The sequence below is a fragment of the Ambystoma mexicanum genome, chromosome 3q (genome assembly GCF_040938575.1).
Source record: "Ambystoma mexicanum isolate Mex_15411 chromosome 3q, UKY_AmexF1_1, whole genome shotgun sequence".
Lineage (NCBI taxonomy): Eukaryota > Metazoa > Chordata > Amphibia > Caudata > Ambystomatidae > Ambystoma > Ambystoma mexicanum.
In genome coordinates, this window is record NC_090926.1 from 428,251,058 (window position 1) to 428,323,146 (window position 72,089).

The following is a 72,089-nucleotide window of genomic DNA, read 5'->3' on the forward strand; positions in this document are numbered from 1 at the left end:
ATACAGTGCTGTAACATCGTGAAACATTTTCACTTATAAAAATCATTGAAATTCAGGGAAAAAAACATTGTGAAAGGGAAGTTATCATTAAGTTTCACCAGTGAAATGCCATTTGTGGTGTCATCTTTGATGTCCTTGGCGTTAGTTTTAGCAGCCCATGGCGGTGGTTTGAGGTATGGGGGCATAGCTTACAATAACTGTTGAATTTCTTTGGTTTTTTGATTTCAAAGAATGGTTCTATTGTATGAATATTTTGATTCATTGAATGATAAAATATTGAATTTGAGATTGACTGTTACTGCTAGCCCGAGTTAACTCATTTTTCTAGATGTTACATTCCTGGTTGACAATGATCAATTGGTGTCTAACTTATCCAGGAAATCAACTGCCTCCAATTCTTTGTTGCATGCTCTGAGTCACCATCCGAATCTATTCAAAGTTAGTGTTCCCGTTGGGAATTTTTGAGGACTAAGAGGAATTGTTTCAAAGAGGAATATATTAAATCATCTGCAAAATTGATTGGTGAGTGCTTTCAGATGAAGGGTTATTCAAGAAGTACTATTGAGCATATCAGAAAGCTAGAATTAGGAAGAGATCTGACCTATTGAGATTGAAATCTAGGAGTGAAGAAATGTCTGCAATCAGATTTGTTATTAGATTTAATTCACAATCTCTAATCATGAGGAAGATTCTGTTAACAATTGCTTCTTCAAAAAACGTGGTTTCAGCCTACTCCACATTCATTTACCCATAGACAAAAAGGTCTGTTTTTGCCAGACAGCACAGCCCAAACAGCTGGACGGATTTGGACCAGGTCCAAAACAATGCGAGTACAAATGTTGACTTGCCATCCTTTTGAGTTTTGGGGTTATTCTGTTCAGTACTTTTTCAAAATACCAGGTAAGTACAAATGGAAAGCTTCTTTTATTGTTGCTGTATACAGGTAGAAGGATTAGTCAGGAGAACCAGCAGGCACATCTTTCCAGTTAAGGCTCACATGCTGCAATCCCCAACTGACAACCCTGGAAACCTCAGGTCCTAGCATGTTCCGAATTCCATTAATTCCATACATTCCATAGGCTATTGTACATACACAGTCACAAGTCTCAAAAAATCTCCGTCTAAAGAAAAAAACTGAAATACTACTCACACTCTGAAAGGCTTTCTCCAACTAAACACCAAACTAACATGACCTGCCACGTCATATCCTATGGCCTCCAACACCTGGGAACCTGTCCACTCTGGGACAAAACCAACTTCTAAAATGCGCAAACCCTCTAAATAAAAACTTTACTCCTTCCACCTGGGTCTGCCACTCCCAAGCCTAGGACTGCCACGCATAGATGAGCAGGCACTTGGCGAGGGACTGGGGAGGGGCAAACATTAATTTTTATTTTACCATTGTCCAATATTCGCAGCTATAAAACTACACATACTCGTGGCTATCTGTAGTCCATACTAAAATTGGCGTCCAGGACTCTCATGCATGCAGTAACCATGACTGACACTGATTAGCTACAAAGAGAGGAAGGGGCCGGCCACCTTAGGCCATGTTCTCTAATAAATGAGTGGAAGTTCACTCAGAGCAACATGGCCCGAGAGGGCTGTCCCCTTTATCACTTTGAAGATAAACAGGGTTGTTCCCGGCTATTGCAAGGATGGGAAACAGTCCACAGTCCCAGTTGCCGTGTGTTTTCTTAGTTTTAAATATCTCATAGCACACTAAGAAAACTCATTGTTAATTTATTTTTTAACCATGCTACTGTCAGTCCTTGAAAGTATTGCGCTATAAAGGTCAAGCTTCCACAAGGCCCACATGAAAAGAGCTGCTATCTTTGGGTACGGAGCGGTTAATACATGGAGAATTGCAAATCCAGCTTGCAAGTGTGAGACAAACTAGAATAGCTTTTTGTTTTATATAATATATATATATATATATATATATATATATATATATATATATATATATATATATATATTCAATGAAAAAACATTGTTAAAGGGCCATTACGATGACAAGTAAAACCGAAAAACCTCTGAAATTCGCCAGTTACGGTGAACTAAGCAACCATAACTCATGCCACCACCGTACACTGCAGGACATTACATTAAAGATGACATAACAAATGTCATTGATGACATCACTGATGACATCACGTATCTGGGCCACTTGTTTTTGTTCACTGACATATCTAGACTAGATGGATTTGTTCACTGACAGTCAGAATATTAAAATTCAAAAGGTGCTATATATCTAGACCTTAACCTTGTTATATGTTCTTAAAGTACTTTCCTTAGGGTGTGGTCTAAGCTCATGGTGCACATACATGGGGCAATAAGCAGGCCTCCTCAAATACACAATTCATTTGCATACATGAAGATAAACTTTAATGTTATTAACACTTTCTGAGGATGCTCTTTCTTTCTTCCTTACTTTAGTGTCCCTGTATGCGCCTCTGATGTATATGCATTGTTGGGCTTCATATGTTTTGTTTCTACTAGCAAAAGTGCGTAGTAAGTCTTGAATTGTTAGCTAGTTATTACATGTTTAACATTACTCACAACTCTGATAAAGTAGCATTCATTATTTTACTATCCAAAATTACAAGATTATAAATATTGTACTTCTATGGTGCATGCTGAAGCCATTGCCTATGTTTATGTATGATTAGGTTCCTGTATTAACAACACTCCAATACAATCTATTTCTATTTTTTATTAAATGATTTAGTTCATTACACACTTTTCATTGATTCAACACTCATCTTTTCCGTCAGAAGTCAATCATGGAAAAAAATAATAATACTAAAGAAAAAGTCAATATCAACATCAGATCCTCCAGTGATCTGAGTGGAGAACGCTGTTATGACTGTCATGAAACGCACTGAGGCAAAAGTCTAACAGTCTGCCAAAGTCATAATTTCCTTCCAAACTTGCATGACTCTGAATATCAGTCTTTTTTGATCTCCTATAATCAGAGTATCCGAGCGATCTTCTAGAGATAGGGAAGAGGCTTCTACTGGCAACTTGGCAGCATATTTTCTTCTTATAGTAGTTAGCTCATCGCAAACCATTATGAGATGGTTTAATGATTCTTCTTGTGTTATGTCTTTACAAAAATGACATGCACTGGGTTGGTCCATCAGTTGTTTTGATTGAGCTAGGACCTCTCTCATTGGTAGGAGGTTGAGCCTCATTCAGATGAACAGGTCTCGGGTCTGAGGACATGGAAAAAGGCGTAGATATGCAGGTAATTTGTTCAAGGCCCTACTTTCTTGGAACACGTGATAGCCAATTTGTAGTGGCTTTTCTGCTCTTGGGTCTCTATCCAATCATAACGCTGTATTGTTAGCTTCACCGCCTGCGGTCGCTGCATTAGACTTTCGATTGAGCATTCCAGAGTTATCATCCATTGTTCATATGCTGATTTCCATTTGTTCAACATCATATTCTGGCTTGCTGGGCATCTCTTTCTCAGTATGTCGATCAGTGGTATTTTATCCTCGATTATGGTTCTCCTGAATAAATCCAGTGGTTTCCATAGTATGATAGAATGGATGGATTGTAATGCAAGCTCAAATCTTATGTATTGTAATCGATAAGCTTTTGGAAGCGAGAGTGTTTTCCTACAGAATATGGCTTCCAACAGGTCCCAGTTATGCCATGTCAAGTTGAGGATTGCTTCACCTCCATATGTTAAGTTAAGGTTGGAACTACTTCCTTCTGATAAAATGCAATGAGTGGACGCAGTGAAAACCTTCCTTCTTTCTTGTGCAAGATCACGCCTTGTCTGGCTAGGGATCCAGCTTTTGTCCCCAGATGTTTCTCCCATCCATATTCACAAATACTAGGATTAAGCCACACTCCTAGGTATTTAATTGTTTTGACATGTTCCAGTTGATTTGAGTATTATGGCAAAAGGATTTTTCTTTCCCTCTCGCTGGGCTGAGAGGGACATGGTTTGGGACTTTCCTATGTTTATATTGAGATCATTGGCTTTGACGTATGTAGCTAATGCATTTACTCTTCGATGAAGGCCCACGTGTGTTCTGTCAAGTAGGATGTGATTGTCTGCATATACCATCCAAGGGATTGTCATCCCATTCAGAATTGGGGGGAATGTTCATATTCCTTCTTGGTTATCTATGATGTCTGAGATCTATCGATTGAAACGAGTGGCTGCTTCAGCCCATTCCACATAGCTATTTCGTTTGTGGTTGCTCCCTTTGTTGAAACCCTCACATGTATCGAAGTGTTGGAATACAGAGCTTGAATTCCCGCAAGTAAATTCGGCGGACAGTTCCAAGCAATTTCTTCCACAGTATTCAGTGATTTACACTGTCAAATGCAACTTTTAGGTCAACAAATACAGTGTATATTTTGGATTTTGATCTTATTGCCTCCAATTTCAGTGAATTCAGTATCATCAGGTTGATGTTCGTGGCAAATCCCTTGATGAATCCAGTCTGTCGTGGATCTCTTCTATTAGAGTGGATTGACCATGCAACTAATCGTCATAGGAGCAAGCTGGAAAAGACTTTTCCTAGCGGATCCAAAAGTGCTATCGGACGCTAATTAGAGGGAATCATCCTCTCACCTTTTTTAAAGATGGGTAGTAGAACCACAGTTTTTCATGTACTAGGGATCTGTTCGAGAATTAGCTGGAATAGCAGATGACAGAGATCGGTCCATGCTTCTGGGTTTGATTTCAGGATTGTGTTTGTTAGCCCATTAGAGCCTGGGGCTCGAGACGAGTTTAGGTGCCTGATTTGATTCACTATCTCATCTCATTCCCATTCGATGTCCCATTTGGTTATCGTTGGATTTTCTGTTGGTTCCTGCCAGTCATGTTTCTATAAAAAAGTAGTAAAGTAATTCACCCAGGCTAGTTCTGATACATCTGAAATTACGAGGTCAGCATGCTGTGAATGGCTGTTCAGGAGAACCCAAAGATCTCAGGCGTTTCGCTGAGTTAAGGCACTGAGGTTACTTTCTGCATCTTGTTGGCAAGGAAGGGCACGTGAACTGCCCAGCCATTTCCTATAACTTTGTTTGAGTTTTTTTGCTATCCTCAAGCGCTCCTCCAGAGTCAAGTATGTGAGGACTTTTTGTTTTATTTTCAGTTGTTGTTTTCTATCGGCAAGTTCTTCTCTATAAGCGGGATCATTTTTAATTCGCCTATTTGGTGGTTTAGAATCTGGTTTTGTGTAGGGGGATAGAAGCCATTCATAGCCGAGCTTCTCAGTCCTGACTCTTGATGTATTTGAGAATGTGTATGTAAGGACTTGGGCTTGTTCTGGAGTAATGTGAAGCCTGTTTTTAGCGTTGTTCAGTTGCAGCATCAGTAATCTGTATCCCATTGTTCTCTCTTGTCGTTCTTTCCAGGTGAGAGTGAGCATATGAAGATCACTAGTTGTTGTAGGGATAATCTTCATTGTGTCGAGTGCCCTAGCTGTTGGTTGGGAGGTGAAGATATAATCAAGATAAGCCTGCGAGTGGCCCTTCTGCCAGGTTGGCATCGGGGGAATATCTTCCCTCATCTGTCCATTTATTAGGAACATGTCTCTTGTCTCTAGTTCTTTCAGCGATTTTTGGGCTTGTAGCGGGAGCTTACGTAATGGTATTAGTGCTCCTGTTTTTGTGACAAGGTGGAGGTTTAGATCTCTGCAGACTATAACATTTATGGATATTTAGAGACCCTGTAGTTCATCAATTGATGAAAATAGAACATCCATAAACACATGATCATTGATACCTGCAGGATTCCAGTAAAGATTACAAATCCCTACCATATTTTGAGACGCATGGTTACTGTTTAGGTCTTCAATTACTGTCACCTGGATGAATGGGTTGGGATTTGTTGACTCAATAACGGACAGGTTAGCTGCAGCTTTGACTAGGATCAAGAGCCCATTGGAAGGGCATCTAATCATTCTTGTAATCGCCGGTTCCAAATGTGATGTGTAGCTATCACAGAGCCAGGTTTCTTGCAAAAAGTTTTGAGAACCTGGTTACGTTGTTTGAAAAGATGTGTGAATCCACATGTATTCCATGAGCAGATCTTCCACGGATGGTGGATTCGATGGTGGATTCGGTGTGCCTTGTTATCTATGACTTCCATCCTCGTGGACTTTGCCTCTCTATGGTTTTTACTTCTCTGAGGATTCTTACATCATTGGAATAAAATGTTATTTCTATGTATTGAAAATTCCTTTCTTTGCCTACATATTTATTTATTTCGTCATGTTGTATGTCATTTTTCGAGTTTATCTTATATTGGCTGTAAGTTTTGCGAGCTCTAGTCGTTGTTTCTTCCTTGTACTGGTTCCGGTGAGAATTTGACACTGGACAGGTTAAGTGAAATCCAAGAAGGAGGTATGCATGAGTCTGGTCCAGTATAGTCATATGGATCTTACTTGAGAACTGGTGCAATCCAATCCAATCAGTTCTAGTTTCTTCTAGAAACGCAACAATTCTTGAGATTTGATGTTTTGCAGCTTTGGTATTACATGCAGCAATCTCAGCACATTAGTACGGTTGAGAATTAGACCAGCCGTGTGGCCCATCGTTCTTTCAATCATGATGCTGTTATCTGGAGCCTTTCTTCACAGGTCCTTAAAAAGAGGTCATTTTCTTGCTTCATTACTGGTTGCCACTCTAAGCTTCGTCTCATGGGGATGTTCTTGAGCCTTCAGTAGAGATGCTCGTTTCTGGGCAAGTGTTAGAAAGGGCGATCCAAGGAAAGCTGCCAATATGTCGCATGATTGTTGGTTATCTCTGTTGCAAGGCAGGTTGGTAGCTGAGCATTCAAGCTTGTTGTCTGAGATTTCTTTGCAGAAGAGCTCTGTGTCCATTATGGGTGCTTTCTTTTCATCAAGTTCTTGGTCAGTTTCATATACTGAGAAATTCAGCAGGATACCCCTTTGTTCAAATTCTTCTTTCGACAGGGCGGATCCCCACGTTCACTATTTTCTGCAATAGCAGGACGGTCCTTTTTCAGTGATCCTTTGCCTGATTTTTTTAGGGGACTGCCCTTGCTTGGAGAAGGTATTTTTAGATTTCTAAGAAACGCTCTCGAGCCCTTTGATCTTGCCTAGGCAATTCTTGGTTGATTTTTTTTTTTGTTGTTGAGGATCTTTCTTTTCCAGGACAACCATTGTGCTCCCCTGTGTGGGAACACTTTGAAATATGGAGTATTATTTTGAGTCCAAATTTTAGGGGACTCTTATTTAATAGTTTTTTCCATTTAATCCTATTTCTGACACAGCTATATTGGGCATCAGCTGCGTATCTTCCTTGGTTGGCTACGGGAGCGGAGATGGGCTGATTCCTCCTACATTTGTTGTATGTTTGTGTTTGATTTCAGAGCTGTGGTGTTTAGAGGAGATAATTGATGTATGCTCCACCACTATATGTGAGGGCTGCTTATGGACCTTTTCCTTTTTTCGCTGGGACAGTGGGCGAAATGTTTCTGCCATGTTAGTTTTCAAGTTTGCACTCTTCGCCTCCTATATATTGGTAAGATTCCTATGTTCCAATTGAAGCTCATTGCTCGAAATGTAAGGAGACCTGAGAGATCTGTGTGTATTGCTTTTCTCTAGGTGCAGAATTTTGATCAATTCCAGAAATTTAGTCATCATGCTGAATTTATATGCGTGGTCGCTCCTTGCTACATCAAAGAGCTGCACCTGCCATTGTGCAGAAATCTCAGCTTCTGTTTCCATTCTTGTTTGGATTTTATTGGCAAATTCTTCCATGTGGATCTGCTTCGTATGAATCAGGGCGAGAAGCGTGGCTTGGTCCTTCATCGCTTCATTATATGATTCATATAGTTTAAGGAATGGTGCTAAAGACATTGGGCCTCATTCCGAGTCATGCCGGTAAGTAACTGTATTTTCCGGCATGGCGTAAAGTACAACACCGTGCTAGTTGAAGTCCGAAAATTACGGCCCATTCCGAGCTCACGGACACCCGCTTTCCGCCATGCTGGAAAAGGACCGCGCGGCCTGCCGCAAAATCCCCCGAAAAACCCCTACCGGCATGCAACCGACACGTAAAGTGCTACACCGCCCTGTAAGCATTAGCGACAGTGCATAACAGTGACCGTAAATTACGGTGACCGTAATTTACAGAAACCGTAAATTACGGTCTCTGCCGAAAAACGGATCCGGAAATTACGACATCGCACAGGAACGGGAAGGAGAGCGGCGGCCATCTTTAAAAACACAATCCATTGCCATGCGCAGCTGCCAGCAGCCCTGTGAGGAAAGTAAAGTCGTGAACCAGACCAGGCACCGCAGGACATGGCGAAAGCGCCAAAAAGGGCGGCGGATCGCGTCCGCAAGGTGAAATTCTCCACCGATGAACTGCAGGTCATGGTAGACCACCTTGCAGAGCATGCTGATGTAGTTTTCAGCGGCAACATGCGCAGGGAATCAACCCTCCGCAAGAAGACCATCTGGGCGGAACTGGCACAGACGGTGAGCGCTGTTGGAAGCACCCCCCCGCACCCCAAGGGACTGATGCAAGCGGTGGGACGACCTGCGAGTGCGAGGCCTCCTCTCCACCAACCGCAGCCAGGCCCTGCAGACGGGAGGTGGGCCAAGTACACAGGTACAACTAGAGCCGTGGGAGGAGACCTGCGCGCAGCTTATTGGCATGGAATCCATAGAGGGCGTGGGGACCATGGAGTGCGGCGGAACGACTTCTGCAGAAGGAGGTGAGTGTTGACAGTGCACACTGGCAATGTCCATTGCATCATGTAAACTGACACAGGGGCCATCGAAGGCACCCTCTAGTGTTGCCCTCCCCCCATCTAACGCATCCCCCCATCCAACAAATGCTGAGGCAAGTGCCGCCTAATGCTGGCCCAAGTGCGAGTACATAACGCATATCAACCATACTGGACTGACTTGCACAGCCCATCATGCACCCCGTCCAGCGTGGTAGGCATAGTACCTGCCGAAATGTACACGAACAGGGCACAACGAATCACTCCCAAACATGTGTATATGTCTTCACCATGCACATGTACCACTGCCATAGCTACCCCCCAAACTGAACAACCCGTGAATGACTGAAATGTCCATGCAACCATGTATGCAATTAGGACATAGCACATACACTAATGTTGTCCCTCTCTCCTATCCCCACAGGCACAGACCATGACAGCACAGAGCCCCAAGGAAGCCGGCCAAGCACCTCCGCGGGTACTGGCAGGGCCAGGCCGAAGCCAGCAGCCAAGAAAACCACCACTCAGCCTACGGAAAGGCCACTTGAAGCTGGCAGACCAGCAAGCCACACAACATCCGTGGCAGCAGCCGAGCAGACCCCTACTTCAGCACAATCGAGCATTTCAGGGGAGGCTGCCGCTACCGCACCAGATGAGTGGGAGCCCAGCCCGCCACCCATCCAGGGGCCCATGTCGGAGGACGACCAGGAGAGCATGCAAATGCTGGAACCATGCCCCGTGACACTGGCGTCATGCAGCGACTCCGGGGATGCACCATCACCAGTGCACAGCCTCGAACTTGACCCGCTGGGGTGTGACGTCGTTCCCCCCAGTCCACCCATACAACCCCCTGCACAGCATGCTGGTGCAAGTAGATCATCCGATGGCCCCCCTTCACCTGACCAGTTCAGAGTCCAGCAATTGAGCGATCTCATAGGGAACTACATTGAGGATAATCGCCAGACCAGGGCTGGACTGCATGAGGAACTCGTTCAAATGCGCCAGTCCCTCAACGACTGCACCACCAGATTGTGCGACTCCCTGACGGACAATACAACCCGTCTATGCCATGTCCTGAACCGCATTGCTAATGCCCTTGAGGCAGGGAGTCAAAATACGGAGCCGCAGCAGGAGGGCACGTCTGAGACAAGTGAGGCCACGCAAGGCAGCCCGGAGAGACGCCTCCGGCGTTCCTTGCGCAAACAGGATTTGCTTCCCCCAGACAAGGGCTCCAAGGGACATTAGCCATTCCTGCCACATGTGGTCCCAAGATCCTACATGGGACGACTGCTCGGGAGTCGGGGGAGGGGGTAGGGGGGGTGGCGTTGTGTTCTGGAGTTGGCGGGAGGGGGTGATGTTGTGTTCTGGGGTTGGGGGGAGGGGGGTGGCGTTGTGTTCTGGAGTTGGGGGACGGGGGGAGGGGGCATGGGCATTTGCTGAAGTAAGCACTTTTTTTTCATTTCTTGTTATCTCAATGCACAATTGGTGTTGCAAAGTTGAACCATTGTGGACATTCTTCATTGCACTTTTTGTCCATCTGCACATATGGCATGGGCCCATTCGACACCAGATATCAGTGGAGTGGTCAGCCACCAGTCCTGGTTTGCGGGCACATATGTGCATCACGCAAACCTGGTGACTGCTGCATCTACACGCATGCACGGGTATGGCCATGGTCTGGTTGCCCCATGGGTCTGTTCAGGGGGTTCATGACAGGGGTCATGTGGCTTGCTGTTAGGGTACATCCACCAACAGCTGCATGTGTCGCAAAATGAGGTGGGTGTGTGGACTGTCATGGTGGTGAACAGCACTTGGCTGTCATGGCAGGCTTTCGATGATGGCCATATGTACATGTACATAGATATATTCGGCACAATCAAGGACACAAATATGTGTCCGATGCAATGTAATGCTGTGGGGTGTCGTGTCTACATATTGGTCCGTGAACGGTGGTGTGGACATCTTGGGGTACATGTTCCTTTGTCGCATGCTGCTGTTCTGATGTCGGATCATTCTGGTGCTGTGTACTGTGTACATTCTCATTTGGCTGTGGATCATGTCCATCATCCAGCTCTGATCCATTCTATGGTGATTCTCAACACTCCTATGGGGGTGCCACGCCGGTGACGTGATATCGTACCCCTGCTGTCCTCCGTGAATTCCACTTCCAGGTGTGGGTCTCCAATGTGGTGCCAGGCTGGGGGATGCCGCAATGTGAATGTGCAGTGTGCCCTCGGATATGCACTTGCGGTTGTGGTGTCCGCCAATGAGTGGTGCTGGTGTAGTGTGCCTATCCCTTGTCAGTTGGTGTGGATGTAGTGTGATGTGGGTGCCTTATTCTGGCAAAGTGAAAATATGTTCATATGTGCCGTTGCCCTGGTTCTTTGGCAGGTTTGTTGTCAGGGTGAACAACGTACAATGGTTCCATCTTTTCTACGCAGTTGGTTCATGCAGGCACCCACCCTGTGGCACCAGTGCACTTGCATGACACAGTCAGACGACTCAACAGCCAGCCAGACAGGTCATCCTGCATGTTGGGCCATGTGGCGCGGTAGCGTGCTGACCTCTTTCCTTTTCAATCGACCCTCCCAGGTCCAACTTGGGGCCCTCCTCTCTGACATCTTTTCCTCCACCTGGGGTGTTCCCCTGGGATCTAATCTCCCTCCCTGGCTGTTCAACCAGTATTTGGCACTCCTTGGCCACCGCATCGCCACCCTCTGCCCAAACTTTCAGCGCTATGCGGATGATACCCGGCAAATTTTCGGCCTACCCTCGGCGTCCTCCTCTCCTTCCCTCATCTCTGACTGTCTGTCTGATATCCAGGAATGGTGTGCAGCCAATGAACACTGCCTTAATGCTAGTTAGACTGAGATTCTCCTCATCGGCACACCCACTCCCTCCTTCCCTTAAGTTCAAAACACTATGCATTGTCCACAAGGCCTTCTGGGGCCTGGGGCATGAATACCTTCTACTCTCTCTTCCTGAATGTCTTCCTTCCCAAGACCTTTGCTCATCCGTCTCCGACTCACTCAGGGTCAGCCGCTTCTCAGAGCAACAAGCTGGGGGTAGATCTCTCTACGCGGCAGGGGCCTCCCTCTGGAACAGCCTTCCTGCATCCCTGATATTTGAGGAGAACCATCTCTGTTCCGGAAGCACCTCATGACCTTCCTCTTTGCTTCTGCTTTCTCTCTCCCTCTCCCCTGCTGCATTCTTCGCTGAAACTGCACAGGATCTGGATCTGGGCCACTCTCGCCGACCTCGGTCCTGGGCCCAGCCACTATCCACTTGCACTGACTCCCTGGCAACCCCTGCACTGCAGGTCTGTCTCTCTATCCCTGCAGCCCCCCCTTCCCAGCACTTGTCTGCACTTACCTTGCACTTGCCACCAGCTGGCCCTATTAATTTATTTTTGGATATTCGACTTACTTTGTACTGCACTTCCTCCGTCCCCTTGCACTTGCACTTTTTCCATTCTCACTACCCCTGCACTTGCGCGGTCTGTGTGACACCTGGCCTGGTGGGATCGTTGTCTTTCTTCCCCTTGTTCCCCCCTCCCTGCCTTGTCGCGCCTTGAGACACTTGTGTATGGGCGCGTTCCAAATGCCATTTCATATCATATCATGTCATTTCAGCAGGCCCTTTGAGTCATGTGTAGTTGTTTGGTGTCGGGCCCACCCATGTGTGCGGTTCTTGGTAGTCTTGCATTCCATCTGCACGTAGGGGGAGTGGTATTGTTTGCAGTTGATGTCCGCAACGTGCATGCCAAACTGGTCCACATACGACCAGTGGGTGCTGTCAGGGGCAACATTGTCATTTGCCATGCCTCCATTTGCTTTTGGTCCAGCTTTACTGTTGTGTGTCTCATGGGTGATCCATGTTGGGGATCGGTGGACCCTTGTGTGTTTGGGGATGTGTTTGGGGGGGTGTAAGGGCACTTGGATATGTGGCCGCATAATGGACGGTTGTGACATGCCACTGTGTGCTGGTGGGTGCCTTTGGCGTGGGTGTGGGGCATAGGCAACACCATCACTTGTGCCGGGTTGGCACTGTACATTTGTATGGTGCTCGCTTGTCTTGTGTCTGTGCCGCAATATGGTGGTGATGGTGTCACAGTCTAGGTGGTCGGGGGTGTCTGTCTGGTAGGCCTTCTCCTAGAGCGTCAAGTCATGCTACGTGTGCATGGGGGCTGCAGGGGTGGTAACGGAGGATGCACTGGTGCTGCATGCAGGGCCTGTCTCCCCCCTCCTTCTACCCCTGTGTCTCCTCAGTGGGGGTGCCTGGTGTTGTTGCAGGGGTTTGTGTGGTTGTGGACTTGATTGTTCAATTGGTGTCATCTTGGTGTGGGAGGGTGGTGGTGTGTGGGTGTGTTCCTTTTCTACTATGCCAGACTCCTGGCCTCCGTCTGTGTTGCATGTGTGCACCTGTGGCTCTGGGTCCCACTGCTCAGGGTTCTTTACTCCTTCTCTGAGATGCCTGTATGTACTCCATGCCGGTAAGGTACTTTACGGCCTTGAGGAGGACGTAATTTACGTGTGGTCCTTACTTGGAATCAGCTCCGGTTTACGCCATGGCGTTAATTTCGCCATGGTGGTGCGCGCGCGCGACCCAAGACTGTAAATTACGGCATTGTAGTTTACGGTGCCGTAATTTACGGTCTGAGGGGTCGGAATGGCATGGAGCGGAAAACCATGCCGGTAAATCAATACCGGCATGGTTTGTACCTTACCTCCAGACTCGGAATGACCCCCATTGTGGTAGCCGCCATTAAACTAATTTGTAAGTCCATCATCATTGTAGAAATTGACGGATGTGCTTCCTGCTCCATGATTCGACATTGGCATAGGGATGATGATTTCTTGCTCTTCACTTCCTCACTGTTCATTCCTTGGGGGTTGATAGGCTCCACTTTTGTCTGAGGCATGTGTTCATAGGAATAATCAGGATCAGTTTGTACAGTATCATTGATTTTGTCTGATGTACTCAACAGTCGTATCCCCTATGTGCCTTGTAAATTCGTCACTGATCTTGGCAGAGTTGTTGCCACACTGTCAGCTAGCTTGTAGGAGATGGGGACAACCATTGGAACGGTAGGCTTTTTTTGTAATTCATCGGTGTCACATGTCATTGGAGTAGAAGTCAAGTCTATTTTTTTTCTCTTTCATGAGGACAGGTAAGGTGAACCCAAACACTGATTTCTGCTTTTCATGGTTGGACATCAGAAATTCAATCTCTGTAATGTCCAATGAAAGTCTTGCAGCACATCTAGTTGCAAAGAACGGGGCACACTGGGCGTGATCCGCTGAACTGATGGTGAAAGGAGTCATTTGTTGGGCCAGGAGGTAGACAGGTAGCAGTAAATTCAATGGCAGATCCCTCAAATGCATAGGCGTTGCCTTCGATAAAATTTCTGTTTCGTGGTGTGTAATAGTTTCCAGTTGGTTATCCTCCATTTCTGACCCTAAAACCTTTGTTCCGTTTGCATCTTCACCTTCAAGATTGTGCTCGTATCCCAAGTTCTAGAAAGGGAAGGGAACGTGTTGGTACTCTGATGAGGGGAAAAAGGAGCACAAGTGACTGCATCTTCTATCTCAACCAGTCATGACAATGCATCATTGCTCATGTCTAGAACGCTATGGGATTGGGGTTTGCATATCCCCAGCTCAGTTTGATTAAGGAGATATGGAGATATTTCTTGTACTGGGGTGAGAGGGTCGCCATTTGTTTTCTGTTCAATCTTACATGCAGACTCATGCAACTCCAACCTGCTCAGCATTTCTTGCATATCAGACGCGTCCAGTCCAAGCGTCAGCACCAGTGCCAGCACACTCACCTCTGTTTGTGTTTCAGGGTGACAATGAGGAGCCGTCTCCAAACGTTCCTGGCTGCTAGAGTCAGCTGCCGGTTGAGGTGTCCTTCTTTGAGATCGGACGTTGGCAGACATTTCTTAACTTGGTTCCGCATGCTAGGTCCTGAAGTCCCCACCATCGCAGCACCCTGCGCACCCCACACGCACATCTGTGAAACTCCAGTAAACTCCAAGGCTGAACTCTCACACTGGCACTTCGTCCCAGGAGTTGAGTTTATTCCTGCAGCAGGGGGTGGGGCGTTAAAGTGACAGCAATAGTAACAGCAGTTCAAATGAATAGGCTGCAATGGAGCACAGGAGCAAGCGCCACACTATCACTCTCCGGTAAACTCCAACTCCGAACTCTCGCCAATGTTGTTTAGGTGAGTACACTCTTTGATAGATTAAGTAGTTCATGATAGGTCTCCCAATCACCCCTGACAACTTTTGACCAACATTATAAACACAACCAATTTTAGGGACTTTTCATCAAAATTAATTTCACATATGATGTCATTTTTGATGTCCTGGGTGTTTGTCTTAGCAGTGCACAGTGGTGGCATGAGTTATGGTTGCTTAGCTTATCATAACTGGTGAATTTCTGAGGTTTTTCAGTTTTTCTTGTAACAATAACGTCCCTTAAACAGAGTTTTTTCATTGAATTTCATAGGTTTTTATTAGTGCAACTTTACCATAACATCCCTTTAACAAACGTCTGACATCATTGCGGACCTTCTGGATAGTGCCATGTGATCATGCATGCGCACTGCATTATGACATGGCCGCAAACGTGTTTGCACTTTGCGATCTGGTCCGTGCTTCAAGGACAGTTCGAAACTGCATTTTCTACTGATATAGGAACTTTCACTCTCAAAATGTACCCTTGCACAGCTCCTAGATCTATACTTACTCATTATCCATTAACAAGCTTGTACAAATCACATACATGGAAGAATATTAGCAAAACTGCTATTTATCTTAAAAATGAAATGGCATCAGCTATTCCCATCCCTCCTCCCCAAGAGCCTTCATCACCACCAGCTGGAGGATCTACACAACAAAAAAAGGCCAGTACTTCCAAAGACAATAAAGAGGACCAAGAACATAAGGTAGAGGAAGTGCCTACCTCTAGCACCCAGAGAGAATCATGGGAGTGGCAGTTCTTTCACACTGTTGGGAATGTTCCAAAGGCTAAAGCTACCAAAGTGAAATGCACTAAGTGAAACTACTCAATTGCAGACTACCTGGACAGTACTCCTACGGGACCAACTCATTGCATCGCTACACCAATTCCAACCACCGCAACACTCAGAAAGGTTGTTCTTTTCTTGACAAATAGTAGGCTGTCTTCCTCCACATCATCTTCCGCAATCAATATGTAACCACACAGCCTACTTCTGTGGGACACAACATCCCACCAGCTACCATGCAAGCAATAAAAGAGGCTGTTGATCCATATCTATCGGAGACAACATTCCTCTATATGTACTGCAACAAAGCACTCTGCAGGGGGAAGCAATTTCGAAGTGCTTTTGAAGCTGTTATCAAAGAGCATGAGAAACACTGCCCCCTACCATAGAAGTAACACACACGCAACATCTTCCCCTGTCCACCTGCCCCTCCATATTAGTGCCCGGTGCCTCTTCCTTCATTTCCCTACTCACCTTATGTTCTAACCTCTCCTGCAAAAAAAAAAAATACATAAAAAAAAACAACAAAAGAAAGGTTGCTTTGGGAACCACCTTTCACAGTTAAAAAATAGAACTAAACAAAAAATCTTATACACTCCATCTACTTTACATTTCTGAGTAAAGTGCATAGACTCAATACGATTTTCCAACATTCCCATTAGCATTTTGTGTTCTGCTAATGGGAATAATGTGGCGTTCATCCCCCGTTTCAGGGACTGTAATGGGGGATAACGGCCCGGTAGCCCAAGTTATCGGCCCAAGGGAAGCAAGGGTGGATAATGAGGGCTCTGGACCGTTATCCCCCATTCCAGCCCCTGCAATGGGGGATGAAGGCCATTAGCACCCCTGGTTCCCAAAGCGGTAAACTGGGGTGCCAAAAAAAAAATAAGATTTTTCTTCCTACAATGGAATGCCTGCAGCATCCCGCTGTAGGAAGGAAAATCCTTTTCCAATGTGGCCATCATGGAAAGGGAAGGCAAGGCTCCATACAGAGCCTGCAGAAGGCGAAGAGAGAACCCTATGACTATATTACCATGAGCACATTTTTTTCCCTTTCAAACCCATTTTCGAATAACTTTACCACATAGACGGTCCCAGGTCGACATAGCCACTTTAACCCCATTTGTCATCCCTGTTGGTCATGGCCAGTAGCCAGATTGTCCGGGTCATGACCTTATGCCATGACCAAGACAATTTGGCCGCTGCCCATAGCCACAGTCTATACCTCAGTCACCAAAAGTAGATCACTATTGTATGTACATACATTTTGACACTTTTGAAAATATAAAACATGGGTGGATTTCCAGCAAACTCCTGTTGGCAGCATTGGCAAGGACCTTAAAGCATGGTTTAGCAAATGTGCCTGTGTTTTATTTTTTGACAAGTGTCAAAATGTATGTACATACAATAGTCATACAACCTAGCCCCCACTTGACAAAATCCATTCCGACTTTGCACAAACATTTCAAGGCTGGGTCTCAATCTTTCTGAAAAGATTTGTCCACATTTGTCAAACGGCAACAAAGTTATAAGCCATCTAATAATGTTGAGGCCCCTCTCTAATTTAGCCCCCTCTTGACAAAATTCCACCAAACTTTACAAAAACATTTATATCTAGATCTAAAATCTTTTTGCAAACTCTTGTTTAGATTTATCAAATGGCACCACATTTATAAGCCTTAACGATATTTTGGGACCCCCCTCTAATTTTGTTCCCTCTTGAGAAAACTGCTCCAACCTTTCCAAAACCATTCAGAATGAGGTCTAGAATATAATTCCCACATTTCATGCAGTTTCATTGAGTGGCACCAAACTTATAAGCCTTCGAAAAATTGCTTTTCACCAACCCTGTAATGCAGAAATAGGCATAGATGTCCCTGGACATCTGTACCCGGACATCCAGACAGTTTGTGGACTTAAGAAATACACCAATTTTTTGGCTTCATACGGCCATATCCCATCCCATCCTCATCACCCCTCAGCTGTTTGATAAGTTTGACAAGTGCAATGTTGTATTTGCAATGTTTGCTGACAAAGGTGTCTGTCCGCAAATCCAACATGGCAGGCGTTTCCAAAAATCAGATGCACATCACACTTTTCATCATCCAAACAGTGGGGGTGCCTGATGTCCGCGGACATCACGTCACCCTCTAGGCCAATCGGATACCTGTCCGCGGACCGAACAGGAAAATGAGTCCGCGGACCTAACCCAGATATCTACTTTTGGGCCTTTTTTAAAAAAACGACTGGACGGATTTACAGCAAATTTGCAAAAGCACGCTTTCAGGACCAAGCCGCTGCTCCTTCCGCAAACTAGGTGAAAATCCGTCCAGCGGTTCGGGCTGTAGACGTGAGTTAAACGGTTTTTTCCATTGCATCTATGGAAAAAACTGAAATTCTGGGACCACCCTACAACTTTGCCCCCCCCCTTGATGAATCCTCACCAAACTTGCCAGAAAATGACGATGCCATATACATTTGTGCACAGTTTGGTGAGGATATCTCCAGGGGGAGCAAAGTTATAAGCCGCCCAAAATGTGCTCTTCCTATGGTTTGAGCGACTTAACCATAACTACAGGGCTGCTACCACAGGCCCTGTAATATATAGCTCCACTGATCAAAAGCACCAAAAATCGAATATCGGTGTGTTAAACCTTGCCAATGATCAACAATTAATATTTAAATTGATACCAAACCCAACTGAACCTATTCCAAGTTTCAACCAAAGAATGCATTTCATTGATGTGTCGATGAGTAAAAATGTTCTTAAATGTAATCCATCAAAAACAGATATCCTTTTGGTAGGGACCACACCGGGCATGTGACCAAAATAGTTATAGTCAGACCAACTTTCCTAAGGTAAAAAGTAAAACATTTAGGTTTATTTAAAGATGCAGAATGAATTGCTGTCCTGCAAAAATGTACTTTTTTAACTCGAACATATTCATATTTTGACTTTTCGGGAGTCAAACACAAACTATTTATCTCTAGAATGTTAGCACATTTAGACTATATAAACAGTATGCATTCCGGCAAAGCAAAGTATTTGCTGGATCTGCTGACAACAAATGGAAAATGTGGTTGACAGATTATTGCTGAAAACCGGTAAATTGATCATATCTCCACAGCTATCCAGTCTCTGCACTGGTTACCTATGAGGGCATGTACCACATGTAAGTATCCATGCATGGTTCCTGGAGCACTGAACATTGGAGTCCCAGACTTCACAGGGCAGAAAATAAACCTGCACTCACCAAGATACTCCCTGATACTGATCAGTGGGTTGTAACGTGCAGGTTCTACATAGGTTTTAGAAAATGAGTGTGGGAGGCTGAAGCTTCACATTGTCATATGTGAAACTGTGGGATTATATCCCTCTGGAGTTATAAACAATCGATATCATTTTGTATTTAGGAGGAGACCAGAGACCTTTCTTTCCCCTCATAATGTCATAATCCACAACATATATTTCACTTGAGCAAAAGGGACAGGCCATTATGATTTATAGTGTTATTTCATTAAGTGTTAGTGATTCAAAGTTGGTTTTGGTCAAACACCTACACGATCTAGGGGAGTAAGCTATATCGAATAATACACAAGTCAGTAACACTGTATCAAGGATGGATAATATCACACAGTGAATTCTTCCCACGTTTCCCAACATCTTGGAAGGTATGTTCCAATAAATGTAAATATTCTCAAAACCTACTCTTAGACAGTCTTTTTCCCTCCTGAGAAACATCCTATTCTATGAAGTTCAAAATGGGCGGGCCAACGTAAAAGTCAATACCTATCATAAACTGTTTCAAACTTGATCCACAGAAAGTTTCACTAACCTATTGTTCAGTCTTAATCTAGAAAATAATCCACACAATTTGCCTGGCAATCTCAACAGGGAATACTTACACTTTCAGACCTCTCCAAGCTCTCCAAGGCCTTTGACTTTCAGCTTTTTCAGGTGCCTCTTCCACGATTTCACCATGTCCTCTCCATATCTAAGTATTTCATAGGCTGTGGTACTCATTCCTTGCTCTACCGAGGTTTGGATGTGTGACTCACTTCACTTCATCCTTGGATGCAGTCTATTGCTCTCTTGCTCCATCTGGGTCAGTTTTTTACAAGTCTGTCCCTTCTGTTCCCTTTCCCTCTTTCTCTGCCCCCCTCTCTCCCTCTCTTGCAGCATGGATTCAGTATTTCTCATTCCATTAATCTGGGTCGTTGTCAGACAGCCAATGTTATAACACTAAAAACAGTCTCAGAGGGATCCAGTTCTCAGATCCTTCATTTCCACACATTCCTTCCGGGTGCACCTTGATGTGGGCTCCACCTCATCTACACCAATTGCCCCACTCGTGGGGTCTTTGCCTAATATCCAGGTGAGCTTCTGTTGAATTCTTATCAGCAAGGTGGCTACCTTGCTCCAAGTAGCAGCCCTCTTTTCTCCACGGGAGCAGGGAGTTACATGCCTGCATCGTCCGGGCTAGTACCCCTTTCTAGCTTTCTTTGTCTCTTTATCCAAGCTAGTGTGATGATTTGTAAGCAGGCTTAAACTTGGTCTGTCTTTCTGATGAACCTTCTCAGATCCTCTGCTTGGTTTCTTTCACACTGGTTCACCAATAAGGGCATTACATAATTATTGTTGCATTTTTGTACTGCTTCATTGTCAAAGTGTCCCTATTCTTCTGACTGCCTGTACTGTGGGATCAAATATGTGTCATACCATCGGTTCCACCTTGCAAATACTAATGGGTGTGTTTGCGGTTCACCGATGCCTGTGTTCTCTGTGCAAACTGTGCTTTTTTTTGCACCTGATTGCTTGGTTCACTATCAGGTGACTTCCCGGGTGGTAATAAGGTATATATCTGTCTCTGTATGTATGCTGTTAGGGATTTGTTCTTCTCTGTGGTCTACTGCATTCCAAGTGAAGAGCTCCTGGGACTTGTAGTCCAATTATATTATTTCATATTCAGATGACCTCAAAGAGCAGAGCATAATACCCCATCTCGGAGGGGTGGCACGCCTAGGGAATCCCTCTCCATCGACCCATTGAGAGGCAGATCTGGCAGCAGTCAGATCCCTCTTGTCCTCTGTGGAATAGCCCTCTCTTAAACGAGGTTGGGGAGTGCCTCTAACTCACTAAAACCTCACATGTCTTGGATCATTTGAGAGAGAGAAAACTAAAACAATGTGTGTCAGATGGCAAGCATACCCAATGCCCAAGATCGATGTGCCCCTCACGACCCTATGCACAACACGGGTAATAGGTTGGCAGAGGGCCTCGGGAAATCTCCAGTGTTTTTTGTAGGGTAGTCTGCCACTGGGCACCTTCATCTTCACTGTAGTATGTCCTGTAGGTGGGATGGAAGGAATGTGTCACTTAGCATCCAGACCCACTTGTAAGACTGCTGCCTAAATGCTAGAGATGCCCATTATTCCTGATTAACACAAGGGCAAGCTCCTCTACCATGGACACTAAAATTACTATCGCACTGCTAGTGTGACATAAGGAAAGGACTCTGGGAGAATGACTGTATCATGACCCAGAAAATAAATAAAAGTAAGATATTACTTTTCGTAGCTTCCAGCTTGCTTGAGAATAAACTTGATCAAAATCCTACTCATAATCCTATGGATTTATATGTGTTTTAATAGTGCTCCATCATCGAGGCTTTTAGCTGATGCTGCCTTCAAAATCCGTGTTTAGCAATTGTGTTCAGTAAGGAGAAGTTGCACAGCCTGCCCCGCTTCTGTGCTTCGGTTCCAAGCATAGGCGACATTGGCCCAGATATCAGAAACACACAGCAGGGTAGGTTGTCAGAGCACATATATTCAGAAGAAACAACCTGATGGGGCCAAGGAGGGGGGACCCCTTTAAGGGGAGTGTGAAACCCCAACGAATCGTTATGGTAGTGTACTTAACTCACCAGCATAAGAATTTAAATATCAAGCGAAAGATGTCACATAAGACATATGATAACTCTAGGGATGGCCAACAATGTCCTGCCATGGTTATGTGTCCCTAAGAGACATCTACAGGTGGAGAACCAATCAGAAGTGGGGAGATGGCTTGCAGAATCCGGATTCAAACAAAATTCAAGGAACATTTGCACGCCAATCTCTGTTGCCCCCTTTTCCAAAATGTTCAATAAAGTTTCAAGCTCGAGCCCCGAGCACTGTGCCAAAAGGTTTGCAATGTCGTGAAGGGTTGATCGAACCAGGGACCAACCTTGCCATTATTCACTTTCGAATCCTCTGTGCCCTTCACAATCTCAGTGATGTACTTAAGTACACACCAGCATCATCGAACCCCAGGCTGATCTCTGCCACTGCCACAATAGGCTATTCCTCTAGTGGTTCCCTCCAGCAGCCGTCCATGTGCGTCCCTCTCGAGATCTCATCTGTGGGTCCTTTTCAACACATGACATGGCCATGCAATGCCTGGCCCGATTCAGCCTCAGCTGCGAGTGACTCCTCCTCCAGTTTTTATGGAAGAAATTCACACATTAGAAAAAGAATGACGGAACATATAGCCTGGAAGTCTCATGGATGTTTACTGACACATAATTATTGAGACCAGTTACTCAGATCCTTCCCACATACCCTTCTAATCATAATACTATCGTTGGATTTCATCATACCATGAAAGTGTACATTTGCTGAGTGTGATGGGCTTAGCAATAATCTTTGGTTTGTCCTTGCCTACACCCTCTCCTTGAATTGAAGGTCAATTACTAATCTGGACTGTCCAATCTTGAATATTGTGGATAGTGCAGTGATTTCAGCTGCTGGTCCCCACCCCTTGCTTATTATTCCAAAACTTGGTAAATTATTTTTCATAGCTGTTCTTTATCTGACCATTGGCGGGCAATGAAATCTAGCCTACTAGCTGCATGCCTCATCGAGTGTAATTGTGAATTGCATGCTCACCCCAAGGTTGCACCAAGGCAGATAGACCATCCAAATGGTATTCATTTTATGTACCTTAGAAGAATGAAGATCCCAGTGGCCCCAACGCGGTTCAAACCCGTGACCATGGGGTGAAACATAGATCCATTTAGTGGATGCATTAGTCCACTGAGATACAGACCCATATCATGGCGTTAGCACTGATCCTTTACATGGTGTCAGTCTATCTGTGTGATATCAATGGCTATAATTCAAAGCATTCTGTGTGCTTGATCCTTGTAGCATTCATGGATAGTCCATCCATGCCTGCATTATTCTGCAAATGCGTTCCATCTATCCTCCTGACTGTGTGTTTGTAATGCCCTACCTGCATGCCCATATTGACATCACTCCTTTTCAGACTTCCCCTCAAGTTATTCTGCATGTTCATCCTCCCAGTTATACATCAGTCCAAAGTGTTATCTCTCAGAATCTTCAAATGTCTGTCTACTGAGAGCTATTAGACTTGCCTTGACTACACTCACACCTTCCCTTCCACAAACCTTTTCTAGGCCATGTGTCTCGATAAACTCTGTCTCTGATCATGTCCTGTGCCTGGGATACTCTGCCTATGATAGTATCCATGACTCTAAGCAGGGGTCAAGTCCTAAAAATTAAAGTGGGAGGGGGGACTCATCAACAAACACAATGGGATGTGACGTCGCCAGAAATGAGCATATCAAGGTGAAATATGCACATTTCATTAAATTGGGTTTGCATAACTGTTGTACAGTGCTTGTATGTATAGGTTGGGGGCATGTGATGTCACGTGGATTGTTGTGATTTGAATGGGAGAATGTTTGGTTGAAGGTTCCACGCTCAGGCAGTTAGAGCTCCCCAGCCTGGGTGATGAGTGCCAGTGTTTTTTTCTATGTCATATATACTTAAGTGTAACTGTAACTAAGAAGATGTCATTAAAGCTAAAGTAACCTATAAACAGGCCTGGAGGTCACTTTCTTACATTGGCGACAAGCTGGTTTAAAGAAAAGGAAAACACTGCCCCCAATCAAGTAAAACCTATCACCCAGGGCACCGAGGGGGAGGATATAATCCCCATAAACTGGAGGGAGAGCTTTGTCATGGGCTGGAGGAGAAGCTGTGCCCATAAGGAGTAGAAGAAGTAAGAAGGGGAAGATAAACCATAGTGCCAAGACCAGTCCCAAAGAGAAAAGGGACGGAAGTTTAGCTCTCAAATAACTATCTATATGAACTATGCACAAGGGTGCATATATGTCCCATAATCAACCGTAGTGGTAGTACTGTAGGTCTTCAAATTGGTCGTGGTGTGCTGGGAGATACTGCGGTCAGTTTATTGCAGGCAAGCGCCTTTATCAAGGCCAAGGGAGACAGTATTAGCACACCGTCTATGGTGCCGCTGCACTCACCGTAGAGATGCGGGAGCCTGGTAGCTGAGGACGACCATTGAGGGTTTTTGTTAATGAAGGAGCTCCGTCATGTCCAGGCTTGCCAGTCTAACTGGTGATGTCATCCCGGTGTTTGGGGGTATGGTGAAGGAGTAGAACGCTATGTAATTAATGTTCCACACGCATGGAACTGAAATGTAAGTGCTTCATTGATGATAGTGTTAATGAAGAAGAAAGGACTCTATGGCACAGTTTGCGTGGCGTAGACGCGCAGTCATAGGAAAGGGAAGTAAAGACACATGCACAGTGTGAAAGGTGGCGCTGTACTGATGTTTTGGACCTGTCAGAAGAGGGTGAATGGCCTCCGAGAGCAGTTCGGCATTCAAAGAGTGACAAGGTAATTGAGAGCTGCTGACGGCGGTCGGCCATGGAAGCATTATAGATAGTACATGATACGATATCCGGAAACGTACGTGGGACAGTGTTTCAGTGTGGAAATGAAGAGTCATTGAGACGGAGGCAGAGGCTTTGCATGGGATATTGGCAAACATAGAACTTTGCTCAAAGGATGTGGATCTACATTGTGGATGACCTAGCTGCTACAGTTAGTTAAAGTCAGAAATTAGTTTTCACAAGATGCGTCCTGGGGATGGCCTGTTGTCATACGGAGCATTGAAAAAGAAACGTGACAGTGCTGTACATGTATCCTTTACCAAATTCATATTGTTATTGGGTAATGTTGGGTGTTATGTGCAGGTCAATTGTTGGAAGCAAGAAAGCGTGTGCCAGAGTAAAGTTGGTAGACGTTGATTAGATAACATTTTGAGGATTTGCAGGCACCAATGGACTTTTATGGACGTTTAGGAATGTGGTTGTTATATTAAGTTTGACACGTGAAGTACATGATGTTGTGCCTGATGTAGTATGTGCATGGGCCAGGTTATGCGTGAAGATGAAGACATAACCACATTTGAGGTAATTGCAGGTTAGAGCCATGGATAGGCTATGGACTATTGGGATGTTAACTGAATACACATGAATCTGCATAGCTGCAAATTAGGTTTTATGTTTGGAGTTTATACAGTGTTAGGCTGCTCGGATGAGGCATGGACTTTTAGGATTTTAAAGGTTTGCACCTAATGTTTGCATTAATGGAATGTAGATTTTAAAGATTTTAGATTTTGCAGTTTTAGTATGTTGTAATGCAAACATGGTTTTAGATGTCTGACTTATGAAAGATGGCCAGTGTTAGTATTGAATATGAGTGTGGTTGAGTGAGCCACAAGGTTTTCTGGGTGGTAGCGCCTCCAGTGTCATTATTCAGTGTGAGTGTGGTTCAGTGAGCCACAAGGTTTCCTGGGTGGTAGTGTCTCCAGTGTCAGTATTCAGTGTGAATGTGGTTGTGTGTGCCACAAGGTTTTCTGGGTGGTAGCGCCTCCAGTGTTAGCAGTGAGTATGCTAGAGATGTGAGTGTGGTTGAGTGGACCACAAGGTTTCTCTGGGTGGTAGCGCCTCCAGTGTTAGCAGTGAGTATGCTAGAGATGTGAGTGTGGTTGAGTGAACCACAAGGTTTGTCTGGGTGGTAGCGCCTCCAGTGTTAGCATTGGGTATGCTAAAGGTGTGAGTGTGGTTGAGAGAGCCACAATGCTTTCTGGGTGGTAGCACCTCCAGTGTTAGCATTGGGTATGCTAAAGGTGTGAGTGTGGGTGAGAGAGCCACAATGTTTTCTGGGTGGTAGCACCTCCAGTGTTAGCATTTAATGTGCCGAATTGTTTTCTTGAGAGTTGCATCTCTCCATAAAAGGATGTTTTATCAGTGTTCCCTTGTGTGTCCAGTGTGACCCAGTGTGTGTGTGGGATGGGAGATGTGTTGTGATGTGCTTTGTGATGTGCCAGTAAGTGTGTAGTGTATTTGTAAGGGAAGCAGATGTGTTGTATAGTGCTTGTCTGTGTATGCTGGGAGCATGTGAAGTCACGTCGAATGATGTGATGTGAATGGTAGAATGTTGGGATGAAGGTTCCACACTCAGGCACTTAGAGCTCCCCTGCCTGGGTGTTGGGTGCCAGTGTTGTTTTCTATGTCCCATATACTTAAGTGTAACTGTTACTAAGAAGATGTCATTAAAGCTAAAGTAGCCTGTAAAGAAGCCTGGAAGTCACCTTATTACAATATCCACCCAAAATTCACAGGACTAATGGCATTTGCCTTTCATAATATCAGCACCCACTCAAAACCAAGAGAGGATATTAAATTCTAATAGTGTTTTTGAAAACGTTAAAAGTTATGCATGTTTTAAACTCCAAGAACCAATGCAAATGTTTTCCCTGGGACTTTTAGTTCCAAAATGCGACATTTCACCTTTAGTTGTTTATTTTTCATTATTTTTATATACGGCAGTGTTTCGGTGTCCGGTCTACAAACTTGATGACTACTGTGTGATCCCCGAGGTTGGCTTTAATTCATAAATTCAAAGAGGACAAATGTTTCTTATTTTAGCTGGGGGGACTGAATATAACCTCTGAATAAAGTGGGTGGACTCCATCACCCCACGTGCACCCTCGACTTGAGCCCTGACTCTAGCATACTTTGTTCCTGACAATATACCTGTGCCTAGAGATATCATGCCTCTGATAGTGTACCTTTGTCTATTATACTCTTGCTCTAATAGTATGCCTGTGTTTAGGGATGCTCTGTCTCTGATAGTATCCCGGTGCCTAGGATATTCGTTCTCTTGTAGTATCCCTGTTTCTAGGAATACTCTGGGCCTCATTACACGGATGGCGGAGAACCATGGCGCTATTAGCGGCATGGTTCATGCCGGTAAAATACCGGCACCGCCTTGACGGAAAGGGGAATTACCGCCCCATTCCAAGGTTGGCGGGGCGGTAATTCCCCCTTCCACCATTGCCCTTCCCCATTCCCATTTTTGGCCCATAGGGCTCAATGGGAATGGGGAAGGCGCTAATTACGGTACCGCAAATTGCGGTACTGTAATTAGCTCCCTGGGTCCCTTTGCGGGTTGGTTTTTAACGCCTGCAAAAAGCAGGCGTTAAATCCCCCAACCCGCAAAGGGACCTCGTAGTAAGGCGGTAAGGATTTACCGGTACCGGTATTTTACCGGTACCGGTAAATCCTTACCGCCATCCATGTAATGAGGCCCTCTGTCTCAGATAGTACCCCTATGCCTAGGATATTAATTCTATCCTTGTGTCTAGGAATACTCTGTCTCAGATAGTATCCCTGTGTCTAGGATATTAGTTCTCTTGTATTATCCCTGTGTCAAGGAATACTCTGTCTCGTATAGTATCCCTTTGCCTCCGATACTCTGGCTCTAACAGCATGCCTGTGTTTAGGGATGCTCCGTCTCTGATAGTAACCCTATGCCTAGGATGTTCGACCTCTTGTAGTATCCCTGTGGCTAGGAATACTCTGTCCCGGATAGTATCCCTGTGCCTAGGACATTCATTCTATCCCTGTGTCTAGGATTATTCTGTCTCGGATAGTATCCCTGTCCTACGATACTCTGGCTCTAATAGCATGCCTGTGTTTAGGGATCCTCTGGTCTCTGACAGTATCTCTGTGCCTAGGATACTTGTTCTCTGATAGTATCCCTGTGTATCTCTGGTAAATGTGAATATGTTAAAATTGTATAATTTCCCATGATAAACAAAATCAAAAAATAAGAAAAATGTTGAGCAATTTAAAAGAAATCACCCACATTTTTAAAAAAATGTAAAAGTTTGTATTTTTAAATAAAAAATACACAACAGGAAGTATATGTTTCTGTAGCACATTCTCACAAAGAAAGATTGTGTTACAAGTAATCATCTAATTAACTCTTTAAAATGCAAAGAAAGGTGAACAGTTCACCTGAGGGAAGGCACATTTCTTTGCATGCAGGTTGTAAAGTTCAACACATTGGGCCTCATTCCGAGATTGGAGGCAACCATGGCGCTAATTGCGCCATGGCTGCCTCCAATAACGGTACCGAGTACGCCCTCATTCAATGGGGACTTACCGGTCTAGAGGGACCTCTGCGGGGCCGGTAAGTCCCCATTGAAAATACCATACCCCATTCCCATTTGAGCCCCCATAGGGCTCAATGGGAATGGAGAAGGTGCAAATAAAGGTACCGCAATTTGCGGTACCGTTATTTGCTCCCTAGACCCTTTGCGGGTCCCGCTAAGGCCGCCTGGTTTTACCAGGCGGCCTTAGCGGGACCCGCAAAGGGACCTCGGAATAGGGCGCAAAGGGATTACCGGCAACGGTGTTCTTAATGGTGCCCGGTATCCCTTAGCGCCCACCTCGTAATGAGGCCCACTTTCTTTTGGTAGTTGCAGAGAGCAGGGTAATATATTCAGATCAAGTATTTCATGTTAAATAGTATGTAAAACAGATTAGTGATCCCAGCTCCTACGCACAGTACTGAATGGAGCACAACCATGGAATGTACGGACATCACCTGTCATCCTTAAAGGTTTAATTAAAAAAATATATAATTGAGTATACTATTGATGGTATCCATTTCATGAGTCCCTAGAGACATTTTATGTGGTGAGCTATAAAAAAGGAGCCAGTCTCATTATTTGTGATGGTTATCAAGAATATCAATAACTGGCAACATCTACGGCTTAATCCAGAAGCTGTATCACACAATGTCAAACAACTCCCACTAATTCACACAGACTGCTGTGGCTTTAACATGTAAATAAGACCGCAATCCGTAATGAGAGACATTTTCATTGTCAGTTCATCACTGGTCAGGCCCAATCATTTCTTCTAAATCAAAGAGCCAGTGTTTCTGTAATGAACGGGAAAGGAAAAGTCTTGAGAGGACACCCCCACTGTGTGAAGTTCTCTTATGGAAATCTTGTCATTTAGAGTTTTCATCAATATTGCTGCCGAGGGACTCGTAGAGTAGGTCTTCATCCAGCGTGGGCTCTCGGAGCTAAAATAAATCTAACCAAAGAGGTCTGAAGATAGGACCACCCACCTCTGCCAGATGTGTTTGCCGCATTTAATCATAGGATCAACGTGTCCCATTTCTTTGATTATGCACGGCATATCAAAATGATGGTACACTAGATATTAAGGTCCCAGATCTAATTATAATAAAACAGTTTGGTCTTTTCCTCTATGTCAGGGGAGTACAGATTCAGGTTGGACAGCATTAGTTCTGTCAAATTATATATTTTATGTGAAGGGAAATTACTTTTCTTTAGTGTAAAGCAGGGTTCTGTGCACCCTTCTGGAGTTTGAGTATGCTGATGTTTGTGTATCTAGCTGTACAGAACACCTGTTCACCTAAGGAAAGATATCTTGGTGCTAGAAAGTAGTTGAACAGAATTAGTAATGTAAATAGAATATTAGACATGCCAAGAAGCAAAACATAAGTGAAAAGTAGAATTTCAAGTAAGAATGTAAGAAGGCAAGGTGAGAGGAACACCTGTAAGCACCCAGCCGGAGTGGGGGTCAACACAGAAGGTGGCCATCAGTGCCTTGAAGAGTGTCGGTATTCCAGAGCACATTTGTACCTCCACCAGAAGACATCCCTGGGTGGTATCCCACTGGAGAGGAATAGTCACTGCTCTCCACTTCCTAACAATGGGCTTTCAAAGTCAAGCAAATTATGCCTCAGAGGAATACGATATCCCTGGAAATGTCCATCCTTTTTCTGTCCTGGCATTCTGTCTTTAAAGGCATTGCAGGTGCAGATAAAATACGCAGTTGGGAAGGGGTGCCAACAAGCCCTAAAGGTCCCCCTCAAGCTGATGCCCATGGCCCTCTGGGTTGCTCCTGGACTTTACTCCTGTACTCTAGAGTCCTACAAAGTTAAAAGCTGTAGCCCCCAGCACTATCATTTTTAATGTTGCAGATGGGCTGTTTGACCCAAGCCCATCAGGCTGGCAGCAGCGTCAGCATTCTATAGTCTCCAAAGTAGCATGCGGCTACAAAGCCCGAGTGCTTAATGTGATGTGCTTCAGAGTATGCCAACATTGTCGATCCGTGGGCAGCTCTCCACTGCTGAACTGTGCAGCCCATTCCACAACTGGATCTGCCCAACAGTCATCTCAGTATGTCCCCTTTCTACTACCTGCTTTGGGGCTCTTTGCAGCACCCATAATACCCATGGAACACCCATGCACTCCGAGATTCAGCTTTGCGTGACCCCTCCCAGCAGTATCGTGCTCTCTCTGAGCACAGTGAGCAAGGGCTCCAGTCTGGATGACCCTAGGAAACTTAGGGTGACTAAACCTAAGTCCCTTATACAATGAAGAAATAGTCAGTAGGCGCCCCTCTACGAGAACGAACACGGCTAAATGACTTGTTCTTTGGGAAGGTACCCACTCGAGAGTCCGCAGCCACAGTTTAGCTCAATGTTCCTTTCACAGAAGGGAAATAACCATTTGCATACCAGTCTTTGTCCCCCCCGCCTTTGTCCAGAGACTTTGGTTTAGTCATTTGAAGTTTACTAGGGTCATCCAGACGTGGACCCCTTGCTCACTGTGCTCGGAGAGGCACAGCTATATTTTGATGACTTATGTTATCACATTGCATCAGGCTAAGGGTATAGTTTCTAAGAGGAAATGTCTACTGAGAAATCTAATTTGCAGAGCATTTCTGTTAACACCTTGAACACACCTCAAGTTATTGTCATTTGCAAATCTTTGTATCACAGTTCGTGTATTAATACATGACAATTGTACACATGATATGTAATTCAACATGAGTCAAAATGCAGGGAGATAATTTTCTTTTGTGGATTTTCATTCCAATAATAAGTATACATGTTAAGTATTGTTTTGACTCTTCCTAAAGTACATCATTGTATAAAACTAGCCATAGGCTTGGGTGTGTGGGGCATATAGCTAATGTGTGCACAATCTTAAATATCATGCTGCCGTCATCTACAGACCATATTGTAAATGCGTTCAAGCACTGTGATAGGCATCCTTCATTAAGCGCGTTCGAAATTATCACAGACTACGACCAAACTAGAGAAGTGGCGTTACACATGACAAATCTTGAGCCCGTATGGCCCTGCTTATGAATAATCAGAATTTGCAAAATAAACAGAATCAACCGTTAAGATACGAGTAATGCCAGTCCAAAGCCTCCTAGGCTTACCTGATTCCTGCGAGCAGAAAAAGTCACACGCGTCAGCAAAGTACGGAGCCGTCTGCGTACACCATCTTGATAACTTTGTTGAACACGGTGACCATGGCAATGTGAGTCACGTCGTCATGGTGATCCGCGTTAAGTGGTGCGCTACAGTACCAATCGACGCAAAAAGAGCATCAGTGGCTATCGTCCATCTTGTAGATGGAGTCCGCCATTATTGAGTTCACAACCAAAGCCAGAGTGGCTATAATTACCCTGGATTGATTATTTCAAACTTTGTGATTTCAACAAACCAATTTGTACAAATCTAATATTGGAACTATCTCAGCAAGATAAACAATGTTCTTTCTAATGTGTAAGAAATAACTCTAATCAACATGCTCACACCCAATCACATCATACAGTAGTGCTCAGAATTGTCGAACCTAGATCTGGAAATCGTTAAGAAAATCACCATGTACTGATACATTGTAATAAGAGTACTGAAAAATGCACCTGTTATAGGAAACTTCAGGCAAAGTGACTATACCCATTAGCCTGTTATATGCTACAGGTAATCAGGAGCTGAGTCGCTAAGTAACAATGGGCTAACACTACAGGAATTACACCATTTCACTGTCGTTGTTGAGACCTGTGATTGTTGAATTGAAATAGCAAATTGCTCATGCCTCAGCTTGTCTTAGGATTCTCAACCTGTCCCAACCTCTTTTATTAAGAGTAACCTGTTGTAGGCCGATAAATCTAATCTCCGATTTATTATGTAATTGGTGCATCTTCTGCCAATGTTCAGCTAGTGAGATAGATGGGTCCTGGCTACCAATTTTTGCCAGATGCTCGCGTATTCAGATTCTCAACTCTCTTTTTCTGCTCCCTGTATATATTTTCATACATACACAAATTATACCATAAACCACAAATTTTGTCTTGCAATTGATCCCATGTTTGATGGTCCAATTTTTACCATTGATGTCTACAAAAACCGTGGTTTGATCATGTGCATATTTACATTGCGGGAATATGCCACACTTCCTGAAACCAAGTTCTTTCTTATGTAACCATGTGACTTGATTGTCCCTTACGATATCTGGCAGAAGAGATGGGCTGAGAATGGATTTGAGAGTGCTTGCTCTTTTGTACGTCATACGTGGGCGGTCACCCACGAAATTGCAAATGTGGTCATCCAGTTTCAATAGATACCAATGTCTTTTCAATATTTTCTGAATCTTATGATGATCAGAGCAATACTGAGTGATGAAACTTATTGCCCTGCTTGAGTCTGAATTGTCCTTTGGTCGGTGCTCCAAAGTATCTTGTTGCTTCATAGGTTTTGTTTTCTTATATGCAGCTCTTACGGATTTGTCAGAGTAACCTCTTTTCCTGAAGCGTTGTTGCAGTAGAGTGCATTCCTCTCCAAATTTTGTTTCTTTTTGACAATTACGTCTGGCTCTAATATATTCACCTAACGGTATATTGTGTATAGTCGGATGAAAATGACAGGTGTTTGCATGTAGTGTCGAGTTCACTTCGGTTGGTTTCCTGTACGTCCATGTCTGTAATTTTTGGCCGTCTGAGTGCATTGTTAGATCCAAAAAATTGATTTCATATTGATTACTGTCCCTTGTGAATTGAATATCAAAACAGTTCGAGTTTAAAAATGTCACAAAGTCCTGAAAGTCATCGATGCTCCCATCAATAATGCAAAGAACATCATCAATGTACCGTGTCCACATCTTGATTTTATCTCTGTAGAACTGTTCCGGATAAACAGCTTTGTCTTCAAGCATGCCCATGAAAATGTTGGCTAGGGCTGGGGCATACTTCGTGCCCATGGCCACTCCCTTGGTTTGTTGGCATACCTGGTTGTCGAAAGTGAACACATTAGGATCAAATGTAAGCTGCAACATTTCCTTAATCATCTGAATATGATTGTAGTAGGAAGCTGATTCATTCCTGAAAGTGTAGTCAATTGCAATCATAGCCCATTTGTGCTGAATAGAAGTATATAGTGCCTTCACATCTAGAGTTGCTAGAAGGAAGGTGTTGTGCCATGTAAAACTCTGAGTCCTGAAGGTACGAATGTAGTAAGCTGGCTCTTGGTTTGAGAATGGTTTGAGAATGGAATCAAGATATTCCGATATATTCTCAGTGGTCCAGCCAATCCCACTCATGATTGGGCGTCCCTCTGGTATGTTGTCATAGTGTTTATGTATTTTTGGCAAAAAGTACATGGTCGGGGTCACTGGTTCTTTGATTGATAAGAAGGCACGTTCCTCATCGGTAATAAGTCCTTTCCTGTGCCATGTCAAGATGTAAGCTTCAACTTGTTCCAGTGCTGTTTGTTTGTAATTATCTGTTCTTATAACATAGCAACCGGGGGTTGTGAGATGTTGAAATGCAATTGCTAGATAGTCGTCTCTGTTCATTATGATGATGTTACCCCCCTTATCAGCTTCTTTGATCACTTTTTGTGTATCTGATTTGAGTGACTCAAGTGCTCTTCTCTCTCCAGTTGTCAAATTACTGGTTCTTCTCACATTTTTGGTTTTTCCTTGATTTAGATTGTAAAACTCTTGTGAAACTGCTTTGTAGAATGTATCAATAACATTACCAGGTGCCAATTGTGGCACAAATTTCGATTGGACTTTAAGTTCTTTGACTGTCAACGTGTCAGATTGAATTTTTAAGTCATCCAACAAATGCAGTACTTGATACTGGTCATCCTCTACCAGTGATCGTACTAGAAAGGTATCTTCAATGTCTTTAATTGACATGTCACTGATTGGTGTATGTTGTTCCTTAGGTTTAAAATCACCAGGAGCTTTAGTCGCAAAGAATTTTTTTAATTTCAATTTTCTAATAAATTTAAACAAATCGATGTGAATATCTACTTGACTGAAGCTGCATGCAGGTGCAAAAGAGAAACCCTTATTAAGAAGTAGTCTTTCATCTTGAGATATATTTCTGTTGGAAAGATTTAGAACCAAATCTTCCGTTACTTGGTACCGCTCGTTTCCTTGGAGCTGGCCCTTGGCTGTTGTTTGTTTTTCTGCTGGATTTCTGAGTTGTCACTGTTTTCTGCCCCCCCTTCCTCTCCTTCTTGCACAGGGGTCGGAATATTCGTGGTCACTGGTAATTGAAAACGGACTGTTTTCTGTGAAAAGTTGCGATTGCCTTTCTTGTACTGCTTAATCTGGTTCACATACCCGCCTTGTTCCTGTGACCTGGCACTCTCACTAGCTTGATTGTCTGGTTCAGAGTCCGCTTCTGAACTGGCTGATGAAATGTGGGGGTTGAGTTCCTTGAAGATGGTTTTGAACTTAGATTATACTTGGTCTGAAATGTGTACACTCGATCTTCCTTCGAACAACCTGCTCTGCTCACAAGACTCTCTCCTTTCTAGCTTCAGCAGTCGTTTGCACCATGGGTTGGATTCTTCTTCAGAATATTCTTCACAAGCATTTGGAAACCCCTCCACAGCTTCATTCCCACCTTTCAACCAGTCATCACCCCAGGTAATTACCTAGAAGCATATGTGCCAATCTCTCAGCTTCAGGTAAGAATAGTGTACTTGGTTCTTATGACACTTGATTGTTAAGAACTTCACAGTGTATTTCGATGTCTCTTTAACTCTTGGCAAGACAGGTTTCCCTGTGAAAAGAGGATGCCTAGTGCTTGGGTAATGTGTGTTCTTCTCTTCAAGGCTTTAAACTATTTTCTTATTTGAAATAGAACAAATGTAATTTGTGGATACAGTATAGAGTTCAGTCTCTCAAGTGTAAACACAATTAGGTACACACATCCTCTCAAGTAAGTAGATTTGAAGGTTTAAAGTTGAGTAATTAATTATATTCCCATGTAACAGTAAAGGATGAGATTCTGACTTCCTTTGGGAATTATAATTAGGTGCACGCAATCTCTGTTTCAAGTAGTTTTCACTTTACAACCGCCCCGTTCTGCAGCAACAGTCTTTGGGTACATCAGCAATGGGATTCCAGTGCTTTAGCTTTGAATGCAAGTATGAATATTTATCGGTATGCGGGACTGCTACAATTCCATTGTTAGAAAGACTTTTGATGTAACAAAAAGCTTTTCCTCATATTAGATCTTATGCAAGTCAATTAGAAGTTGGCTACATTTACCGCCAAGGCTCGCGCAGTGTATTTGAACGCTGTGCTTCACTCACCGGCTTCATTGACACTGGTGTTGCAGGTTGTACTACTTTCCTAACTTCTTATGCTACTTCTACTACTTCTGGTTCACTGAGGACCCACAGCATTATCCAGCACGGGTGTCTTCAGTCCAGACACTTGATGTGGGAGTTTTCTTTTCACACAAGACACTCAGCTTGCCTTCTGCTTCTGGCCTTAGTCTCCTGCACTTCCACAGCTCTGCAATCACAGCAACAAGACTCACATGGGGAAAACTCAGCCTCCTGCACGTCTTGCATTGCACAGCCTCTGCATTTAAGAGTTTGGGAGAACAGGACTCAGAGGTTGAAGGTGAAATCTTCTGTCTCCATGCTCTGGTGTCCCTTCTGCTGTTCCACATTCTTGTGATTTGCCAGGCCTGTGCTTATCCTGTGCTACTGCTGCTACAGCCATCCTTTCTGCTCTTGTTCCAGCTCCCTCTACTCCACCTTTCCTGCTGGGGCCTTTTATGCCTCACAGGTTCAATAAAAAGCTTCAGGTGTAGGCTTTTAGCCTTACATGCATGCCTTCTGGAATGGATACTAGGCTTAATTGCCTGACTACTATATCTATATACCTCTTCAGCCCTCTTCCCCATCTCACTAGCTCTATGATTCTGGACTTGTAGTTTCTTTCACAAAAGTTAGGTTTTTCAACTTCTACATTATTTGTAAGAGTAGATTTAATTATCTTAAGGCTTTTAACAGCAGGGCTATGATAATTAGCTATTACAGAGGAAGATGTTTTAGTGAAGACATTTCCATAATCCTTTACATTGTATCCTTGGGATTGAGAAAGGTGTTTAGTCTGGGATACCAAAAATGATCTTTCTTTCGTTATAGTTTGTTCTGATTTTCTAACCTTGGGGTTGACAACCTTAGATTTCATATGAGGTTGAGAGACATTAAAATGACATTATGCTTTAACCTCCTTAGATCAGTGATAAGAATCTTCCTATTGGAGGAAATATACTGTGTCTCATCCCACAGAATCTCCTCACCACCCTTGGCCCTGTCTCCTCCCAGGTGAATATTCCACAGTACACCACCCCTGGGGTTGGGATCAGGAAGTGTCTGTCTTCCCCTACACACCTGCAATGCGACTTAAGCATGGGTACAGTGAGGGATCCACAGAATTCTTCACAGCAGACAGTGAGATTTTGAAACAATATTTTAGACAAATGAAATTAATTTATGAGGAATGATCTACTCTCCATTTTTTAGATAGCCCAAATGTAGGAACAATAAAAAAGCAATATCTAAGTATGAAAAGCAGATTGGTGGTGTAAAAAGTATCTGGGAGTAATAAATTGGCCGTTTACTGTTTACAAAATTTAGATTGAATATTTTACTACATGCATGTTTGATGCCAAAATTGGGTGAAATAAATAATACTGAGAACTGTTCCATGTGTAGAAATTGCAAGGAAAATATTGATCATTTTCTATACATATGTCCTGTATATGAGAACTTAAGAAGAACATGTTTAATGCTGCTTATAGTAACAAATAGACTTTTTATTAGACATGCTGATAGTCTTTTAAAGTATCTATTAACCCAGACATTGTTTGTATGTTTGTTTAAAAAGCGCTTGGCAAAGACAAGAGGCCATGATGAATTTAGTGTTGTAATATGAGAGATATGCAATTTTAACCTTTTCTTTGGTGAATTTTGTAATGTAAGATGTATGATATTTACCATCTGTATTTTTGTGATGTCAACACAATTTTATGACTGTTTTGTTATGCATTGATGGATTATTGTTATCCGAATAAAGCTTGTTTTGAATAGTTAATTCCAGGTACTGATAATTTCAGTGCAGGGTTTATTTGAAAGTAAGGGTGAGGGTTGTTTCTGTTTGAAAGAGTAAAGGGTGTCTCTCATGCCCTGAATATTCGTTAAATATTTCAACATTTTAGAATGCTCAACTGATCCCAAGTAGTTGTTTGGACTTCTGGGCAACTGGTATGGAAGTTTTTCTTATGTTTTTGTTTTCTTTAGAAACAGTGGACTACTAAAGTCTCCACCCAATAATATGGGGAGGGATACATAACCGGCCCAATTAGAAAAACATATCATGTACCATTTTCACCAGCCACTGGTCCATAGTATCTGCTTTGTGTTATTTAGTTGAATTCTACTTACTTTTGCTGCATGACAATTCATTTTTACAGTTGGATATGATATTGAAAGGATGCCTTCAAACTCTGTGGGGGTTTATTCATTGCAGTGTTCTTTTCTTTCCTTGTTGGGTTCTTGAAGCAACAATCTCTTCCGACCTCTTTAAGCTCAAGTACTGGAAGATGTTTTGCTTTCAGTCTTGGTCTAAGACTGTTTTATTTCATTTCTTTAGCTAGTGCTTTTGTTGCCATTTATATGATATCTACCCTTAACATGGCATGGTCTTGTATGAACAGTTCTCATGTTGAGCCATTCTACAAGCCCTACCATAGTGAGACAATAGAGAATAATTGAGTTCAGGCAGCATATTGGTAGAGTTTCTCTTGTCCTTACACTTTATGTACCCTTTAATGTTGAGTTTGTGAAGGTGTTTTACATGTTTTATTTTACTTTATACATTGTTGTTTCCTGAACAAAAGAGTGTGCTCCCCTGTGCATCTCGATAATTTCGCACCCTCTGCATCTTCATAATTTCCGACCCTTCATTTTCGCTGGATTCTTACTTTATGAAATCAGGACCTCTCGGAAATCAATGCCGTGAATCCTCTCTGGCTCTAACCCTAGGCCTGGAATTGCCAGGACAATGTTTAGCTAAGCCATCAAAGATAAAAGAAATGCTTCATTAGATGCAGGTGCAGCTGAATTAGCCAAGGTGGTGATCACAGACCTAGATCCTTTCACCAGTGTGTAGTTATCAGCCTACAGTTCTACAGCAACTTCTCGAGCCCAATTTCTTGAGAACATTGACCATGTGTGTCAGAGAGCAAGGGTATTGTAGTATTTCAGTCAGTTCAGGGTATTTATGCAGAAAATGCCTTATCCCAATAATTCACACTTCCTCAATTCCCCATCTGTCCCTTACTTATTTCCCTAGATCTCCGTCACTGCACTTTTCCCTCCTCTCTGTGATTTCTCTGACTGGAACTTGCTATTACAGAAGGAAGGGCCATCTGTTTATTTTGGCTTTTTTGTAGTACCTTGTTAGGTAGGAGGGTAGGTTTTCCTATGCCACCCACATCTCCGTGACAGCTCTTACACCTTAAAAGATACAGAGCTTCTTTGAGAGAAGCAGGAAACAGAATACCGATCAGATCCCACTGTTTCTGAACCAGTCAGAATACAGAAAACAACATTTTTGCAGGCAAGACCATGAAAGATACTGTGGTTGTGCGTACATGTGGCCAAAGGGTTGGCCACAAATACCATGCCAGAGCTGTAAGTAGATTTCAAAAAAAGGTTTATTGTGAGGAAAAAACTCTTGCCTGAAGTTTCAACCGAAGAAGATGCAGAGATCATATGATTGCATATTCCCCCTTAATAATCATTATTTCATATTTAGCATTTCCTTTGGAAATTGTGTTACTGGCATCTTATCACTGGAAAGTATTATGTAATCTTCTAATGTAGTTGACACTGTATGTAGGGAACAGGGGCTGCCTGAAAACATAGCATTATTATCTCATGTAAACTTTGTATGCATGTAATAGGGTATGCATGGGAAGTGTTGAGTATTAAGAGGCAGGTTGTATGCACTTGTGCGTAGATATGTGGGTGTCTTTGAGGGTAAGAGGTTCGGAAATAGGTGTTGGTTACGGGAAAACATGAAGAAATCCCAAATGTTCACACACATTGCATGACATCCAAAGAATCACAATGTTACAACCATTCACTAATGGTGCAAACATTGCATTACATAACATGGTATTCTATGAACATCATCCCATAACAAGCAGAGCATCAAATAGCCCATCAGGAAGGATGAGTGCCAAGGTCTGTGTGCATGTTTGCATGTAAAGTGCAAATATTCGAGACAGTTAGGGAGGCAGAAGTTTACAATGTTACTAGCTGGCACACATTGATTGATTGATATTTTATTTCTATCGCGCTCGTACACAAGTGTTTCAGAGCGCGACAAGGCAAGGGAAGGGAACAGGGGAGAACAAAACAGTGATCTTACTAGGCCCAGTGACACTGAGAACGCGCAGTGAATAGGAGAAGGGGGAGGGGAAAAGTGCATGGAAGGGGGAGAGGTGGAAAGTGCGAAGCAGAGGAGAAACAGATAAATAACAATAAATAAATAATAAAGGCAACAAACAGTGGTAATGCAGCCAGCAATTTGCAAGTGCTAGGTTTAAGGCAACAGACAGGGTAGGTCTGCTAAGAGCAGGAAGAAAAAGGGGGGGCTGTATGGGTACAGATACAGACCCCAGTGCAATGGGTAGCCCAAAGGCAGTGCGGGAGGGTGGCAGGATGAGCAGGTACCTAGGCCCAAAGGACAGAGGGTGGCCAGGTGCATGGTGCCAAGAGAGAACAGATCAGCAGGGGAGAGGGGGAGCGAAGGCAGAAGAAAAGAGTAAGGTCTTGAGGTGCTTCCGGAACCGGAGATGGTTCTCCTCAAGTTTTAGAGTGGCAGGGAGGCTGTTCCAGAGGGAGGCCCCAGCGAAAGACAGAGATCTACCCCCAGCTCGTTTCTTAGAAAAACGACTGACCTGAGGGAGTTGGTGGTAGAATAGATGTGTGGGACATTTCACTGTGGCGTGATAAATTAATTTCTGGTAGAAAAGGTGTATCATAAAGTAGCAGTTTGCATCAAGGGCAAGGGAGCAGAAATGATTACCTCCAGAAGTATAATGACTATACTTCATGCAATTGACTCTGGTGGACATTTTCAGTGGATTGGCATTATAGTCTGGCACCAAGTGTTAGTGGTATAAGTGTTAGAGGAAGGTTTGCAGTCAATTAGCAGCTCTTCCCAAAAGGAACAAAAGGATTCTCCTTTGGACTTGGGGATCTCCTGTGGCAGAGAGGCTACCACTAGCTTTACCTGCTCATCAGTGTTGATGAATGAGCACACTTTCCCATCAAGAATTCTCATTATTATGACTCACAGCTGCAGGCAATACTTGTGGCTTCCTTCCTCCATCATTGCCAGGTCCACACCCACTACACTCTTTAACCTTCCATCAGCTGACATACGCATGCAGGACTTTGACACATATGGGAGAGATCCTGCATGGAGTGGCGGGTGAGGGAGTCAATGGGCCTCATTACGACCCTGGCGGAAGGGGTTAACGGGCTTCGCAAAAGGAGGCGGACCCTTTAAACCCGTTCCGCCACATTATGAGGTCCCCTCGCAGGACTCGGTAAGGACTCCTGGTAAAACCAGGTAAAACTTGTAATTGGCCTGTTGTTTGCTCCCTCTCCCATTCCCATTCAGCCCTATGAGGGCTGAAATGGGAATGGGGAAGGTCCGGGCCCGGGTTCCTGGAGGGAGGAATTACCGGGCCCTCCAAACTCAGAATGGCCCGGTAATTCCCCATTCTGGGGACCCGGACGCGATTTCGGCGGCAGCCATGCCACCAATAGCGGCATGGCTACCGCCGAGGTCGAAATGAGGCCCAATGTCTAATTTGTTGAGAGGTGACTGGATGGCTAAATGTTGGTGTACACTGTGTTGCTGAAGTGTAGGCTGCAGTTTGTGTTCGGGGTGTTGGGGCATAAGGGAGCGGTGATGAAGGGAGAAGAATGTTAAGGGATAATGGTGTAAGGCAAGATTTGTCAAAGAGAAAAGAAGATGGGTTGAGACAGAGGGGTTGGAGAAATTAAGAGAGTAGAGCTAACGGTAGAGAGAGGGTGATGAGATTAAAGAAGGGTGAATATGTGAGAGAACATAACACAATAAGGATTTTGGAGGGCTAGGAAAAATATGTGATGGGCTGTGGTGGCATGTTGTTGTCAAAGAGAGGGTTAGTGTAGTTTGAAAAGATAATTTCTGTTTTGGTATAGATTATGGGCTAATTGCCAAGGGACAGTATAGTTGGTTGCCCACCGTGTGAGCTGAAAGAAATCATATATCCCCAAGCTTAATGGCACCAAGTTTACTAGTGGGGTTTTTTACAGATGTGGCATGGCCTTTGACTCTGCAGACTGGAAACCAATGCCCCAATTGAAAAAGCAAAGCAAGGAGGGGCCTCTCACTTGCTATGTTGAATGGGCTGGGCCTAAAATCAGATGTTTTGCGTCTCAACAGTCAGTCATTTGGAGAGGATTCTGTTTATTTGAATAATGTATAGATCACAGAATGGCGTGTCTTATTGCTTCAGGTTCAAGGTATTGATGAAGAACAAGCAACAAATAATACAGGTTGCCAGTGCTTGCAATGCTGAAAACATGGTCATCAGGGCAAGGGGCTTAGCATATTGGCTATCAAGGTAGCTAATATGCTCAACAAGCACACACTGGGATTCCCTATATCATGCCCAGCTGTAGTCCCACTGTTTGGCAACACCTTATAGGAAGATTCCTTGAGTTGATCTTTGGAGTCTCCATCTCACATTCACTTGGATGTCCACGTGTCACAGAGATTTGGGGTTAATATGCAATTCCAAGACTTGAGAAGTTAGTCTCCCGCGTGATTCCAGAGATGCATTGTCAAACGTCTAACTGTAATTGGACAGGGATCTTTCCCATTGCTTCCCCTTTGCTTCAGATAAAAGCACCTTAACGCCAGGAGAAGCAATTCATGACATTCTTCAGCCAGTTCTGTCCAATGGAGAAGGGACAGAGTTTCCGGACGCTCCTCGCAAATGGTCTCTGGGGGCAACCAGCTGGATAGACCCATGAAGCTGACAGTCATGGGTTTTCCCAAAATGTTTTGGGAACTGGACATTGACAAAGTCATCTGGTGTACAAGTCCGGAGAATTTCTATCAAATGTATATGGCAAAATAAGGCAGAGTGATATTTCTAACTGATTAATTCCTTTGATCCGATCTAAGGGTCTGATGTTTTTCTGGCAGATTTGGTTTTCGCTTTCCTGCTAGCAAAAACGTGATTTTGCATACGTGATTTTAGTGCGTGCACTAAAATTGCATGCAAAGTTGTCACGTGTGAAAAAATCAAGAGAGAACATTGCATGTGAATTTTGTACTCAAGCAAGTTGATCATGCCACACAAGTCACACGCGAGATCGGCCTTTGCTCTGCCGTTGCTGGAGAGCAACCACTGTGTCCCCCATTCCCTTGCCACGTCCCTTCATGCCCTGTAGTAGTTTTCATCTCTCTGCCACATGCCTTCTTGGACTGGGCTACTATTAGTCCTTGCTCTTTCCTATGCAATTGAAAGGGCCTGGGCTGTTGCCATCTCTCCCCTGTAGAACACTCCATGCTGAAAGCCTGCTCAAGGAAGGACCCTGAGATGGTGCTCCCTACCATCATGCTCTAATGCCTCACTTCAAACTCCTTTGGGCATTGCATATACCCATGCCTGGCCCCGGTGTCACCTTGCTATCACTTGCCACATGCCCCAAGACATGTTCCTTTCCCAGCACCTACCATCATTTTCTGATGAAGAGCTGACTGTCCTAGTGGATGAAATACTTAAAGAGGAGTTATGCATATTAAGGAGTCAAATGAAAACACATATCAACATATTTCAGCTCCTGCAGAAAAAGAGAAGCACATTTAGCAACACACCCTCAATGTACACATAATCGGTGATGCAGTTCGATTATTATTATTATCATTATGAGGGTATTTATTGAGAGCGAACCTAACTTCTGGAAGCAAAAGAGCACTTTACCATCATAGGGGTAAGACCTAGTGATCACCCACTGAGCAGCCTGGTTCCCTTGGTCCACACATGAATGCATGCTACTCTGCAACAGCACCTTGCCAGCCTGCATTACCACCCAGAGTGGACAACGCGTGTGGCTATTACGCATGTGAGGGACCATTCATGGAAGACCAGGAGATATGAAAGGGGGTTAGGGGTTGTAAAGAGGGAAGTCAGAGGACATACATGTGGGGTGGTCAGAGGGCAGCACAGGGATATGAGAGGGGCTGTTGTGATAGCGTGCTGTATGTTATTTAACCTATGCATCAGGGGACTTGTTCCCGTGTCTTCACTTGAGAACATTCATAGATAAGGTGATGAAGCATATGTAGGTACACATGCAGGACCTCACCATGCGCCATGAGTGTGAAGGACGGATCTTCAGGCAACAATCGTTGGTAGAATGTGTGTTCCGTTCCTAGTAGGAAGGGTGTACAGGGGATTTCATGAGGGGCTACAATGGTAATCGTCACATTGAGGCTGTGTTCTTGTCCCTGGCATGGGGTCTCAGCAATGGGACACATGTGCTGTTCAGGGATCTGATGATACTTGTTAATTAGGCAATTTAAAAAAGTATCCTATGGTGCCACTGATGGCTTCTGGGATAGTAGGAATGTGAACAGAAGCATGACAAAGGGAGGGCACGTTTAACCTGGCCAAACACACGTGAACATGGGGGCTGGGACATGCCATGCAATGTGGCAAGTGAGTGCTGTAGCATGCCAGTGGCATAGGAATTTGGAATACCAAACAACTCCAGTAGACGTTGCATGACAGTGTGGACAGGAGTATGCTGTTTTAGTGCTCCTGTAAGCAGTAAGACAACACAAATGAGGATGTTCACGCACAGGAAATACTGGGTGAATTATTCGGGTCACTACTCTGCCCACTCAGACTTAAGGACCATGGCATTCGCGTGTTTACTGCTCTGACAGCTATTTGGAAAGGATGTCCTAGACCATACAAACAATGAGGAATGCAACATGATGCTACTGATCATACTATATCCCCACCATTGTACTGATGCATTTTACCAGAACTACATACGTGGCTCAGAATATGCCTTCATGATCTGCCCAACTAAACAACACGACTGAACTACCCCAGCAGCCCCTCAACCTCCAGTTCCAACTTCTGAACTACCTAACACACCACTCGACCCCTGCAACTCCACCTACAGAACTACCAAATAGCACCCCATCACCCCCAACTGAGCTACCACAAAAAAGCCTTCTACACCCTCCCCACCCATAGAATTACCCCCAATATACCCATATGCCATACCCACGCCCAATACATAGTTTTATAGAGTCTTCATTGATGACATGGCCTTGTCTCTCTACCAGGTGGGCTGATGGATGGGTGCGCAACAGTGGCAGTGATATCTGGGGAAGACTCACTTGCACAGATTCCCCTGTTGGTGTTGAAGATGTGCTTGTGGTTGTGTGTTGAAGGACAGCTGGCCTTAACTGGATAAGAGACTTTTGCACCCTGTCAAGAACTCTAGACAATATCTGTAAGTCATATGATGTTTGCCTAGTGGCCAGTCTCATCCTCTGAATCAAATGTGTCACAGCTTTTACCAGGGTTTCATGACAGGAAATCAGAGGGGCACAGTGCTGGCATAGTATCTTGATGTCATCAAGGACTGCCACATGACCTGTGGCAAACGACTCCTTCCAGTACTGCCTCATCTCCATGTCTCTGAGGTGTGCAAGGATTACCTCATGGCAGGTATCATTGATGGTAAATTAGTCAGAAAGCTAGAATATCCTGGTGGCCAAAATACCCACTGGGTGATTGTCATCATCAGTAGCTGTATGACTAGGATGTTAATGACCATCATAGAGGGGGCATTATGTTGAGTCATTGTGGGTGGCAGCACTGCCAGACACATCAGGTGTGTCAGTATATTCAGATGTGCTTTCCGCACAGTGCACAGATTCAGCAGTCCTTCTAATGGTATTTGCCTCAATATTTCCTTAGAGGAGTCGACTGGTGTCAGGCAGGTGTGAATGCATTGTGATTCAGTAGGTGCTTGTGACTCAGTAGATGCTGAGCAGGCTAGGGAGGCGGGGGGACTAGGACTTCCCCCTCTCCCCTTTAACAAAACTGACACTATTTCATTTATTTTTGGTGGTATATTTACTAGTCACATTAGAGGGTGCAGCAGTGGTGGTGGTACTCTGGGTAGTCATGCCAGCTACCATGCTAATGTTGCAGGTGCTTGGGTGGTGAATGCTCACACCTGATCCCTGGTGGTCTACTCTATTGGGAAATAGAAATAGAAATGAAATGTGTACAGTAGGATGGCCCCAAATTGCTGAAAATGTCCATTAAGTAAATTGATCCTAATACCTGACATTAGACAGCTAGGTATGCATTAATCTGTCTATGAGTGCCTTATGAGTAGGACAACTTCCCTTCCCTTGTGTCTGCTATTATGATATGAGGCGCATCCTCATGACGACACATTATTTGTGTATGTCACAGGTAGGTAGTGCTCTGTCACTGAAAGGCACAGGAGACCCCACTCTCTAGATTGTGGTATTACCGTAATAATTCATCTCAGAAAGAAAATCTAGAGGAAACAATTTGCAAAAAAGCGTATTAAGGATTTTATCATACCTAATACATTTTTCTCTGTGAATTTAATCACGAATTAATCTGCACTCTAACGATTTTTTATTTTACATAGCAGGAATATTTTAAAAACATCAAGTGGCCTTTGTCTAGATGGTGGTGAAAATATGGGGTTCTACAGTGTCTAGTGCCGGGGCAAGATAGTAAACGATGTCGCATTGATTCTGGGTTTGATTGTGTATCACAAAAGCAGCAACTGTTGGACGTTGAGAGTCCTCTTATGTTTAGGATCTCGTTCGAAGGCAGTAAGTTCAGCCTTGCCCAGAGGAGGGTTGATCACAGTTTTCTGTTCGGGTGCTTCTTTAAAAATGGTTCAAGCTCGTTTAGCTTTCTAAATGTCAGTTCAAGGTACGAGGTCAATTTATAAGTAGAGGCTTTGTCTAAGGTGGCAATCTAGTCCGTTTCATCCAGACGTTTTTGAGTTTTAGTTGGATTTGAGACAAGTTCTTCGATTGAGCTGCCACATTCCGCCAAGTTTATTTTGCAGCCATTTTCCCACAGGGACAGCATTTTGCATCGGCCGATATTCAGCTCTTCTTTTATTAGTGTGAAGATCTGTGGGCTAGATGGATCCATGATTTTCCGGTATAGCATTATGCTGGATCGAACTACGATAGCCTCAAGAGATGTTAGGGACAATTCTCATCTGATTAACACTAATGGAGTAGATTTTGTCAGGTTGAGGATTGAGCGCCAAAACAAACTTTCGAGTGTTGACCATAGTGTTTTCGGAAGAGACGGCATTGCGTCTGCCCCATATGTGATTGCAGGAATCACTTTCCCCTGATAGAACTTTATTATTGACAGTAATGAGAAGCGACCATATTTTCTATCCAAGATTTTGGCTTGAGAGATGAGGCTACGCATCTTGGTATGTAGATGTAATTGCATTGCGTTGTCTTTTTTGGAGGCGTTGATCATGACCCCTAGATATTTAAAGTGCCAGACCTGTTCCATTTTAACTCCTTCTAGGTACCAGGTCAGTTTTCCTTTTTTCAGACTCTTCTTTTCCAAGACCATACATTTTTGTTTTGAGCTTATTTATTTCGAGGTCGTTGTCTGCTGTACACTTAGAAAGAGTGTCTAGTTGGCGTTGCAGACCTATTGGCGTTTGATCCAGTTGGATTAGATCATGCATGTATAAGAGCCGGGGGTCTTTAGCTTGCCCAATTGCTGGAGGAAAGGATCTGTTCACAGCATTTATTTCCTTATAGTCACCAAAGTACGTCAAAAAAAGAGCCGGAGCCAGGGGACAGCCCTGTTTGACCCATTTGGCAGTTGGTATTATCGCAGAAAGTAAACCTCTTGTGCTCAGCCAAACTTGTACACTGGTGTTTGTGTGTAGAGCTTGCAATGGGGCCAAGATCTCCTGAGGGCAATTCCAATCGGCTAAGTTCTTTCACAGTTTTGCTCTATTGACTAGGTCGAAAGCCTGAGTAAGGTCAATAAAGGCTGGATATATTTTCGAGTTCCCCTCCAAGACCTTTCGTTTGAGAATACTGAGAAGCAATATGTTGATGCTGGTGCCTACCCCCATCTTGAACTCAGATTGAAAAGGGTCTTCGCTGAGCTTTTTTTGACCAAGATTGAACATTTTTCAAGAGCAGGCTTCCATATACTTTACCTATGACGTCCTGCAATGTCACAGGCAGAAATTCTTAGGATCGTCTTTGCTGCCCTTTATAAAAATGGGAAAAATCACTGATGTTGTCCAACAAGGTGGATTTTTTCTTTGGATGGTGCATCTTTCGAAGATTAAACTCAGCAATTTGGCCCATTCCGCTGGAGAAGATTTTAGATTCTCATTAGATAAACCATCGGTCCCAGGAGCCCTTGAGTTTTTCAACTTTGTTATCGTTGACAGTATGTCGGTTGTATTGTGCAGATCGACCCAAGGTCCATTTGTCTGAGCTGGTAAAGGTGTTAAGTTCGGCTCTGGAGTTTTAAACAGACTGGAATACATTTTATCCAAGTTGATTCCGCTATATCATTCGTCAGGATTGTGTCAGTGACATTACCCAGTGGTCTTTTTAACTTCCAGAAATCTCGGGAGTTGCTGTTGTTAATTTGTTTTAACATGGCCTCTGAGTCCTGTTGGTAGAGTGCCTGGTGATACGATATTAACCAAGACTTGTAACTGCTTAGGGCCCTTTTGCACAATCCTATTCAGTTTTGTGTTATGTCGTAAGGCTGCTCTTTTGGCTTAACGGACAGTCTTGCGTTTTGACACCAGGAGAGCGTCAAAGATGTGGGTATGACGGGATTCCTCATGGACGCTATTTTTAGATGCTGGTTTAGAACATCTAAATGCTTCTAAGAGTGGCCTATAGTCCACTTCAGTGCAGTTTTCCAAGTGTTCGCGAGCACCGGTAAACGGTTTCCCTTGCCTACTGCTTCGATGTCCGCCAAGTAATGAGAGTTGCGGTCACTTTGAACTGTTTGCAGGACGTTCACTTCCGACAAGTTAGGGAGAAACGATTGTGATGCGAAAATGTAGTCAATGATGGAATTTGATGAACCTCGTTTCGATATTGGTATCTTTCCATTTCGAGCCATAACACTGGCAGTGTTGAATACATTTCTAGATGACATTAACTTGGTCCACTCCTTCGCCGTAGGATGGTCTGGGAGGCTGTAATGGCTTCTGACTCACTATTTTCCGGTGCACAGTTGCTATTGAGGTCTCCACAAATCAATATGTCCTCAGATTTTAGCTCAGAGTATGAGAAGTCTAATAAGGATGTCACCAATTCGAACAGCGCTTCTCTCTGAATGCCCTTTGGATTCCAGTAGATATTTGTAATGAGGAGAGGCGTCCGGTAATGGGCTCCAGTGCCTGGATCTATACAAAGCCATCAGAGTAAAACCGCTAACACAAACAGTGTTTCCAGAAGGGCTCATACGAGCTGTAGAACGCTTCCCAAGCGGAATGCATTCATTCAACCTGAAGTAGGTCGACCTTTTTCTCCTGACATCGCCGATGAGAAGGCTATTTCGAAGCCATCCAGAGTTGGTTTTTCTTTTAGCCACAACTCCTGAAGACATTATTTGTCATACACTCCTAAATTGATATCTCCGGGGGCCGTTAGGCTAGGTGGAGGAACCCCCTGGTGTTCCAGCAGACTAAGGAAAGAGAGTTGATGGACGGAGTGGTTTGATTTCGCAGTGGTGGCTATTTATGCAATGCTGTTGTCAGTGCTTTCGGAAGCCACAACCACGATTGTTTCTGTAGGTCTGATCTGTGGGAATCAACATTAGAGTTGAATCCCGTACTGACACTGCTGGGTCTCTCAAACTTTTCGCCGGGCCTTCTAACTGGTGATTAAGATCCCCCGTTGGTGGCAAAGGCTGGATTATGTCTGGTCTGTGTCCTAGGGACAACCTTGTTCGAGGTCCCTTTCGTATGGAGGGCGAGGCTATTAATGTCGTGGTTTGAAGTTGCTCTCGCCCTCTTTCCTGGAAACCAGGACGCACTTTATCCTCCCATTTAGGTTGTGGGTTCTGGTCTTGGGGGAGCCTCCACTGTTGTTTGTGCACTGGCAGCTCAATGTCGTTCTTATTTAGATGTGTTAGCACAAAGCCTTGTTTGTGCAGCATGTCAGAGGCCTTTATTAGCAAGTCGTCCACCCCATTAGACGTTGTGTAGAGAAAACAGGATGTTTTTTTCCCTCATTAGAAGGTTCAACTGTCTTTAAGTCTTCAGATCTGATAGATCTAAGGGATGTAAGACTGTGCATCAGGTTCAGTACCATGTGCCTGTTCAACACCATATATTTTAAGTTTTCCGTCCGTTGGCGCAAGTTGAAGTTGGGACCCACCCTGTTCCTGCAGCGGTCGTGGTCTCGCGGCTGTCATTTCTGTTTGTTATATGGAGAGCGCCTTTGTGCTTGGTCAGTGTGATAGAATCGCCTTTTCAGTTTGTCCGAAGTAACAGAGCCGTGATCACTATCCTCCTTAGTACGGGACAAGTGGACCCTCTAGGTGTACTTTGGCAATGTGTTTTGTCATGGGTTTTGATCCATGTTGAATCAATAGACTGGGTAGATGTGGGGATGAGCTGTCACCGCCCATTATTCTATCCCAGAACAAACTAAATCAATAGACTGGGTGGTTGTGGGGATGAGCTATCGCCACCCACATTCACGCCAGAATAGGAGAACTGCGCAATTGGCACAAGACCACTCCAAAGATACAACCTTCTTGTGGGGAATTCATTTTCTTAATCCCAAAAATGGTTGCATTACCAGTACTCACCACTATCAGAAAGCCGGCGTTTTAAAACCACCAGACTTTTGTGTAAAACTGAACAAATGAAACAAAACCAGACCGAGGAAAGACTTGCTAAGAGGTGGATACAATGTAAAACTATATTCTGAAATGACTTGAAGGGAGTAATTATTTAATGTATAGGTAAAAATTGTCAGTTTGATTTGAATGTAGAAAACTGGGAACAAAAAGTGACAGTTAGCTGAAACCTGGCTTAATGAAACTGGATTCTGCCTGACAACTACCCCCGACAGGAGTTAAAACCTGCTCAGCCACTCTTCCCCTTGCCAAAAGGAGTTGTCACCTCTCTGATTAGATTAGGGGTGGAGCAGCTGGGGACTACAGGGAGTTGAACAAAGGCCTGTCCTGGACTCAGGCAAATGTTATATTGGGGGTGTCGTAAAAGTGGCTTCCTCTTAGGGGAAACTGGGAGGGGCAGTACCTCTGCTAGCAGCTGAGCTTGGGGGAAGTGGATAAACCAGTTATTTCACCCTGTGACGTGGGAAAGCCACACCCCTTTTTGAGCAGGGCATAATTTTAAAAAGATAGATAACTCATAGTGCAGACTTGTCAGAATTATATAAGTAATATCATTATTTTTGTGATTTTCTGTGAACATTTTGAGATGCGTTAGGACCCTGTGGTGTATTCTGGGGGGTTGCTAGCGGAAAATAGGGTCTCACTCCAAATGTATGCATGTTAAAAATCTGACACTTCATCAATTAATGTCCATACTCCTTGCGCACATGTGTGTAAATTTGGGTAAATGTCCGATATTGCAAAACCAGTTAAAAAGCGCAAAATGTTGTCATTTTTGAATGCAAGCCCCCAGGAAGATCAGAGGCGGACAAGCATGGACCATAAGGAATATATAATGTGCACATGTAATTTCAACAAATTGTATATCTGGGAAGGATGTATTTGAATCAAATATAGATTTGTGGGCAAACTGACCAGGGGAGGATCCTCTGACCCATAAAACCTACAACATCACTCTGACTCACATTTCCTTCCCCCAATCATGGGAGAGGGGAGAATTGGGCCAATGACAAGTAGAGAGGGGCAGGCTTAGCTAGGCCCAGGCACACACCCATTTTCAAAACACATAAAAAGAGACTGCTGGGACAGGTAGAGACATTCAAATCCAGTTGCTGCAGAGCGTTTTGCCGGACCACACAACATCCAGAAGATACCAGTTCCAGACTGACTCCAGCTACATACTCCAGAACCTAGAATTTATACTTTAGAACCTAAATCAGAGGCCTAAAACCACAAGCTGAGTTCTCTGCAGCAGGCCTCAAATCATTGCAAGCTACTCACAGCCGGGCGAGCTGCTTGAATCCCTTGCCAAGAACTTTTGCCAGGACAATGGCAGAGATCCAGGAGCCGTGCAGAGACCGCTGTATCCGGACAGACCAGACCGGAGATCCAGAGTGACCCAGACCGCTGTGAGCAGAACCAGAGAGCTGACCCAGATCACTCTGAAGTGCCGAGACCAGAACCGGAGTCCAGTCCAAAATCTGACCAGATCCGTGGCGAGGTCTATTTCAAATTTATATTGTGAGTACCTAGCAGAACTGTGCAGAACCAATCTCTTAGTTAAAATAATCTAATCCAAACTATTTTAACCTAAGTAGAACAGCCTGCTAGAAATCGTGCCATCTGTCAATTCTGAAGCTGCAAGCTGTCACCTGTCATTTTTAGTTTACTTTAAATCCGAAAAAAATACCTTTATTTGATGGTCCACATCTCTGGAACCGTTTGGGATAGGAACGAAATTTAACTTTCCTCTGAAAGCTTAGAATCTCAGCTTTCCAACGAACCTAGAACCGACTTATACTTTTGCCGTAATCACGATTCACGCACTCGCGAATTTTACCGCGATTTGTGATTTGGTTAAAATCCAGCCACGTGTAACCATCAGCAGTCATTTCTTTCCTTGCTAAAAATTTGTTTGCCTCTTAATCACCATCTCTGAGTCATTGCTAAAGTGAGCCTGAACTCATCCCAAGTAGCTCTCACTCACCCTGAACTTCCTAAAGGGAATTAAAAGCATTTTCAGCATATTTCTCACTTCATTGCCACCACATTCAAAGCACTTGGGCCTGTGTTTTAAAACTCAAACCGGTTTTCTCTAAGCTTGCTGGGGGGGAACTGAATTTCGTATTGTATTTGATTGCATTCCTGAGAACTGTGTGCTCCTCTTTCCATCTACTTCCATGTCTTACATTGCATAGGGGAGAGGGGTGAATTGCCAGAGAAAAAGTGATTATATTATCTTTTGCTAAAATCATCTCAAGTATTTCTGTACTGCATTTTATTCCTCATTGCTTTTCCCTTGAAATCATAAAAGTGTTTTTGCTACTTGATCCATCCTATACTAACTCCTCATTGATTATAAAGAAGTGTGCTAGTGTCAGATTACCCATTGTTGATTAACATTATATTTACAAGGGCGATATCGATTATTAATTTATTATAAAAGCGTGGTATCTATATTTTGTCTTATTTCTCAAATTAACCTTTTAAACTTGCAAAACAGAACTACTTCTTGGCTCAGTGGGCTCAGGGGGATTCTAAGAGAGGGGTGTTATATAGCGGTAGTCATCCAGAACTCATGAACTGGACATAAAGATATATCAATAAGGGTGTCCATTCAGTATCCCAGACTAGGCATTGACTTAGCTGTAGTGTTGAATTGAATCTTCTTATAGTTTTTGGTTGTAGATTTGGTTGTAGATTTCAACTCTGAGAATCGGTGAATGAGCTCTCGTTTATGTAAGTTAGCAGTTACCGTAAGCGAGTCCGGCAAGTTGTTGAAGCGGTCGCTCAAAGATCGAAAGCTGCAAGGATCGACAGTCACCGTTTGTAGGGATGGCGGCGCCTCAGCACTTTCAAGGTGTTGGCTGAGGTCCATCGATCCCTTGTGAGCGAGAAAATCTTCAACTGTGTGGGGGGAGCGTTGAATGGCAGAAGCTGCCTCTTGAGGATTCAAAGGATACTTTGCCTGTGCTCCTTCAGCCCCACTAAAGAAGTCTTTTTTTTGGGTGGTCACTGGTGAAATAGCCAGGGTTTTCTTTGGCCCCGGTACAGCTAGGTTCAGTGTGCTAGCAATTTTTAAGCACACTTGTGATACATTGTCCTGGGCTATGTTTGAAATTGTAGAACTAACACTGCTGTTAGCAGGCAGTTTAGCTGTTGTCGTTTTTTTCACATTGCCCTGTCTTTCCGGCTTTTTTGCTTGCAAAAGAGGAGTGTCGTCAAAACACAACACCTCATTGTTCAACGGTAAAAGTAAGGATTGCTTTGTATTAGCTGACAAGTGCCCTGCTGTGCCCAAGGGCCGGGTGGAACCATCTTTGGGTTTCGCTCCCCTCTCGTTGAATAGAGTAGCATTCAAGTTCGGGTCCCTTGGTTCCGTTTGCATGCTTAGATCTGAAGTTGTCCGAGGACCAAGGTGTGATCCTTTCAAGGCATTTCCGCTAGCGTTGTTCAGATGGTTAGAGGGAAGCAAGGGTGCTGGGTCATTTTTTTCGCCGTTCCAGAGTGTTTATGTAGCCCTCCAGGTAGATGAGCTTGGAGTTCATCATTGCAAATATGAATATGATCTTTAAGAGAGTCATTGATGTCTTTATACAGCTTGCAGAAAGGCGCTAGGGCTATGGTGACTGAGGACATAATAGTGAAGAAGGCAGGTTTCTTTGTTGGAGTCTGTTTAGAGTTGGTATATGATACATCACTCATTCTTCTGGTGTTGGAATTACGTGGTGGCGAAGATGGTAAAACAGGGCGTGAAGATTGTGGAAAGTTGAACCGTGAGTGGTTGAGTGAAGGAACCGAGTCCAAGGGCTCTTTAAGAACCCGGTTGGGGGATTTACTAGAGAGCATAGTAGCGGAGTCAAAAGGAACCAAGCCACTTGTGTGCACCTCCGAAGTCTCCCGGTGGTCCGGACTTCAGGTTGATGGAACTGGCCGGTCGAACAACCGCAGGTGGCTTGCCGGAATTGGATCATTGTCTGGAATGGAGCCTTCCTTGGGTTCTGCTTGGACTTTTGGTTCCTTCGACGCTGAAAGCGGTCTCGGGCAAAAAGCAGGACTGGTGATACTGGTGACTTCTATTGGTTGGAGTTCTGCATAGAGTTTTGGATCCCTGACGTGGCCAGGGGGCCCATTTCCTTGGGCCCAGACGTTGGAAGAGTTGGTAAAGGGTCTGGGACCTTGCCAAAATGCCATCTTGATGTGGTTGGTGGCACTCAAGAGGGACTTCATAGGTCAATTGCTGGTTGAAGAGTAGTGGTAGCCACTAGAGGCTCAAGAAGAGCTTCCAGTAAGTCATCATCAGAAATTTCATCTGGTCCGTTTTGTCTGTCTTTGAATAAAGTTTTTTAGGGAGTTCGCTAAGATCGCACTTGTGGCGACTTTAGACAGAGGACCCTTCTTCTGTGACTTTTTCATGTAGGCTCTTTTGTTTTGCGTAGACATTTCCTTCCTTGTAATAGAAAGGCCAGTGGGGATGTCATGCAAGTTGCGAGATGGCATTCCTCTATTGCCTTCTGTATTACATGTTGGCCGTGGTCTGGGAGATATATCGAGAAGCAGGGGAAGTTGGTAAAGCCAAATTGACCAGACCAGGATCTCTAGGGGCATGGCCCGAAAGCACAGAGGCTATGTTCATGGCAGGTACTGTCAATTCTGTAGATGGGAGTGGGGGTTGCTCATGAATCTGTGCTTGCACAGTTTGGTCTGCTCTCGCACTTCCTTCTAAGCGCACATGAGGGCGCTGTGGTGAGGCACAATCACCGTCGCGGGCCTCTAACACGCTTTCCTTATCTTTCTCTCTGGTTTGACCATCAGAGCCAAGAGGGCAGTCCTGGGACAGACCCTCTGCCCTCATGGGAGCCATGCCAGGAGGCCCCTCTCCTCCAGCATGCTCGTGCAGTCCAGCACTGGACGCTCCATTAGTGGCACCCACCACCCTTCAGCGCAGGGAACCAGCCCTCCGCCGAGGGGAGGACTCCCCACGCCACTGATGAGTCACTGCTCTCCTCAGTCTCTGGGTCAATATCCAAGACATTCCGGTGTGGTAAGGAGGTCACTGGAGCAGGCAGGAAGGCAATGTCTGTAAGCCTGGTGAGGCCTTTTCAGTCGTTTGGTTGACCCTTGTGGGTTTGTTTTTGTTGGCAAGTGCTGAAGTTTTTGCCTTTGTTTTTCTGTTGACTCTGGCTTAGCGAGCAACGCCCTTTTCGTTGGTAAGTTATGTAGAGTAACACCCGGCCTTTTAAGAGAGGGTGTAAGACCACTATGGGGTGAAGCCATGTTCATGTTTTGTGGGCTTAGGACGTCTGTGGAGGCGCGGTCAGGCCTGGAGCTCCGAAGTATGCGCCGCTCCTTGTCGTGGCATAGCATAATGGGCCACAAATCCGGGGCCACGAATCCAGTGCCACGCCTCCCGCCACCCCATCTGCCATTAGACTGCCCACTCTCACACCACTTTTCTCCGCTTCGATTGCTGAATGAAGTTGTTAAGGCAAGCCGCAGTAGAAGGCACTGTAGAAAGACTGTAGAAGATTGAGAGGAACTGCCACAAGACTGTCCACTCTCACACCACTCCGCTCTCTGCTCTCTCAGAGCAGCTAGTGTTGTCCAAGGGGGACACATCCTCTCAGATTCAGTGGATTATGGACCCAAAGGAGGAATAGAAAGTGTCCACTGGTCACTCCTATATTCTCTGATACCAAGCAGGGGAGACATGCATGTAAATCTTCTCTAAGCCCTATGGAATGGGTAGCATGTGTTGTGATAAGCACAAGGGCACTTCGGGCCTGTATAGTGTACTGTTCAGGGGGATAAGTCATTTGGCAATGGTAGTGTTTCTGATGGTAGAGACAGTGGCCCTTTAAGGAAATCAGTGGAGGTAGAAGGCTGATCAGGAGGCCTCAAGTTGGCAGTCAAGAGGTCATACAGCAACTCACAAACATATTCAGGCAAACACTGAGTAAGGGATAGCAGGATTGTGTCAGAGTCTCCTCAGGTGCAGGTGGAAAGACGTGTATCTGTTTTGGACGGCAGACACATGAACAGGAACTACAGCTCTGTAACTAAGATGCCAGCCTCAGCTTTTGAAGCTGCGATCCACGATCACATGCAGCAATTACAAAATCAAATAAACACAGCTAAGAAAGACCCCCATATTAATGAACAGCAATTCATGCTCCCATATAATTGTTTTACACCCCGGTAGGATCTTACCCTTAAGCCAAGGCTGGAGAATGTCTGCGTATAATGCACAGGCCCTGTGCAAGATTGTAAACATGCAGATGTTGCAAATATGAGGTGGTGGGAGGGCTTTGCTTGTAGCTTTGGGAGATGGCAAGAGTTTAGATCGAGAAAACAGAGATTGCAGAATTCTGGAGTCCACAGTGGGAGTGCAGTTCAAAGAGATTGAAGTTGGAGACCAGGAGGAGGTGAGGGGAGAACATCAGGAGGTGATTAGAGGCTATTAGGAGGGGAAGGTAGATGGGCATTTGGAGGTGATTGTATGGTATCAGGAGGAGGCAGTAGATTAAAACTAGGAGGTGCTTAGTGAGTTTCAAGAGGAGGTGGTAGACTAACATCATGATGTTGTTGGGGGGTATCATAAGAAGGTAGGAGACAGACATCAGGAGGCGTTTGGGTAGAATCAGGGAAAGGCTGAAGCAGGTGGTTGGGTAGTATCAGGGCAGCATAACAATAACGAATGAGGAGAGCAATTTTAGGAAGGGGGGTAGGTTCAAGATCCCAATATGAAGCGGTTGAGTGGAAGGTGGAGTTGGAGTGAACATGTGACAGACTATTGAGGACTAATAGGAGATGACAATGTTTACTGAAGCAACAGTATAGGCAGACACCATAAATAAAACCAAGAAGCTAATAGGGGCCTCAGAATCATTCGGAAAGAGGGAAACTTACCATTTGGGTTTCAATCTGTATGACAACATCTTTCTGTTTTATAGGAAGGTGTCAGCAGAAGGATCTAGGAAAGCAAGTGTACAGAAGCCCCTTTAACTGAGTGCTGAGCTGGTCATAACAATTTTGGTCAAGGAGAATAGGGCAGGGTGCACAAGCCCTCTAAACCTGAGGCTGGAAGTTAAGGCAGAAGTAGTAAGCCTGTGACCATGGATTTTGGAGAACACCTTAAAGAGGAGAAGGCTGTGAGAAACTCTCATGCTACAGGGTTGCATATTTGCCAGATATCCTCCAGCTAATTGTAATATATACGATAGGGGGGATTTCCCTGGATACCCTGCATTTTTTTGTTGTTGAAAACGTAGATTTTCCACGCTGTTTGCGTTTAGTGATAAGTGCAGGTTTTATTAATCAATTATGGTGGGGGCTCATGGTCTCAATTGTGGACTGCCGACACGTGTTTCGACCTTGTGGGTCTTTATCAAGGATATTGGTAGTTGGTAGTTAGCTCTGGCCACCCCATGTGGGGTATTGTATCGGATCTAGGTAAGTCCTGTGTATCACAGCTGGGCTCCTCATGGGCCCTGATTTTGATCTATCGTGGCGCTGATGCTTCCTCTGTTGCTGATATATACATTGCTTTAATGATTCATGCATCTTGGAGGGTCGAAGGAAACAGTGTGATTTCCTATCCATAATAGGATCAACCAGCAGATTGCCACGTTCGGAGCAGCACGCTGTGATAGGTGTCCTGTCAATTGGTCGACTGCAATTTGGTCGACTGCAATTTGGTCGACACCATTTGGTCGAATGCCAAATGGTCGAATTTTTTTTTTTTTATTTATATATTTTTTTTGTGGGTTTTCGTGTGGGGAAAGAAAAAAAAAAAGAAAAAAAGGGGGTTGGGGGGGCCCCCCCCAAAAAAAACCAAAAAAGGGGTAAAAAAAAAAAATAAATAAATTCGACCATTTGGCATTCGACCAAATGGTGTCGACCAATTGTCCTGTCGACCAAATGTTTTCGACCAATTGACTGGTAACCGCTGTGATAAACTCCAGTCCCCTCCACATGCCAGATGATCGTACATCACTCCCTCCTCCCTCCGAGTCCCTCTCCCACTGCTCAGGCTCTCAATCTAGGGAAACCACAGCCGGCAAGACCAGCCAATCGCGTTACACCTAGGAAAACAAAATTGAATATGAACTCAATCTGAGTTTAAGGTATGTACACGTTGCACCACGTCTGTGAACGCAGGCCGCAGGCACAGCCAACCCTCCATGCACTATAGAATGCAGCTATGGCTATGCAAATCCGGTCTAGCAGCTTGCATAGCCATCCACACTGAAACCCCTGACATACCTTAACACCTCTGCCATTAGTATACAGCAACAACCTACAAACAATTTCAGACTAGCTGGGCATGCATCGACTCTCTAGCACTAGCACTTTATCCTAGACTACCAACAGCACCCGCTCACATTCCTGACCTCCAGGCTGCTTACTAGAGCCTAGCCAGCCCACCTATGTCCTAACATGGCAAAATGCACACACTCATCTTAAAGTTAACTCTTGCAATCTCCCACAGAGGGACGTCAGTCCCCGAGGGTATTCCAACCACAAAGTCATTGAGGCCATACAAATGGGGAAAGGACTCTATATAAAAGACCAATACAATACAATCCTTTCAGACAAGTTCCTCTTTGGATCATCTAATTCACTTCTCTCCAGATCTTGGGATCTGCCACATTGGGACCATACACATTCACTATAACTATAGGGACAGAATTTACCACACATGCCCCAATGATCCACCTGTCCATCACATCCACTCTAATACTTCCAGCATCTACCAAGAGTGCTGTGTGAAAGAGCATCACCACACTCCCTTTCCAGCCCTCTGCCGAAGCCACATACACCTGTCCCACTGATTGCTTCTTATGCCACCCCACATCAGATAATAAAATATGTGTCGCTACCTGAGCTTCCAACTGCCTCGAGTGGGTGAGTACCCGCTGTCTCTTTATAGGTTCTCACAGGCCCTTAACGTTCCATGAAAGCACTTTAATCATGTTGCCACTCTAGTAGTCGTACAGCAGAAGCAAGCTGATTCACTGTCCCTGGGGAACCCCCACACAGACCTCCGATGCACCCAATGCAGCCACAGCAGGACCAAGGCACCCACACCACCCAACATTGCATCTCCACTATTACAACTATACCCCGACATAAACACACACAAACACAAAAGGGGAAAAAATAAAATGAAGACTAGTAAGACAAACTTGCGATCTGAACCAGTCTGCCCCCTGGAATCTCTAGCTCCTATTCCCAGTCCCACCATCCACCTCCGAGAGAGTCCAATCTCAAGAACACACTAAATGCTCACCCATCCCGCTGCTAACTCCACACCAAGAGCAATTAGGGCTACTCAAGGTGTGGAAGGAACCACACTAGCCACCTAGAAACTCCTCCCCTGCCTTGAAACCTACCAAAACACTAATTGTAGAACTGCAAGATGCACTTTCCCCAAACTGTGTTCCCTCCCATGTATCAATCACACATACAACAAGAATGTTTCAGCCTGACGTGATCATCTCATCAAGCCCCTTATTGTTTTTCAAGGGTGATCTGGATTTGTCTCTTGACTCCTGATCCGGTGACACCCCACAAGAACTTGCAGTCAGCCCAGCCACTGTCCTGTGCCCCACTCCTTTCTGATATCTGTAGCATGAAAGCGTGAAAGTCGAGCTTCAACATCTCTGTGAGCCCCTGGACCATGGGTGCCCAGTTGGTTCCTGTAGCAGAGACCTTCTCAAGAGGGCCAGTAGTATCCATAGGACTGCTTGATGTTGCTTCCAGGTACTGCCACAGCTCTTCAGAAACCTTGGAGACCCCAGACTCGTTGAGTTGATAATTATGATGTGTGCCAATAGGCTGTATGGCAGCCCACTACGGTGGACCTCCAGGTGCACTTCAAGAAATCGTTTCCTCAGATATTGCGGTGCATTTTGAGAAGTATTTAGATATGAATACTGGGTTACCCTTATATGCCACTCTGGTTGAGTTCTTCCACACTGTCTCAAGGATCTGAGGTACTTGAGGGAACCAGAGCAGGCAAGTGACCCGGGGTCTTGGCTTTTTAGCTCTACTGCTCATCACATTGCCCACTCCATGTGCTCGCTGGATTTCAAGGCGGGGAGAAAAGACAAGTTACACTGTCTGAGGTAACCTTAGCTCTCTGCGGAATCCCAAAAATCCAAACTTTATTTTCTGCGGTTTCTTTCCTCCAACTGAGACACTGCAACTCTCCTACTCACCCCTGTAAACTTTCCATCCCTTCCATCATGTCCTCCAACGTGGAGATCCTCTCCTCAGCATTATTCATACGGCCTGCAAACGCTCCCCTCTCCTTCCAAAAATACTTAATTTCATGCTGGACATCTTGAGTGTGTCTATCAATGGTAGATACAATTTTCTGTATAGACAACAACTCTGGCATAATTTGCGCCAGTCCACCCAACAGTGGCTCTGAGGGAAGTTCACGAGATGTCGCACAATGTGGAGAACTGGGAGGAGATTCCTTCTGAATGCCAGACTTCAGGACCTTAATAGAAGGCATCTAGCCTCTCACCCATGGTGTGGTACCTTTTTTATATCGAGTCACTAGACCACCTTCCTGACACTGCCACTCTTGTTGCTCCTCCTGGCCCCACTGCTCCTGAAAATTAGCCACATTGCACACACAACCGGACCCTCAGGGCACCCCGCTCTTGCCGGCAATGCAAGGTAACTGCTCCAAGAATAGACTAAGTCCTCTCAGCACACCTTGTAGACTCCTGCTTCCTCCTCACAGGAGCTTCATTTGGAAAAGAACTGCCCTAGTACAAAACATGCCAAGGAAAACCACTCGACTGCCCAAGTAATCACCTCAAATAGTAATATTCCAGACCGAAGGTGAGACATCACAGGAGTGATTCCTTGACAAAATTCCCATTTGATGGTGCCCCACGAGAGACAGCAACCTCAAACAAATGCCATCTCCATGCGTACAGATAGCAGGATGACACTGATCTGTGTCCAAAGAAGTTCACGGGCCAAGAGTCATGACCCTCTATATATCATAAACCCATTGAAGGTATAACCCTAGTTACCCTTCTAAGATGGCCACCCCAGTTACAAACAGAACAGTCCACAGTCACTGGAAGAAAAGAGGGACTTCAGCCAGGGCCCTGATCTCAACATCACTGCCAGACTGGTAATGTCCTTCATGACAGTTATGATGGCCAATAAGGTAAGCTCCCATCCCCTCTTTTAAGTACATTTTCTTCTGGTTTAAAATGCTGAAAACTATAATTCGTTCCAACGATCACTGTTAGTTGCCCTTCTGTATTAACTTTCCTATACATTGGGAGTTAAGTCTGTAAGTATTTTGTCCATGAAGCTTTCAACTGTTCTCCTCTCCTGCTGTCCTTAACCCCATTTCCTTTTCCTCCCAATGCCTGTTTCCCCCACAGAGCACTCTCTCTGCCACCCTGGGCAGGGTCACAGTGTGTCTCTACAATGACAATGCTCAGTGTTTTAAGATCACTGCAGTGGTGATGTGTGCAACATAAAAAAAACAATAAAGTAACACCCCACCATCCCAAATTTGTGTGATAATTGAGAAAAGATGGGAGAGTTTACTACAGAATTCTGAAAGGTCCCCAACTGCGTATTGGCCCACATGAGGGAGTCGAGCTAAAGAGACTTTCTAGTAGAGAAATTTGGTTAGTCCATAGATAGATCAAAATCTCAATCAGTGAATACTGTGACTGGGAGAGTAATTACTGTAATTTGGATTAGCTGACCTGAACAGGATTCTAACATGGACACGAGGTCACAATGATGCACATACATGGAAAGATCAATGTGCATGTTCAAAAGGCATACTGGGGAGTTTTCAGCAAACTGCAGATTAAGAGCATACAAGCGTTCAGGTTTTATTAAGTACTCCCTAGCCGTTCTGTGAAAGTTCAAGATTCGTCTTTTGCAGAATACATGTATGTTTATCAATTCATAGATGAACTATTGAAAGTGTCGTTTTCATCAAATTTAGCATTAGAAAAAAAAATCACTTACGCGTGGAAATGTGCATTTAGGTATTTAAATCGTACTGATGCCTGCTGGAAATTTGCTTTGTCACTTGTTGAGCTAACAAAATAAGAGAATTTAACATGCAAGAGACCACATATGTGTCATTTATTTTATACTTGTTTGTTGTTTTTATCACATATGGTAATTGCGATATAAAATAGCTATTTACCTCTATACTCTGCTAATCACTATACAACGAAGTAATACTATATGCCATACGATAAGTTTATGCAAATATCGATGCACTTGTACTGCAGATACAGATTTTGCCTTGAGGATTGAAAGAGGTTAAACCAAAACAGATAAAAGCGAAACAAATTCAGAAATTGACAGAACTCCTGCTCCAGTGTGTGTTCCTTGCAAACCCGGAATACGGTATTTAAATGGGACAGAGCAGAATATACAGCAGGAAAAAAGACAGCATGAACTACAAAGTATCACAGCTAGAGCAATGAAACCGGTGACTTGAAGGTAATGCTGCACTATTGCAGGGGCAGCAACCTGTGACTTGCCAGATATTTTACACAATGACTCCTATGTTCCCTCACCATCCACTATGCTAGCTAGGGCCGATGGAAGTTGTAGTCCAAAACATCTGGATAGCCAGCATGCTGACACCTGCTCTATAGCTTTCTATTTGACTTGTGGTCTATTTAGAGAGCTTGTACACCAAGCAGCTGGTTTCAAGATAGTCAATTTGGCTTCATGGTGATTAGTCATCATTATTGTTTAATAATGCCGCAAAGGGGTTCTTCACTCTGATTTTCGGATTTTCAGCAAATCTGCGGCAGGAGCGGAGGCTTGGTCCCAAAAGCATGCTTTTGTTAATTTGGTGTAAATCCATCCAGTATAAACGACCAAAACCTAAGACTAAACAATTAGTGATATCTATGTCCGCACCACAGGCACACTACCCTGTTCGCTCTGCGGAAAGGACACTGATTGGATAATCGGCTTGCGTATTGTCCGCGGACACGCGTCATGTTCTCTGATTGGCTGCAATGAGGTGTGAGGTGCGTCAAATTCTTTCGATGCGCCCGCCATATTGGATGAGTGGACATGTGCTGGAAGTGAGCATAAATCCAATTTTGGGAGTGTGTTGGTGTTTATGAGTGCTTGGAGAGGGTGGGGGAGTAAGAGATGGGTCAAATGCTGTATTTGCTTAGGTGGGAGAAGTTTGTGATGTGTTCATGGTGTCCGCTGACATAATAAACACTGGGTGCACTACTGGCTATTTTACTTTACTATGATGTTGGTTTTGGGTAGTTAGAAGAGCATTGGGTGAAGAGGGTATGTATTGAAGAGTTTCTACGTTGGTTGTAATTATTTTTTAGAATGTTAATTGAAGTGGGTAGGTTTTGAGGTAGAAGTATTATGTTTTTGGGTTGTGGTTATTTGGTAGATGCTTGTTTCTATGGGTGTGTTATGCTGCGGTGGTTATGGCCATGGCCTAGAGTCTTGGGTGCATGGCCGAAGTGCCGTTGGCCTTCGGCCATGCACCCAAGACTCTAGGTCCTGGCTACAACCACATCAATATAACACACCCATGTTACCAAAGATTATGACTGTGGTATGTGGGCTGCTTAGGTGATATGTTTGAAAACATGTGTGTGCTGATTGGTAGTAGTGTAATGGTGTTTATAGGACAGTGAGATGATGTGTCTTTGTTTGTTGGATTGTGTTTAGAATGTTGGTATTGAAGACTCTAGGTATTTTGGGTTGCATTTATTGGTGATGTGTTCATTTGCATTGATGTGTTATGTTGTGGTGGTGGTGAGTTTAAGTATCATATACTTAGTGTTTCTTTTGGTGAGGCTGTATGAAGAGTTTTGGCGAGGCCATGCAGTCAAGATTGTAGTGTTTGCAAAAAGCACTGCAGCATAAGATACCCATGGAAGCAAACATTGTGTATTGTGGTGTATGGTCAGGAGTTTGCTTGAATGGGTGTGTTATGCTGTGGTGTTTGTGAGTCCAATTATTATAAACTTACTGTTTGACTTTTTGTGGTGTTATGCAGTTTTTTCATGCAAACTACCAAGAGGGGTCCTGGGAGTCCCTCAGCTAGACAATAGTCCTGGTAACGAGAGACTTACCCAGAGTCTTCATCTCACTATCTTCCAAAGAGAAGAAATATCCCAAACATATCAGTCTTTGTCCTGCCCTGGGACAGTCCAGCAGCGAAATGTTAGGCAATTTTTCTCTGAAGAAGAGTATCAATAGCAATCCCAGGACATCCCTTGTTTTTTGCATATTTAAGTAACTTTGGATATCACCCTAAATTACTAGGGTAATCCAGACATTGACCCCTTGGTCACTATTCTTAGAGAGGCACAGCTCCACCCTACAGATGAGGTACAACCAGACCGAAACACGTGTCTGGGGTTGCTGTTGGTACTCTTGTTCAGAGTACAATTGCCTAGCTTTTCGGTGCTGGACTGCCCATGGGCAGGGTAAAGAGTGATATGATTGGGATATTTCTCCTCTGTGAAAGATAGAGAGCTAAAGAATCTGGGTAAGTCTCTCGCACCCAGGACTAATGTCTGGCAGAGAGACACCCAGGATCCCCCTTGATTTTTGCATATTTAAGTAACTTTGGGTCCTACCCTAAGTTACTAGGGGAATCCAGACATTACTATTACATATTTACTATGTGTCTGTATTTGTAAGGTGGCAAGACCCCCACAGCTTTCACCTCGCTAGGTACCTAGAGTGGGATAGTACAAACACACGTGTGCACATTATAGGCCTCTAATATATAACTGCATTCATGGGGTCAGGGACCGCGGTCTAGCCAGAGGGGGTTGTAGCAGGGCTTGCTCGGCATTCTCGTACAAGCACATTTTGTCAGGGCTCGAGATTGTCTCCTTGTGAAAAATGTTCACGTGATTTGCCGTGTGAAGAGGAGAGGGGTTGAGCTGACAGGTGGTGTGGCCTGCTATGGGAGTCACTGGGAGAGTGCGAAGTTCTCCAGAGGAACAAAGTAAATCCGTAGAAATGTCGCCCGCATTGGTGAATGGTACCAAAAAAATCATATCTTTTAAAAAAAATACTTCTAATGCACTACTGTTTGAAGGGCTATTTGCTCCCATTGTGAGTGAAGGTCAGCGCCGTTGAATTTTTGCTTCCGAGCTGAGGAAACCCACGCTTCATTCACAGTATAAGGTTCAATTGTTTTTTTACCTTGAACCAAAGCGAAGATTCCAAAAGGAATGCATGAAGGGAGGGATGTAACACTGTGAAACATGATAAGGTTCATCATTCCAAAACTGGACAAAGGAATATGTAATTTCACTTTATGAAAATTCGTTGCACTGAACGGAGTGTCAGCGTTACGCCGAGAGAATGGAAATGCCAAATATTATGTATGTTTTACTTTCGACGATTTTATAGACCAATGAGTCAATTTATCATTCGCCGACCGATATTGCTGCCTTACATTGTACTCGGTTGTTGTTTGTGTCATATTACAACGACACGCAAATACAACCTGTGTGTGTAGAAGCCTTTGTCCTGCCCACATGGGCAGTTCAGCAGCGAGATGCATGTAGTCCACTAGTGGGTACCCCCAGGTTCCACAAACGCGTAATTCAACACTAATATTTAATAAAAATTCCGTCTATGTGTTCTTCTTGCCCTTAGCTCGCTCCCTGATTGCAGCATCAGCGTCCACATCCCATTTCGAGTTGAACATTTCCAAAGCACTAACATCTGAAGCAAATTGTAGACTACTTTCGACATTTTTTTCTCTGTATTCCCATTGTTTCACGTACATGTTCAGCATTGGTTTTAACATGGGGCCGAATTAATGGGTAAAATGATAAACTGTACTAAAGGTCGGCTACTGAGACACATTTCTGTTATCGTTTTTAAACAGGTACATCCTGCCTTTCTGCGATTGTCATCGATTCCACATACCAACTGATGGATTTTTCAACCGGCAGCTCCAGATACACCTGAATGGCTGGATAACAATAACAACAATATGTCCTTACGCGGTACCAGTGATAAGGAGCAACCTGACATAATTTACGGTGGCCTAGCGCCAAGCTGATACCAAAGCCTTCCGATTCACAGTGCGTCCAATGCGCTTTTTATACCCAAAAGGAACACTGTGTGACTCACGATAAACATTTGTGGATCGAGAACGAAGAAAAAAGTATGTATCTGCTTGAATATGGCAATCGCTGGATGTTCTCTGAGCATTTATTATGAAATAAAAGTACTTTAAAAATTGTACAGTTTTGCTATTTCCTTTAAACGTATGGTTTTATATTCAAAATTATTGGGATGCGCTGTGCTGTGAGATGATGTGTGTTGATATTCTGGGTTCTGCGTCAACTAACGTTATCACGTAGGTGATAACTGGGTGCATTTGGCTACGCTGCCCAGTAGCGTCCTAGAGATAGATGGAGATTATCACTAGGTTTGGTGATGTCAGCCTCAGGGGCGGGGCATATGAATGAGTGCCACCAGGGCAGTCCACCTTGGATGATGCGGCAACGGATAAGATTATCACAAGATGGCCGCGCCCTGCTGCCTGATTTTGCATGTGTAAAAAAGAGGAAAACTGCGGTAAGGTGCATAGAAAATATGTGTACGCTCAATCAACGTATGTTTAGAAACACATGCCTGACCCCTCAGGACAATAACATTTCTGAGTGCACTATTAGTTTAATAGATTAATTTTTTGCTCCATTCGCTGCAGATGATTTTCTAAGGTCTCGCTTTCTGTATTATTTTTAATCTCTGTATGGTGTGTTTAAAAAAAAATTGTTAAGTACACATAAAATAATGGGTAATAATTGGTTTATATAGAGAAGTGTAGTGTCTACCATTAGTATCACTGTTTTCGCTCATGTCACGTTGCGCTACTAAAAACCTATGAAATTCAGTAAAAATACTTTGTTAACGGGATGTTATGGTTAAGTTGCGCTACTAAAAACCTATGAAATTCAGTGAAAAAAAACGTTGTTAAAGGGACGTTATGGTTCCAAGTAAAACCGAAAAACCCCTGAAATTCGCCAGTTATGGTAAGCTAAGCAACCATAACTCGCGCCACCACCGTGCACTGCTAAGACTAATACCCAGGACATCAAAGATGACATCACAAATGTCATTGAAGTTGATACTTTATAATCAAAAAAGCAGCAGAGAGAATAAAATGCAAAATAGAACATAGTCATAAATATACATGTGGCAGCATTGATGCACAAAATAGTTCACTATGGCACATGCAATGAAATAATAATCATAGATGTACACAGGGCAACACTAAAACTAAAGTGCAAAGTATAAAACTCCAAGGTAAAGTGCAAGTGCAAGATGGCCAACCACATCGAAAAAGGCGTAGATATAATGACACACCTGTTGAAAGATAATATCGAGGGTCTAAGAGTATGAACTGGCAGGCTGACAATGAAATGCAAACAGCCATGAATGCCTATCAGTGAGACAGACCAAAGACAATTCCAAGTTGATACAGATAAACAATCAAACAGATTAAAAAAAAAAAGAATCACCAACACACAAAAGAGATATTCAAGATAATCAAGATGCTCAAATGAACACCGATGTTAAGAAAGATCTTACATGCCCGTATATCAGTGCAAATAAATATACCACAAATGCCTAGATTACCCAAATGAAGAGGCTATAGTCCAATCAATCAGCACTAAATGAACTGCAAAAAGTATCTAGAGAAAACCAAAGGCAAAGAAACTGATTTTTAACCACACAAATAATCACAGACACAGCATCAACCAAAGTGAAAAATGCTTGGTGTAGGAGTCCCCCAAAGGTTTAGACAGTTCTGACAGCCAAAAATAAAGAATAGCATATAAATGGAAATCCATAGGCCAAAAAAGGACCAAAGAGAATAATAAACACAACCAAAATGGGCCCAAATAGCAGGGTAAAACAGCAACATGACACCATTATAGAAGTGGGTAGTAGAGCAAGTACAGATGTTTATACTCCCAGGAAGGTATAGAGCTCCTCGTCTTTATTATGGCCATTAGGAATTATAGCATCAAAATCAAGAATAAACTTTGTTTCTAACTGCATTAAATTCAAAATCCGGTCACCCCCTCTTTGGTGTATCGGAACATGCACCACTGCAAAGAAGGTTAGTAGATGAAAATAATTTATGTGTTCTTGCTTGAAATGTTTGGTCATGGGGTATGTCGGATCCAAATTTTTTTATAGCTCTTAAGTGCTGTAGAATTCTCAATTTAAGTTTGCAGGTGTTGCTGCCCATGCACCACTTCAAACAAGGACAGAAAAAGAACATTACTACAAAGGCAGTATCACAGTTAATAGAATGTTTGATCTCATAGTTGATATTCGTAATTGGATGCTTAAAATATTTTTGCACCATTGCATGAGCACATACTTTGCACTTAGAGCATTTGGTAAAACCTAAGGGTGAACCAGAAAGCTAGTTCGTCAAAGAGCTCTTGTTGAAGGGAGGCAGGAAACTTGACAGCAGTCTATCCTTAAGAGATGGTGCTGACTTATAAGTAAGCGTTGGACATGTAGAAAGTAAAGGACACAAATCTTATATATATATTATAGGTTGGCGATAACCAACCTACAGTTAAGGTGAGTCGGATACACATAGGCACCCCTCAAAATTCTATTGTTAATCACTTTTGATTCGAGTAATGGATTCGTCCAAAATTTTCGAAAGTGATTAAAAGTCTGTGCTTCCCCTGCCCTCAGGCTGCAAAGTTTCATAAAGATTTGTTACAAAATCTAAAAGTTCTTAAGCAGCAAACAACAAATTGTTTCCAAAAGTGCAACCTACTTCCCATTCATTTTCCCATTGACGAAAAAGTACATTTTTGCTGGGCAGATTTGGACCAGGTTCAAAACAACTTGGACACGAAGCAGTGACTCGCACACCATGTGTGGTTTGGAGTTATTCCGTGCTGTAGTTATTTTAAAAATTGACAGAGAAGGGGGTGCCCCCTTCTACAACAATTATAATTATTCTCCCATGGTGCATTGCAGGATAATGGTTTTCAGAAATGAAACGACCGCCATCTTGTTTTTCTCTCGATGCGCAAGATATTCGAGGCTACAGCCGAGGTTATAAGAAAATGAAACGCAGTAAAAAGCTATTTGCAGGTTGCAAAACATACACATGCCATAATGGTAGAGGTGGGGGGTGGCTAGAAAGCACTGAGTGAAATTTGTGAGGTGGAGGGTGTCCAGGGACTGAGTTTGCAACACAAAGCTTTCTGTAGCCTCGGCTATAGCTTTCAAATGAAAGCAAACTGCGTCACAGAAGCAGTGTGTGCTCTGGAGTGAAAGGGGTGAAAGGGAGAATGCAGGTGAGGTTAGGAGGCAATCTAGGGAGTGTGGGAGGGAGCTTGCGCAGATGAGGGGAGCATTTGGTGATGGCCAGGGAAGCATTTTATTTCTAGCTGTTTTGCTGATATTAGCGGCTATATCCGAGGTTACAAATGACTACATCATGCAGTAACCAGGACAGACTCTGCTTAGCTTCAAAGTGAGGAAGGCTACAGCCTTCTCAAGCCATATTGCCTGATAAATGATCCAAACTTACAAGACCACTTAGAGGAATAGGCAAGTCCTTTTCTTGCTTTTAAGGTAAGCATGGTCAGCTCTGCTATGAAGCAAAGCAGTGTCAGTCCTGATTACTGCATGGAGGGGCGACCATGGACCTCTGAACTATTTGCTTTTTTTAAAAAGCGTGCTACTGTCAGTCCTTGAAGGTTTTGCACTTAGAGACAATTTTCTGCCTTTTTCTGAATTGCATTCTTGTATTTGTAGTCTCACATTCAATAATACAAATTTTAAAAAAACAAGTATTTTTACAGAAACAGTGGATGTTGCATCCCTGCAGTAAATAGGACAAATCATGCTTAACTTCAAAGTGATGAAGGGGTCAGGCCACTTACGCCATGCCGCCTTATATATGGGACCCACCCTAAGAAGAACACTTAGAACATGGCTTAAGGGGGCTAGATCCTTCCTTGCTTTGAAACTAAGCAGAATCAGTCCGGTAATTGCATGGATGGCAGACAGGCCACGGTCCTGAATGCTAGGTGTTTTCTTAAAACAGATAAAATTACATTTTTTTTTAAATCACATGTATGCTGAATACTGCTATCAGAGAACACTAGCCTTAAGTAGTTCGAGACACAGCACTTAACCATTATGCTACAATGATGTTATTGTTTGGATTTTCACAAGTTTTATACCAAGCATTTTATCATTGAACATATTGAATTGTAGGCTAGGTATGAAATTTATACCCCATGAAACAGCAAGCCATTGTGGATTAGTGGTTACATTCTGGGCCTCTAACTCTGGCACACCAGGCTGTAGTTTAAAAAAAATGTATTTAACTAATTTAATTTAATTAAAAGAAAATCAACGTAAGCGGGAGGTGGCAGGGTTTATTGCAGTGCAGTGATTTGATCTTATTTAGCATGAGGGCATATAGACGTAGCTGCAAAGTCAGCCACGTCCAAACATCCCTCGTGTCAAAATAATGGCACTGCAAAGGTTTTCATGCCAAAAAGGGTGTGCCAAAATTGGCGCTGCGGCGGAATGCCCGTGCAAAATTGGCCTGCACCAAAATTGTAGCTCTAAAAAGGGGGATGTACCACTTGGAGAACGCTGCTTAACCAAAATGTGCGTTCCATGGCCAATAATTTATTCTAACTGTGCACTGCCTAAAAACATTGTGAGTTCTCAAAGTTTTAAATATCTCAGAACACACAGCATCTGCATTATTTTTTTTTTTAAACCGTGCTACTGTCAGTCCTTGAACGTTTTGCACTCAGAGACAATTTGTTTGCCTTTTGGTAAATTGCATTCTGGTATTTGTAGTCTCATAGTCAAAATGAGGGGCTAAATGCCACAAATGTAAACTTTTGCCTAACATAGTTCTATAAGGATTTATATATTTGAGTGACAATATGGTATGTGCACTTTTGAAGTTAGCTTTATTAAGCAGAGTATTGTTGAAAGAAAGACATGGGGGTGAGGAGGGGAAATTATGAGAGAGCAACTAATCCATGATTATTTGCCCAGAATCCTGCAAACTGGCGCAGTTCTTTTCCACTGATTGTAGATGTTTTTCAGGGCACCAGTAAAGGGCACATGTGGGTGGACATCATAACCTTTTTTCAGAGGGCGGATGCAACCCCTTGTTTTTTTTTAGGTTGATACGGTTGATCAAGTATTTGGATGCCAGGATTTTACTCAGGCTGTCATGTTCCCAGTGCACATGCTTACCCACAAGACCACAAGCACTTGTTTCATATTAGAATTTTGTTTTCCATGGAATATTTCACTACAGATTGTTGGGTTTAAAAGGTGAGCACCTTTTTTACTTTGCCAGCTTCTTTATTGAAAGATTTCCTCTCTCTAGTTAGTTTTCTGGTGTTCATTACTTTTTTTTAAACATGTTGTTGTCTTGCACACTTTCTTCTAAGGAGAAGGTCAATTGAACTACATTTGTATATGTCACTTTAAAATATATGGCCACTTACTGTTTGTATATTCATGGGTGCCAGCTTTTGATTTTCACTATGGGGTCAAAAGTATCTGAGCATATTTTATTCTTGCAGCCAATCATGTTTTACCCTTTTCTGTGCTGCTGAAATACAAGTAGTTGGGGACGTGCAATGTATCACAATAGTCACCGGCCATAAAACAAGGATAGATCAGCTTGTAGCACGCTGCTTAAACAAAGTGTCTGAACCTCTGCAAATAATTTAATCGCACATAGCATTGACTAAAAACATTGGGAGTTCCCAAAGCCTGCAATGTTTTATGCATAGTAAAAAAATAGACATTTGTACAGCTACAGTGACATCGAGGGTGAAAAATTACTGGTGACCCAGGTCTCCCATCCATGCAGTAACCAGGACTAACCCTGCATAGCTTCA